The 72,089-nt window shown below is 34.1% G+C and overlaps 5 protein-coding genes across 5 annotated transcripts in view; 2 read left to right on the top strand and 3 right to left on the bottom strand.

The window, feature by feature from the left end:
* esco1 (establishment of sister chromatid cohesion N-acetyltransferase 1) overlaps positions 1–10,649 on the bottom strand; it is a 48,307-nt gene extending 37,658 nt beyond the window's left edge. Inside the window, 5 exon segments of the mRNA XM_056451243.1 lie at positions 2,361–2,446; positions 6,721–6,911; positions 6,914–8,342; positions 8,344–8,593; positions 10,564–10,649. Coding sequence (XP_056307218.1) covers positions 2,361–2,446; positions 6,721–6,911; positions 6,914–8,342; positions 8,344–8,592 — 1,955 coding nt within the window. The 5' untranslated portion in view covers position 8,593; positions 10,564–10,649.
* A 1,912-nt stretch (positions 10,650–12,561) lies between these two features.
* rbbp8 (retinoblastoma binding protein 8) lies at positions 12,562–32,204 on the top strand. The gene is made up of 18 exons (XM_056450307.1): positions 12,562–12,902; positions 14,978–15,020; positions 15,257–15,352; positions 15,438–15,550; positions 18,892–18,964; positions 19,187–19,341; positions 20,179–20,274; positions 20,448–20,518; positions 21,237–21,307; positions 23,897–24,194; positions 26,356–26,434; positions 26,913–26,983; positions 28,737–28,842; positions 28,926–29,090; positions 29,246–29,306; positions 31,355–31,442; positions 31,535–31,676; positions 31,857–32,204. Exons 1-18 carry the CDS (start codon positions 12,794–12,796, stop codon positions 31,958–31,960), a joined length of 1,941 nt encoding a protein of 646 aa, XP_056306282.1. The 5' UTR covers positions 12,562–12,793; the 3' UTR covers positions 31,961–32,204.
* Positions 32,205–35,073: 2,869 nt separating this feature from the next.
* On the bottom strand, positions 35,074–43,510 carry LOC130218192 (transmembrane protein 241). Its single transcript, XM_056450312.1, has 15 exons — positions 43,374–43,510; positions 43,177–43,223; positions 42,999–43,076; positions 42,827–42,908; positions 42,677–42,754; positions 41,748–41,773; positions 41,621–41,672; positions 39,280–39,328; positions 39,135–39,180; positions 38,220–38,255; positions 37,543–37,577; positions 37,375–37,444; positions 37,138–37,231; positions 36,403–36,473; positions 35,074–35,302 (listed from the first exon to the last, which is right to left on the bottom strand). Exons 1-15 carry the CDS (start codon positions 43,443–43,445, stop codon positions 35,245–35,247), a joined length of 894 nt encoding a protein of 297 aa, XP_056306287.1. The 5' UTR covers positions 43,446–43,510; the 3' UTR covers positions 35,074–35,244.
* Positions 43,511–44,674: 1,164 nt separating this feature from the next.
* Positions 44,675–58,650, top strand: riok3 (RIO kinase 3 (yeast)). Its single transcript, XM_056450310.1, has 13 exons — positions 44,675–44,955; positions 46,688–46,803; positions 48,410–48,558; positions 49,189–49,296; positions 49,386–49,495; positions 49,580–49,723; positions 51,091–51,218; positions 51,347–51,529; positions 52,658–52,817; positions 54,188–54,268; positions 55,436–55,525; positions 55,618–55,725; positions 58,003–58,650. Exons 1-13 carry the CDS (start codon positions 44,920–44,922, stop codon positions 58,111–58,113), a joined length of 1,524 nt encoding a protein of 507 aa, XP_056306285.1. The 5' UTR covers positions 44,675–44,919; the 3' UTR covers positions 58,114–58,650.
* A 9,417-nt stretch (positions 58,651–68,067) lies between these two features.
* The window catches only part of si:ch211-40k21.5 (uncharacterized protein LOC100332117 homolog), a 7,534-nt gene continuing 3,512 nt past the window's right edge, over positions 68,068–72,089 (bottom strand). Inside the window, exons 4-5 of the mRNA XM_056450314.1 lie at positions 71,385–71,531; positions 68,068–68,519 (exon numbers count right to left, since the gene is read on the bottom strand). Coding sequence (XP_056306289.1) covers positions 68,238–68,519; positions 71,385–71,531 — 429 coding nt within the window. The 3' untranslated portion in view covers positions 68,068–68,237. The remainder of the gene's footprint in view (positions 68,520–71,384; positions 71,532–72,089) is intronic.

Genomic DNA, 72,089 nt, shown 5'->3' with positions numbered 1-72,089 from the left:
AGCCCCTCTGTTTATTTTTCCCCCATTTTCTGTTTAACAAGAGAGAAGATTTTTTTCAACACATTTCTAATCATAATAGTTTTAATAACTCATTTCTAATAACTGATTTATTTTATATTTTCCATGATGAGAGTAAATAATATTTGACTAGATATTTATGGCAATCAAGACACTTCTATACAGCTTAAAGTGGTTAATTAGGTTAACTAGGCAGGTTAGGGTAATTAGGCAAGTTATTGTATAACGATGGTTTGTTCTGTAGACTATCGAGAAAAAAGTTTGCTTAAGGGGGCTAATAATTTTGTCCATAAAAATGGTGTTTAAAAAATTAAAAACTGCTTTTATTCTAGCTGAAATAAAACAAATAAGACTTTCTCCAGAAGAAAAAATATTATCAGACATACTGTGAAAATTTTCTTGCTCCGTTAAAAATCATTTGGGAAATATTTAAAAAAGAGGAAAAAAAGGTGGGCTAATAATTCTGACTACAACTGTATCTGTATATGTATGTGTATATATATATATAAACATACATAATAAATATACACACACACATATTATGTCAAGACAAACTTTTATTTTGGATGCGATTAATCACAATAATTTTGCCCAGCACTACTTTCAATAAAATTGTACTTCACTGTAACGACACTGATTTTAAAATGTACAATAAAAGAGAATACATACATATATATATATATATATATATATATATTATATATATATAATATATATAATATATATATATATATATATATATATACACACATATATATATATATATATATATATATATATATATACACACATATAATATATATAAAATGTCAAAATAACTTTTATTTTGTATGTAATTAATCACGATTAATGTTTGCCCAGCATTATACAACTGACTTACATTGCTGGACTGTGCTGCTGGACTTTCAGGTTTGGGACTGTTTTTTTTTCCTCTTTCTTCTGTTCTGGTTCACACTAGACTTCACATGAGATGACACAACACAACACCAATGTTTAACAGATCTGAAATGCCAGACTTCAGTTTTCTAGAATGATAGAAAGACTGTAAACAGACATGCTTCTATTGATATCATTAGTTTGCTAAGGTCACTGCACAACATTTTGGGCTGCTAGAAAAATAGAACCTTTCAAAAATGTATGAACATTTCCAAATTGTACATGAAAATATTGGCTATATGTTAAACTCATGACACAGGTTGTGTCATGTTGCTCAAGCAATTTGAGATTTTTAAGGGACTGAAATCAAATAGATTTCAAGTAATTAAATACTTAACAGAGACAAAATATATATAGTTGAAGTCAGAATTATTGGCCCCCCTTTTGATTTTTTTTCCCTTTTTTAAATATTTCCCGAATGAAGTTTAACAGAGCAAGGAAATTTTCACAGTATGTCTGATAATATTTTTTTCTTCTGGAGAAAGTCTTATCCCCTTTTATTTCAGGCTAGTATAAAGCAGTTTTATTTTTTTAAACCCATTTTAAGGTCAAAATTACTCGCCCCTTTAAGCTATAGATTTTTTCGATAGTCTACAGAACAAACCATATTATACAATAACTTGCCTAATTACTCTAACCTGACTAGTAACCTAGTTAAGACTTCTAAATGTCACTTTAAGCTGATGAAAGTATCTTGAAAAATATCTAGTTGAAATATTATTTACTGTCATCATGGCAAGATAAAATAAATCAGTTATTATAAATGAAGTTATTAAAACTATTATGCTTAGAAATGTGTGATAAAAATCTTCCCTTCGTTTAAACAGAAATTGGGGGAAAAATAATACAGGGGGCTAATAATGCACTCGACTTCAACTGTATATATTATTTTTATTCCTTTTATTTACTTTTTTCAATATCATACAGAAATATTTAACCTAAACCTTTTCATTACCTGTTGCTGTTTTCCGTTTGTGTTTGTTGGGCAGTTTCTTGCTGGGGAGAGGATTTCGACTCTTGCTATCTGTGAGCACATATATCACAAAGAAGTTAAACTAACAATAAAATTATACCAAATCAAATGTTAATAAATGATAAAACACATTCTGTATTAGTACACATATTGTAATTGTGTTTCTACTCAAAAATGAACAGTTACACTTGTTATTTTACTTTAACCTAATATTATAAGGTTGCGTTGTTTCAGTGTAACTATTCACTTAACTACTGAGTATTATTAATTATCAATTAAATGTGCTTACTACATGAGTTGTGGTTAGATTTAGGATTAGTTACATGAAACTATTCATAATTTCATTGTAATTACTATGGTAAGTGCATGGAACGTATATTACATCACCTTAAATTAAAGTGTTACCAAACAAACAAGTCAATCCAATCTGTACCTGCAGTAGTGGGAATACCTAAGCTTCCTCTCCACTGCTGGTTTGGGCTGCACTTTAGCTGATGAAGACCACTGTTCTGCTTTACCCTGTGATAATAACATGTTTTACACAATTAGTCACAAGTGGTTAATTAGCAACAACTTGGGGTATCCACAAACCTGTTCGGCTGCTTCAATGCAATGCAAATTGAATGCATTTAAGCATGTATTCATGTAACGATCATGATGATCTGCTGTAGGTAGGGCTGGGCCAATAACGATTTTATATCGAATCGCGATCAAATTTTGTCAATAATGGATAAGCTCTGAACTTTTTTACTCCATATTGATTCTAAGAGCCAATCACACAGCAGAAATGTGCAACAATGGGAATCTAAAAATGTGTTGATATTAGAGATGTAACCAATTTTTTCGGCCACCGGAAATTTATCATCCCACAATATATTATGCTATTTAATGGACCTTCTAATTTTTGTGGCTTCAGTTATTGTTGGGATACTCTTTTAAATCTGGAAGCATTATCAACATATCGAAATATATATATTGTTATCTTTTTAATATGAAAATAATAATTATTCAAGATTGCATTATTGCCATATCGCCCATTACAGTTTTTCTCAGTGGCTTTGGTGCATTTCTCACTACACTACTTACATTTGCATAACAGTTAATGCATTTCTCAAAACAATTAGTACAAACTGCAAAACCTAGTTGATAACATGCAATAAGTGTCACTTGCTCAAAATGGATCATTCAATGTCGATGAAGCGTCAGTGTCATCAAGATGAAAAGTCCTGACACCATTGTTTATGAACAAGATAGTCAGATGGCTGTCATGTTTTCATTATAACAGTAGTATTTTCCAATGCAAAATAGTCAGATTTTGGTGACACGTCCTGAAAATGCTCAAGACAGCACTATATACTATTAGCACAGCCATTTGAAAACTACAGTAAAGTTAGACATCACTGCATTTAGTGAGGTTATCTGAGTACAAGACACTGAATATGTATGTTTCACATTTTACTGCATTTGCTCTTTACAATTCTAATTTATTCACAGCATTGTGCAAAAGAATAAATCCACCCTTATTTACAACAAACAGAAACTTCCTTTGGATAGATCTGTGCACAACTGTAAACAATATTGCAGTACATATTGAAACTGAACCTACAACATACACAGGTCTGTAAATCTCTTCATGAAATTGTTCAATTTAGAAGACATTTTCAGGAAAATAAATTATTTAAAATTTTTATAAAATTGCTTGACAGATTTTGACTAGTTTGAACATTTTTGTATGTAATGATTCGAGAAATGATATAAGGATTCTTAGTTTTATATGGAATGACTATTCAGCATTCACAAGTTTAGTTCATTTTGACTGACATGACATAAGCAAGTGATAATGTTATAAACCAGCAGAGAGTCGTATGAAAGCAGTTGATGCATGTCCAAAAGCATTTACAATTTGTTGGAAGGAATGAGAAACTGCTACTATGATGTGCACAAATGACTAATTGTTTTGAGAAATGCATTAACTGCAAATGTAAATAGTGTTGTGAGAAATACACCAAAGCCACCGAGAAAAACGATAACAAACAGGAAAAATTTAAAGTCTATTCAAGTCCACTATTCAAAGTCTACTCAAAATGTAGCATTTTAACCAACTGTACACTGTAAAACCCAAAAGTTGAGGTAACTCAAACCATTTGAGGAAACCGATTGCAACAAACCATTTAAGTTTAAAAACTAATCCTATTGAGTACTGTGAACTTAATCCATTTGAGTAAATGAAGCAATTTGAGCACAGTAAACCCAATAAATGAAGAGAACTCAAACCAACTGAGTACTGTAAAATTCAGTAAGTTAAGGCAACTCAAATATTTGAGGAAACTGATTGCAACAAACCATTTAAGTTAATAAAAACTAATCTATATAAGTACTGCAAACTTACTCCATTTAAGTTGAAGTAATGATGTATTTAATTAACTCATTACCTTCAATCACAGTTCAAAACTCTTTTCACACGAGTAGAATTAACTTTAGTCAATTTGAGTTAACTACACTCATTTCATTGAAATGGTCAGTCAGAGACCTTACAAACATGCAATTTCGCAAATGAAAAACTTTCACTGTATTAATGTTTAAATTTACAATCACTCCATTTATCTGATGTGTGCTGAACTGTGGAGCTGACCAACTATAATCCAGACTCAACATTGCATACCTGTGATGTGACTAGTGTAGTATTAATGCTGAAACAATATATTGTGCAACCCTAAGTCAACTGGTAAAATTGTATTCATACATAAATAGCAGAAAAACCAAATATCACAAAGTTTTTCCAATTACTACGCAGCTCTACATTTGATAACTCTTCCTTGTTGAATGAAACTATACATTTAGGCTGCATTTACACTGCACTGTTCGAATGACTCAGTTCCGATTGTTTTCTCCCATGTGGCACAGATGGGATATGGCCCATGTAAGTGTAAGCAGGAACTAATCACATGGATTCCGATTTACTCAAATCAGATTCAGGCCTTGTTCATGTGTGGAAATTTATCTGATATGAAATCGGATCTGTGCCCTCGTGTCTGCAGTGTAAGCAGGTAGATCGGATTTTCACCTGTCAATGCAAGTCATGCGTCATTAAAAAACCGTAGCGAATGACGTCAAGTCTGACACTTTCTTTTCGAACCGACTTCAGCAGAGTCCCAAACCTTAAAGGGCACCTATGGTAAAAAATCTACTTTTCAAGTTTGTTTGGACAGCCATATGTGCATGTATGGTGTATAGACTGTCATATTGGGGTGATATAACACACCCAGTGCTTTTTTTTTCAATTTAACAACATAAAAAACGGTGGACCAATTGGAGCTGTTTTCAAATCAACCGCTACCTGACGTAGGAGAGCGGTCCCCCCCGCCCACCAATATTGATTGACAGGCGCGTCATCATATCCTCAGTTTGTTGATTCACGTCCGCCATTTTCAAGTCGAAGCGATATCACTAAAGGAACACGCTAGCTCTATTTTTAGATGCAAGGCTCATTGGGCTCAACACAAGAGCAATATTCTACACATTATCGCTCGAATCGGAATTATTGGTTGTATCTTTAGGTAGGTGCAAACACGTGTACTTCTCATTGAGTCTACCTTATACTTCAGTCGTTTGCATTTCTCGCGATCCCAGAAGCTCCCTGTGATCTTAACTAGCATGCGTTTAGAATTCTAACATAGGTTTCTATCAGGGTACACTCAAGTCGACGGCTGGGCGCTGCGGACCACTGCAGAAACCTATGTTTAGAATTCAAAAATGCGTGGCGCGACGATTCGGGACACATGTTTCTGCCCGCGCTACAGAGTGTCTGGTGTGCCATGTCGCGGCCTCGAGCTGCGCATCCGGTGCCTCAGTCAAAGTTAATTCAGTGTGCGTGGTTATTAGTTTCTGTGTACAAGCTCGGCACTTGAAACTAGCACACAGTTGGCTGTAAAACTGTACAAAGACACAAATGATTTTGTACTCTCTGCTTGGTCTGTGTCAGAGTCGTACATGTACGATCTTCTCTCTCCTCCGTCTGCCTGTCAGACTGTTGCAAACGCAGAGCGGGTGAGCTCATGGCCCCGCCCCCTTGTTACGTTGGCGGGGAAGCCGAAACTAATTTACATGTGAAGCAACACACCCCTAAATCAGCGAACTGTGACACTTTCTAACACATTATAATAAAAAATCTGAATTGTGTTTTAAACTGAACTTAAACTGGCACACTCAGAAGAACCATAATATTAATATTAAATCATAAAAAAGAGGTAAACTATGTGCCCTTTAAATCTCATACACAAGGACTAAAACAGCTTTTATATTGTCAATAACACAGGTATTTAAGCATGTAAAGGAGAGCGAGAGAGTGCAATGTCTGCCAAGTAACCAATATAAACTAATATAAAACTAGTGCATACATCACAGTGCATAAATCACAGCATGGACATGACATTAAGATGCCTAAAGGTTTAAAAAAGCCTATACATCAAAGAAGATGCCAAATGAGAACCTTTCTGTCATAAACTATAGTAAAACAGCTTGTCAAAAGCTGTAAACAGATTACATACAGGAATAGAGAAAAGAGCACTCTTTAATTATCAGCTGTTAGTCAGCGCACGCTCTTTTTTTCCTGGATCATTGCACCTTTGCTGTGTGCTGTGTAAATGCAGACGATCGGATATGAGTCACTTTTAAAAGATGATGTAAGCAGGTTTTAAAAAAAATCAGATACAGTCACAAAATCTGAATTGATTATCAAGATCTGCAGTGTAAATGCAGCCTTATTCATGTTTGTATCTACATACGTCTTTTACCTCATTTTTGGGTGCTGCTGGTTTAGTGGTCTCCTCTTCAAGACCATCGAGTTCAAAGTCATCCGGTGAATACTTGCGTCTGGGAGTATAGGGTTTATACTCCACCACTGGTTTGGGTTTCGGGGTGGTTATTCCATTAGGCATGGGTGGCGCCTGAGCCGGAAGCGCCCGTTTGGGTTCAACCAAACCCACTTTGGCACACTTTCTGTAATAGAAACCTGGGCAGGGGGGGTGGGAGGGCTGGGCAAGACTGATGAAGCGTCGGTCTCCTTTTGAGAGCCAGCCTGATTGACCTGATCAGACTTCAACTTCTTCACACGAGTCCAAGTCAACTTATCCCGCTGAAGCTCCACCTGCCTGAGCCTCTGAAAGCGGGAGAGTTTCTTCTTCTCCTGTGTTTTGAGAGGCACAGACATCTGGCTGAGGAAAAAACGTTTCTTAGGCGTACCATCCTCAGGCCTGGGATCAGCTGTCTCTTCATTGGGTGTTTCAGGAGGAGCCGTGTTTTCAGAGACCACCTCCTCAGGTTCACACATCTCCTTAGTTTCAGAAATCTCTTTATTTTCAGACACCTCCTTAGATTCACTTGCATCTTTGGGTTCACTCAGGTCTTTAGATTCATTCACTTCCTTAGATACACTCACATCTTTTGATTCACTAACTTCCGTACATTCACTCACGTCTTCAGATTCATGATCCTCCTGTTGTTGCTCAGACGTTTGCTTGTCTGCAGCTCCTGGAGCATCGGATGCGATGTCATCTGCGATTTCCTCACAGAGAGCCAGGAGGTTGAAGTGTCTCGGTGGGGGTTTCTTGGCGGCAGCCGCTCTTTCCTCAGCTAAAGCTGCCAGACGTGCTTTCGTTCGAGCCTGTGGGTTCATCGCTTGCTTTTTCGGAAGCTCTTGAGAAGAGTCTGTTGCACTTTCTTGGGGCAAAGGCGGCGAAGAATTGACCTCTTGACAGGTCACACATTCACTTGCTTGCTTTTTCGACACCTCTTCTTGATCGCCATCCAAATCCTCGTAGGTTTCAATCTCCACAACGCAGTTTTCAATCTCTACATCATCCAGAAACGCATCCGAGTCTTGAAGAAACACTTTGGCCACGTCTGTACTTTGCACACTGTCCTGGAGTGAACATGTGTTCACTACTTCCAACTCATCCATATCAGAAATGTCTTTGCCAGAGAATGAGTGTTTAGTGATGCTGGTTTCTTGGATGACTTTGAAAAGAGCCTCTAGTGGTGGAGGAGATTTGCTCATCACGTCTACTTTTGCATCTACGCTGACGGTAATTTTATCAATAGGTTCTGCCTGCAGCTCTTTTTGCTCTTCTGCTTTGCTTGCTTGTGTGTCGTCAAGCGCCTGCATTTCACTTTTATTAGCCACATGGATTTTGTCAGGTTTAGGAAGCGTGATCTCTTCAGCCTGCACGTCAAACAATCGCCCGTAATTGTGCTCTACTTGCACAGGGAATATGGCTGCTACTGTTTTGATGGTTTCAGAGATTGAGGGCTTTTCTCTCTTTACTCTTGAAACATACTTCTTGTTTCCTTTTTTCAGGACAGTCATTTTTTGGGAGGATTTCTCCTCAGAGACTTTAGGCTTCTCCCCATCTTTCCGCCCGTCTTCCTCTAGTGCCTTTTTTCGGTGGTGTTTTCAAGCGAGAGGATCGCCGAATAGGCTTTCCGTTTTCCTCCCTTGACTCTGTCTGATGTTTCTGTTTTGATGGCTGTGCTTCCAGCACTTTACCTTTTGGCGGTCTTCCTCTTTTGGGTTTTTGAGATTTATCAGACTCCATGAGATTTCGGTCCAGCTTTGTTTTTTTAACTTCAGGTTCAGAAGAAGACATCTTTCTTTTCTGCCCAGGCATCCTGATGAAAAGTTAAAGAGCAAGTTGAGTGCAACTACAAACATAAATACAGTTCCGTGTTTCCTCTAGGATTTTTTCCAGCTGTGGCAGCAGGCCTTTTTTACACAGATCTAGCTAACTACCTGTGGCGTTATTTCAATGACAAATGTCGTAAGCGCAGTATTACGAGTCGAGATCGCATTATGTAATAGAATACAGCATGCAAATCTTTTGCTTGACCGACGATTTTCTCTGCTCGTGCAAGCTTCTTGCGCGCCCTCAAATACGCGCTGCTCAAGCGCAGACAGTGTTGCCAGATTGGGCGGTTTTAAATTTTTGTGGGTAAAAAGTGACATAGGCAGGTAGTGAAAATTTGGGCAGATTTGCAACGGCGTGCCCACCAGCCCCGGTCTGCCCTCATAAACCAGTTTTGATCTCCCAAAGAGACGCCATAGCCCCTGTTCTTCACATACATATGCTTAGATCAGTGTAGAAACGCTTGTGATCTCGACAGCTTATGGGCTGGAAACAGTCAGCATCACCTGGCAACACTGAGCGCAGATCTTCTTGTGCGCTCTTAAATAAACGCTGCTGAAGTGTGATTTAGTGCGTTTATGTAACGAGTATGTCTCCAACATTTATTAGATTTGCTAGGAATATTTATGAATGTCTCCAATAGACCTACAGAGTGGTATTAATGCATCCTGAATAAAGTGAAACGGCTATACGTTGTTTGCTGGCCTCACGCATCACGCACCTGTCAGTCAGCCAGCAGCATGTAAACAAATGACGCAAAGCACTATTACGGTTACAGAAAAGATTGCGCTGTTATAATTCACTTACCCTTTAATACGTTATGGTGCGATTATCACCCGCTATTAAAAAAATAAAATGTTTTGAATGAGAAGCTGTAATGTAGCCGTGGTGGGATGAATTTTGGCATGGCGCCCCGCCATGGAAGAATGAATGTAGAGGAAACCATGCAGATATAAACAATATGCAACCACATATGCAAAAATGTGTTTGTTAAAATACTTTGTGTACAATCTACATATGCGATACAATTGGTAGCGATGTCACCCTCACAGCAAGGTTAGAGTCCTGGCTGGGTCAGTTGGTATTTCCATTTGGATTTTGCATGTTCTCCTTGTGTTGGTGTGGGTTTCCTCTGGGTGCTCCGGTTTCCCCCACAGTCCAAAGACATGCGGTACAGGTGAATTGAATAAGCTAAATTGTTCATAGTGTACGCATGTGAATGTGAGAGTGTATGGGTGTTTCCCAGTGCTAGGTTGTGGCTGGAAGGGCATCTGCTGCGTAATAACATGTGCTGGATAAGTTGGCGGTTCATTCCGCTGTGGCGACCCCTGATTAATAAAGGGACTAAGCTGAAAATGAATGAATGAAGATCTAGATAAGCTAAATAATGATACTTAAAAATAAAAAACAAGAACCAATCTATTAATTAACAACTCAATTAATCTAAATAAGATGAACACAACACTATTTACAAAGAATAATGAGCTATTGCTGACAGCTGACGATTTCCTACAATTTATTTATAACAAACACTCCTACAGCAACATTATAATCTGTAGTCACGATGCATTAAATCTGTGGAAAATAAATAATAAGACATTGCTTAAACAGTGACATGTCAACAGCTCACAGTCTGTTTCTTCAGTGACCTGAACACAAGTCATTTTCCTCATTTCCAGTGAAGAACATTACGCTATGGTAATCTGAACGATACGTAACAGGCATTAAACAAATAACGACAGTCCTAGAAGAAAATCCAGATTAAAGTGTCTCATCAGTTTGACGTCGAAAAGAAAGTTAGCAGGTCTGGCTAACTCCGTTAGCTGACTCCGTATAAAATTAACGACACTCGCCACCGACGATTATTAATTACAAATAAGTAAATGCGACTTAAATACTACTATTATGACATTTCAAAAAAGAAAAGGCAGTAATAGCGTGCAGTACAGAACTTACCTATCTATTCCTGTTTCTAAACAACAGCTGTTTTCCGCTGTGTGGAGCAAAGTTTAGCCTCACTTCCGGCGCTGCGTCTTCTTCGGTGAATCTGCTGCGTTTGCGAATTACGACCGACACCTACCGGACTACTGTAAGGAGAAACTGCTTACAAGTTCATTGTATAAATGTTTATAATTTTCTACTGGCTTTTATTTCACTGTATTTTATTATTTTATATTATTTGGTTTATGTCTAATCCGAGTTCTTACAATAAAGTAAAGCTAAAACCATAATGTGTATATCTACACACTGGCCACTTTATTAGGTACACCTTACTATTACCGGTTTGGACCCCCTTTTGCCTTAGAACTGCCTTAATCTTTGTGGCATAGATTCAGCAAGGTACTGAAAATATTCCTCAGAGATTTTGGTCCATATTGACATGATATCATCACGCAGTTGCTGCAGATTTGTCAGCTGCACATCCTTGATGTGAATCTCCCATTCCACCCCATCCCAACAGTGCTCTATTAGATTGAGCTCTGGTGACTGTGGAAGGCCATTTGAGTACAGTGAACTCATTGTCATGTTTAAGAAAACAGTGATGATTCACACTTTATGACATGGTGCATAATCCTGCTGGAAGTAAGCCATCAGAAGATGAGTACACTGTGGTCATAAAGAGATGGACATGGTCGGCAACAATACTCAGGCAGGATGTGGTGTTGATACGATGCTCAATTGGTACTAATGGGCCCAAAGTGTGCCAAGAAAATATCCCCCACACCATTACACCACCCCCAGCCTGAACTGTTGATACAAGACAGGATGGATCAGTGCTTGTTGATGCCAAATTCTGACCCTACCATCCGAATGTGGCAGCAGAAATGGAGACTCATCAGATCAGGCAACGTTTTTCCAATCTTCTATTGTCCAGTTTTGGTGAGCCTGTGTGAATTGTAGCCTCAGTTTCCTGTTCTTAGCTGACAGGAGTGGCACCTGGTGTGGTCTTCTGCTGCTGTAGCCCATCTGCCTCGTGTTGTGTGTTCAGAGATGCTCTTCTGCAGACCTCACAGGCCTATATATATACACATAAAATTGTAACAATGTAAACATTTTGTTTCAGTTAGTTCCCAATAAGTAAATAAGTTTTATTTGAAATTAAATTAAAACAAAACAAAACAAAAACACACAGAAATAATACCCAAATCATCCATACTTTTTAGTGATAATATAATAACAATATTTTTATAATTGTATCAGAGGGTAACACTGACTATTTATATAGTGTTTTCGGGATTTCATATTAATTTCAGCTAGAACTTTAGTTCTAATAGTTTGGTTGAGTGTTTTAAGCTGTTTTCCCCACACAAACTATAATCAGATACAGTGTTTATTACAGTTTAATAGTAATATTTACACTCAAAGTTACTGAAATATTACAGTTTTTCTCAGTGGCTTTGGTGCATTTCTCACTACACTATTTACATTTGCACATTAGTTAATGCATTTCTAAAAACAATTAGTACAAACTGCCAAACCTTAGTTGATAACCTGCAAAAGCGTGTCACTTGCTCAAAATGAATAGCGCATTCCTCAAAAGCAAGTATTCATGTCAATAACATGTGTCAGTGTCATCAGGATGAAAAGTCCTGACACCATTGTTTATGAACATGATAGTCAGATGGCTTGTCATGTTTTCATTATGACAGTTTACCCTGTTCATTTTTTCTAGTGCAAAAAAGACAGACAGACAGACAGACAGACGGACGGACGGACGGACGGACGGACGGACGGACGGATAGATAGATAGATAGATAGATAGATAGATAGATAGATAGATAGATAGATAGATAGATAGATAGATAGATAGATAGATAGATAGATAGATAGATAAAAACTAACTAGCATAGACAGCAGAAGTAGATTAGCAGTTTTTACAGTGTCCAGTAGATGTCAGTGTCACTCTTCTGACGAGCCTCAGCTGAACTACCCATAATCCTCTGCGAGGCGCGCAATCCCAATATTTACATGCACAGATGTTGAACGTAACTTCATTTCTGGACGGGCTTCAGTTTAAAATACGTATTATTGTAGTCTCATACGCGGATATACGTTTGCCGCATGAAGTGCTTGTGTAAACGTCCAGGAGAAAGTCTGTCAGGCGTGAGAGGAGAGTGAACGTCAACTTTTTTAATGTGGTTGCTGAAAATGTACTAAAACAAGGATTGAATGAAACAGAGGGAAGATGAGCATCACTTCAGCAGATCTGAGTCCTGCTTCATCCTCAGAGCACAGAGAGAAACTGCAGGAACTGCTGACCGCTGTCCGAGACCTGCACGACACCGCAATGCAAGGTATATGACCTGTGGTGTAGCCTAGCTAAATTACATAACAACTAGTTATTTGCTGTAATTAAATCTGCTGAAAAAGGCAAATTAAGGAATTACTTTTAGTTTTAGGTAATTTACAGTTACTTATAATGTATATGCCTTCAGTGTTGGGTAAAGTTACTTTTGAAAGTACGTTAATGCGTTACAATTTTGAGTTACTCCCCCCAAAAAAGTAACGTATTGCGTTAATTATTGTGCCCTACGTTACTTTTTTTTACTTACCTGGTTGAGACTTGATCTCTTTTTGAACTTGCATTTAAAAATATATGTATATAGGAGCTGTGTAATTAACAACTGTATAACCTACACTTTCACTTCCTGACCCCAGAGCTATACATGCTGTATATTAGGGGTGCACAACATATAATTTTAGCATAGATATCGTAGTGTGCACAAACGCAATGGTAACATCACAGGATCTGCAATGTTGAGTTGTTATTATAGTTTTCCAGGAACCACAGTTGCAAAGTGTAACCATAATAGAGTTAAAACTTATCACTTGCATTTGTTTTTAAGGCCTGTGATGGTGTGAGCTTTTCAGGAGAGTTTAAAGCATTCACAAGAAATTTTAGAGTTTGTAACTTTAATAAAAGTTAAAGTTATAGTATTATTAACATGATGAAGACTATTTAGTGCTGTTTTACATGTTATTATTCAATTTCTGTAGGTGAATACTGTTAAGACTCTGGAGAAAATTGCACAGAAATTGTACATTAAAAATCATGAGAATACTTCCATTTAGGGTTGTGCGATTAATCGAAAACAAATCACAATTTGAAACGCTGCAATTAGTAAATCGCAAGAGGCTGCTATATGAAATATATATGTATTATTTAATTTCCCCCACTCAGAGCAAATGTGTCTTACTAGCCAATTGAGTGAGCACGATTGTGTTCTGCCCAATCAGAATTGTGCACCTGAACTGTGCGGAACGCCCACAATATAAAAAAAATAAATAAATAAAACAAACAGGAAATACGAGTGGGATAATGGCGTCTGCTGCTTCAAAAACATTAATAGACAAATTAATATAAAAGAAAACAGTCATTTGTAATATGGGAATATTTTGGTTTCAGAATCACAGATACCGAACAAAAAAGGGTAATGTTTAAGAGCTGTCACAGAATTGTTGCCATGGCTTGCAGATTACTGAGCTGAAGATTGACTGCAAAATTAAATCGCAAATCAAATGGCAATAGTAGTATCTATCAAAAAAATCACAATTAGATATTTTCCCTAAATCGCACAGCCCTACTTCCATTGGAGAAAAGTAAGGCAAATTAATCTAGTGCGTGATTCAACGTTACTATATTCATTTAAATTCAGCCACTTATTTTATAAAAAGCTAATAATTAATCTAAAAGTAACTCACATTTTTTTAAAATAGTAACTAAAATATTATTACTTAATTTTTTTAAGTAATGCATTAATTTACTTGTTACTTAGAGAATTAATATTATTACGGAACTTGCTTTACTTGTAATGTGTTACCCACAACACTGCTTGCCTTTAAGGGATAAATCACACAAAAATGAAAATGTACTCACTATTTGCTCTCCCTCAACTGATTATAATGCAAAATTGACTATAGTCTTATGAATATGTTATGAGTAAGTCTAAAATTAATTGCAATAAATCAGAAAACTCAGAGGCCATATAACATATGTATTTTTTGGTGTAGGTATGTAATTTGCCTTACTTGTAAAGTGCTGGAAAAGTTTGCAACAGAAAAAGTGCTTAAATTTGACTTTAGAAAAGGTGTAAAATACATGTAAGAAATCAGTATTTAATGAAATAACCATGATTTGTTATAAGACCTTTATAGAATAAAAATACATTTTACTCAAACTCTAATCTAGTGACTCCAGAGAATTTTCAAGTGATATTTTTCCTCATAGCATTTTGGACCTATAATAAGGTTTTTCCTATTTTATTTTTATTATTATGGATTCTGTTTTTCTGATTTGAATACTCCTATAATAAAATAGATTGTCAAATAATTAATTAATTCACTGACAACACACGTTTCTCATTTTCAGAATTACAAGCAAAAATAGCTAAACTGAAGAAAGAGCGCTGTCTGTAAGTATAAGGGCTCATATACTGTAGATGCAAAATATTTTAAAATGTGTATAAATCAGTCTGAGAGTCATTAATGGATGAGTAATTGATTTGTGATGATCATTAAACACGCTGAAGCACTTTAAAAAGCTTTCCTTTGGTTTAAGTAATCTGTTAATAATAAATATCACATATGATCTCTGAATGTATTAATAATATTAGTAATAATAATGCTTATAATGTGACTCTTCTCTCAGAGATGCTCAGAGATTGAGTGAATTTCACAGCAAGAATCAACATTTACGAGAGCAACAGAAGATCCAGCAGGAGAAGATCAGACAGCTGGAGGACAGGTGCTCACAAACATATCTATTAATCGTGTTTTTATGCGTTTATCCTGCATTTGTAGCTCAGTTTTATTTTGTTGTTTATTTTTAGGTTGCGTTCTGGGCCATGCGATCGCTGCACTGTGACAGGGAAGCAGATTAAAAAGACAAACACTGAGCTTGAAGATAATAATCAGAGAAATCTGTCTGTCATCTCTGAGCTTAGTGAGTATTTTTGGTGACTATTTCTTTTTCAGTGGTGGTATTAAAGCTTTTTTTATTGCACTGCGCTGTTTATAATGTAAATAGACGATTTACTTGCGTATATAGACGACTGTACTTATTTACTGCGCCCAGCTTAAATAAATGCACTCTAACATGCAAAAATAGGCACGGGACGATAACCGTTTTCAAGGTATACCACAGTTACTTGTGTATATAGACGACTGTACTTATTTACTGCGCCCAGCTTAAATAAATGCACTCTAACATGCAAAAATAGGCACGGGACGATAACCGTTTTCAAGGTATACCACAGTTACTTGTGTATATAGACGACTGTACTTATTTACTGCGCCCAGCTTAAATAAATGCACTTTAACATGCAAAAATAGGCACGGGACGATAACCGTTTTCAAGGTATACCACAGTTACTTGTGTATATAGACGACTGTACTTATTTACTGCGCCCAGCTTAAATAAATGCACTCTAACATGCAAAAATAGGCACGGGACGATAACCGTTTTCAAGGTATACCACAGTTACTTGTGTATATAGACGACTGTACTTATTTACTGCGCCCAGCTTAAATAAATGCACTTTAACATGCAAAAATAGGCACGGGACGATAACCGTTTTCAAGGTATACCACAGTTACTTGTGTATATAGACGACTGTACTTATTTACTGCGCCCAGCTTAAATAAATGCACTCTAACATGCAAAAATAGGCACGGGACGATAACCGTTTTCAAGGTATACCACAGTTACTTGTGTATGTAGACGACTGTACTTATTTACTGCGCCCAGCTTAAATAAATGCACTCTAACATGCAAAAATAGGCACGGGACGATAACCGTTTTCAAGGTATACCACAGTTACTTGTGTATATAGACGACTGTACTTATTTACTGCGCCCAGCTTAAATAAATGCACTCTAACATGCAAAAATAGGCACGGGACGATAACCGTTTTTAAGGTATACCACAGTTTGAAAAAGTCAAAGGGGGTTGGGGTTGTTTTTTATCCAGACATTTAAAACGAACATATTTTAGAGCAGTAATCACAACACAGTGAAACCGTGATGTTTTATCCAAGGTTATCATAACGTCAGAATCATATACCGGCCCATGCCTACTGAAAAATATTCATCTTGCTGGTAACACTTTACTATAAGGTTCATCAGTTAACGCATTTACTAACATGAACTAATCATGAACAACACTTGCACAACATTTATTAATCATAATTGAACATTTACTAATGCATTATTAACATCCAAGTCCATGCTTGTTAACATTAGTTAATGCACTGATGAGTTAACATGAACTAACAACGAACAACTGTATTTTCAATAACTAACATGAACAAATACTGTAGGAAATGTACTGTTCATTGTTTGTTCATGTTAGTAAATGCATTAATTAACATTAACTAATGAACCTTATTGTAAAGTGTGACCATCTTGCTTTTAAAATAATACTTTTTGCGAGATCTGAAATGGTGAGAAATTGGAGCAAATGCTGTTTATTGTTAGATAAGTCGATACAAAGGGAAAACTGAAACCATTCGTAAATTACGATTATAGTTCAAAATGAACTAGACTCCAATGAATGTTACAAGAAAAATCAAGGAGGCCATATAAAATAAATGTTTTTTGTTATTGTTTGCCTAGTTGTAATTATTTTTGAGAGAATTGAAATTATTCAAAAAACATAATTAGCTATTATGGTGCAAAAGTGAATACACCCTTATGAATATGTTATTAGAGAATTTAAAATAAATTATAATGAACAAGAAAAGTTAAAGAAGCCATGCAAAAGTTTATATATATGAAATGTCTGAAATGTAAATTGTGCACCTGGAAATTGTAATTTAGGTGGAATTTTTGTAAGAATTGAGTGTTAAATTCATAAATAAATAAATAGTTTTTATTATATGTTGTTTGACACTCATCTGTATCTACTAGGGTTGCATGATACGTTGGTGTCCATATCAATAGCTGTGTCTCATTTCAGACGCTGCATCCTCCAAAGCAGGGGTGGGCAAACTCGGTCCTGGAGGGCCGGTGTCCTGCATAGTTTAGCTTCAACTCTAATCAAACACACCTGAACATGCTAATCAGTGTCTCCAAGATCACTAATTATCTATTAGCAGGTGTGTTTGATCAGAGCTGGAGCTAAACTGTGCAGGACACCGGCCCTCCAGGACCGAGTTTGCCCACCCCTGCTCCAAAGGATGCATTCGAAGTGCGCTGCATCATCGCGGCGCGACGAAGGCTGTCTCATTTCAAGGAAATTCGAAGGCTCCTTCAAATGCAGCCTCAAAATCCGTCCTTCGTTTCCCAGGTAATGAAGGACACAACCGGTTGGTCCTTCGTGGCCTCGAACGCCCCAAGATTCATTGCGTGCTGATAACGGCAGGACGTTTTAAAAGAAAACTGGATGAAAAGAAAAATTGAAACAGAAAAAAACTGTATTTAAAAGAAAATTTATGAATTAAGTTTTATTTTACTTGGATATCTAAACACATTTTAAAAACAAAAAGAGTATGACATGTCTTACTGAAAAGTGATTTTATAGACAGTTTACATTTTGATGTGGACACGTATGGATCTAAGGAAATATATTTCCAGGATCTGTAAACCTTGTTTTGCCTTCAGATCAGCTTAAAATAAGTTTTAAAATCACTTAAATAAAATCATTACAAATTTTATTACCGCAGCAGCTGTTATGGTTGCTAGGTGATGAGATCTGTCCTCTGTTGGCTAGATCGTCTCCTTTCAAAGTGCTTTGTTCCGCCTATGTGGACTTCGAAGGACTCACCTTTGAAGTCTGCATCCTTCGGTGGATGCAACCTCCAATTTACTATGACCTTTTATGTGAAGCTGCTTTGATACAATCTACATTGTAAAAACGCTATACAAATAAAGGTCAATTGGATTGAATTGAATTGAAATGAGACACAGCTAATATCAGCCAACCTAATTTTTAATGTTATCTTTATTGGTCCAATAACAAAATTAGGCTTTTATTTGTGCTATTTTTATGCTTTATTTTTGCTGTTTTTGCCTGGTTGTAAATTCTTCTAATCTGAAGTTAAAGTTTTAAAATAAAGTCAGTTGTTCACTGTAAGTGTTTGATTTTTCTTTTTACAATCATGCATAACAATTATAGATATAGATATTACTTGTTTGCTATTTTTAAAATAAAATATTGGCTATCTGCTTCCAAATCAAATGTACGTTATCAGTTATCAGGTCAAAAATTCCATACCGGTGCAGCTCTCACCTCTTCCAACCTAGCAGTATCAACCCAAAAATCATCTGTCATGTGTGTGTGTTTAGAGGCTGAGAGGAAAACTCTGACAGATGAAAACAGGAGACTGAGTCTTGAACTGGAGCAACTCAGGAGGTCTGGGTGAGTCTCAGAGTTGAAGAAAACATGATGAAATACTCTTAACTGAACACTGGTGACATCCATCATCATTTGACCGTCTGTTTTGAGTCTTTGTGTGTGTGTGTGTGTGTGTGTGTGTGTGTGTGTGTGTGTGTGTGTGTGTGTGTGTGTGTGTGTGTGTGTGTGTGTGTGTGTGTGTGTGTGTGTGTGTGTGTGTGTGTGTGTGTGTGTGTGTGTGTTTAGTTCTCCACAGAACGCGTCCTCTGAGCCAGAGGAGGGAATGATCCCAGACTCTCCTCTCCGGCCGCTGTCTTTACCCGTTGCCAGCAAGATGAAACGGCGGAAAGAGCAGAACCACGTCCGATACGCTGAGACACCGCTATCACTCTCACACCCCGGTTAGTCACTCCAATGTGTTTAAAATGCCCAAATGTTGTTAATATTATGTGTGATTAGAGCTGAGCGATATGACTAAAATCTCATGTCACAATAGAAGTCATCTCACATCCTCATGATAATTATTTATATCGCAATGTAGTGCCATTTCTGTAAATTCAGTCAATTAATAGTTTATATACACTGACCACATGTAAAGGGATATTACTTTTTAACATTTTAAAATATATACTCAGAAATATACTCATTCATATGTGATTATATTTCTCACTTTATTTCCCACTTCAGTGCAAAAGTTTGACTAAAAAGGTAGAAATTTAAAAAATATGTATAAAACATCTTGAAATAGATCCTAATGATTGATTCATAAATGTTTTTATTCCAAATTAGACAGAAACTTTCATGCATAATTAAAATATAATAACAAATAAAATATGATAATAATAATGTACAATAAAAAATAGATTTTAAATAGATTTTTAGGATTAAAATACAATAATAAAATAAGTATATATTGTTATTATGCTGTCAAATGATTAATCGGGATTATTGAATCCAAATTAAAAGATTGTATTTGCATGATATATGTTTATACTGTATATTTATTATGTATATGTGTGTGTACATATATAAAATACAAGCTTCATAAAATATTCAAATATTTCAAATATATACATGCATGTTATGTGAATACAAGCTTCTATTTGGGATCCAATTAATCATAATATATAGCACTAATATATTAATTTAATAATTAGATTTTAGTTGTTTTTAAAATTTATAAATAATAATATGTACATTACAATGTTGTAATAATTTTATTTTGATATAATTTACAGAACCCAGGCAAAGAGAGCCATCTGTGGCTTTCGGCTGTAATGGCAAGGGTGTGCTGGTTGCTGAGACGTGTGAAATGGATGGGACTTTTATTGCAGGTATTTTATGAAAGTAATATACAAGTGTGTATTTGTGCGTGTGGGTGCGCGTGCGTGTGCGTGTGCGTGTGCTTAATGGAATTCACCTTAAATCAAACTTGTATACGCAATAACATTTTTAAAATTTTTGTCCAATTCTTCTTTTTGAATTGACATTGCATCGTTTATTTTAGAGCCTAATAACAAGAGACATTTCAGGATTGTGGTTCCTGAGACCTGCCATCCAGACGTCTATCCAGAAGAGGTTTGGTCTTATCTTAAACCTACATATACCCAAAATTCCCTTCCTGGTTTCAATTTAGATTTGCAGGTTAATAATGACAAAAACAAATAGTAACCTCGTAAACCATCTATATACAGTTGAAGTCAGAATTATTAGCCCCCCTGAATTATTAGCCCCCCTGTTTATTACTTTCCCCAATTTCTGTTTAACAAAGAGAAGATTATTTCAACACATTTCTAATCATAATAGTTTTAATAGCTCATTTCTAATAACTGATTTAGTTTATTTTTGTCATAATAACAGTAAATAATATTTAACTTAATATTTTTCTAGACACTTCTATACAGCTTAAAGTGACATTTAAAGGCTTAACTAGGTTAATTAGGTTAACTAGGCAGGTTAGGGTAATTAGACAAGTCATTGTATGACAGTGGTTTCTTCTGTAGACTATTGAAAAAAAGGTCTAGCTTAAAGGGGCTAATAATATTGACCTTAAAATGGTTTTTAAAAATTAAAAAACTGCTTTTATTCTAGCCGAAATAAAACAAATAAGACTTTCTCCAGAAGAAAAAATATTATCAGACATACTGTGACAATTTCCTTGCCTTGTTAAACATCATTTGGGAAATATTTAAAAAAAGAAAAAAATTAAAGGGGGCTAATAATTGTCATAATAATCGACTGTATATCCATAACAGCAGAAGTGTGTGTTTACATGTCCAGTGTGTTTTTCCTCCAGCTCGATGACAACGATGATCATGATGAACATGAACAAAACCAACAACCTGAGATACGTGACGGCACAAACAGGTAATGAAGCACTTTTAAATCCAAATACTAACTTTTAAATAATTAACAGTGAGATCTGAAACATAATTAAAGGGACATTTCACCATAAAATGAACATATCCTCACAATTTGCTCACCCTCAAGTGATTTATGTTTTACCATCTGTTAAACACAAAACAAGATATGTGTGTTTTAATATCTTTAATGTCTGTGCATTTTACTTTACACTCGGATAATACACACTTAAAAAAGAACAAACAAACAAAACTTCTCACCATTTTACATCAATATTCAATATTTATGACCTCTCTTCTTTACTCATGAATCGACACATTTCCAACTCCACCACGGTTTAGGAACAATTTAATTCAATTCATCTTTATTTCTATAGCGCTTTCTATAATTACAATGTGGATTGTGTCAAAGCAGCTTAACATAGAAGTTCTAGTAAATTTAAACAGTGTCAGTCCAAAATTCAGAGTTGAAGTTCAGTTCCGTTCAGTGTGGTTTAATTTACACTGCCGAAAGTTCAAACACTGAAGAGCAAATCCATCGATGTACAGCTCCACAAATTCCAAACAAAGCAGGCCATTGGCAACAGTGGTGAGGAACAAAACTTCACCAATTGGTGAAAGTGAAGGAAGAAAACCTCGAGAGAAACCAGACTCAGTTGGGCACGACCATTTCTCCTCTGGCCAAACTTCTAGTGCAGAGCTGCAGTCTAGGCACTGGGGGCTGGAGAATGCTGGACGCCCATCGTGGAGAAGCTGCAGGTGTGAGTAGGTCACCAGTGGGTGTACAGGCTGGCCCACAGGATCAGTGCAGAGACTCGTCTGTCACTTGGACTTTCAGGAATCAGTCTCATGCTCTCCACTCCTCCATGACCACCACAGCATCTGCTCAGGATACGGCCTGGTCCAGGATTATGGAGACCTCTGTTCATTGTGTATTTACACAAGAGATATTAAGTTCAAGTTCATTTATTTATATTATATTATATTTAAAGTGCTGTACATAAGACAAGGTAAAAATAAAAAGACAGAAAATAAAAACATAGAAATAAGGCAGGAGGAACGTCTGAAAAATATGTAAAAATGTAGCAGTAGAAAGAACTATTAAAATAATCTTAAAAAGCCAAGCTAAAAAGGTACATTTTAAGAAGTTAATAATAGATAATGATAAGAGCCATTCTAATCTCAAGGGGCAAGGTGTTCCACAACTGAGGACCCGTCACAGAGAAAGCTCTGTCCCCTCTACGTTTCAGTCTGGACTGAGGAACTAAAAGAAGATTCTGATCACTTGACCGAAGAGATCTCACGGGTGTGTAAAAATGAAACTTTGAGAGATAGGATGGGGCTAGATTATGGAGGGATTTATATACCAGTGAAAGCACTTTAAAATCAATTCTGAATTGGACAGACAGCCAATGAAGGCCTCTTAGAAGAGGGGTAATGTGGTCATATTTTCTGCTATAACAAATAAATCTAGCAGCAGCATTTTGGAGCAACTAAAGGCGAGAAATTTGGTATTTTTGACATGCCACAGTAAGGTGCATTGCAGTAGTCTAACCATGATGTAATAAAATCGTGGACAGCCATCTCTAGAGTGGTGGGATTTAAGAAGTGTTTAACTTTAGACAGCAAACGTCGTTGATAAAAACTGGAGCCAATATCCGAACTGATCTGTTTGTCTAGTTTCAATGATTCATCAAGAATGACACCCAGATTGTCGACACGGGGGGGATCTGAAGTCAGATAAGCAGCCCAGATCTAGGCAAGAGGCCTGAGCGTTATCAGTAGGGCTGAAGACAATCCCCTCTGTTTGGTCCTCATTTAATGATAAAAATGGTGGGATAGCCAAATTTTGATCTCATCTAAGCACCTTAGTAAGGTACTAAGAGCGAGAGGGTCATTCCTCTTAATAGATAAGTAAATCTGGGTGTCATCAGCATAGACATGGAAAGACACCCCATGGCTTCTTAGAATGGCCCTTAGCGGAAGCATATATAATGAAAAAAGTGAGGGAGCTAAGACTGAGCCTTGAAGGAGGCCACAAGTGAGATCCGCAAATGAGGATGAGAAGTTACCTAATTTAACTGAAAATATTAAATATCAATGCAAAAAAGAAGTGCTTTAAATGAAAATAGCAGTTATATAAACAAACATGTAAAGCATAGGAGTGTTTCTAACTAAATGTCTGGTGCATTAAGACAGGAGGAGTGTGTCCTACATGTGGCTGTCTAGCCCACTCACCTGCATCAAGCATATTCATGCATCATGCTGTTATGTGATGCGTTATGTGAACAATTTGAAAGGTCCCCAAACTCCCTCAAAGATCTTGTATTTATCTCACAAAACAAGATGGTACTAAGAACACTGGAAAAAACTTCCATAGTAGGAACAAAAGATACTGTGGAAGTCTATTTTTTCGAGTATCAAGTTTTTCGAGTATTTATTTTGAGTATTTTTTCGAGTTCAACAGAAAGAAACTCAAACAGATTAGGAACAAATGGAGGATGAGCAAATAATAACAGAATTTCCATTTTTGGGTTAACTATCCTTTTAATGCTTAGTAATATTACTGATTGTATTTTCTCCACACCTCCTCCAGCCTCACTGCAGTCCAGAATGATGATTCTCCATTAATTTTGCGCTGCCATCCACTGGCCTCACAAGAGCATCTGTCATCCAAAGAGGATGTTTTACGCACACCTGCGAATAGCAGCATGTGTGTTTTAACGAAAGGGAAGAGAAAACATTCGAATGGTGCAAAAAAAGATCGGGGGATTTCTGATTGCAGTCTGGATCCTGATGAGACTGATATCAAAGGAATGATATTTGCTTCCACTCCAGCTGATGGTCGATTAAAGAGCAAGAATAAGGAAATGAGTCAGACTGAAGCCACGCAGGTGACCATCTGATTTACTCATACCGTATCTAGGCCCAGATGGAATCTGCATGCACAAAAGTCTGCAGATTTCCGCGGATTTTTTCAGCACATGTTGAGACTATTTATTTACTTATAAGTATGTGTGTATATATATATATATATATATATATATATATATATATATATATATATATATATATATATATATATATATATATATATATATATATATATATATATATATATATATATATATATATATATATACATATATATACATATACACATATATATATACAAATATACATATATACACACACACACAATTGAAGCCAGAATTATTAGCCCTTCTGAATTATTAGGCCCCCTGTATTTTTTCCCTCACATTTGTTAAACATGTTAAACATAACACATTTCTAAACATAATAGTTTTAAAAAGCATTTCTTAAATACTGATTACTTTTATCTTTGCCATGATGACAGCACATAATATTTTTTACAATATATTCTAGATATTTTTCAAGATACTAGGATTTGATTTATTTATTTTTTAACAGAAATATCATATATAAAAGATCTTTAACTAAAAATACATTTCAACATGGTCGAAATAGGGCTGGATAAAGCACAAGCTTATTATTTTCCCACCCTATTACCACATACATCATTCGTCAATTACTTAAACTTATTTTTTCTTTTACTTATCTCTTCTTTTTACATGAGACATATGAGCTTTACATGAGACATATTTTATCCTTTGGTATCATTTGGGAAATATTTGAAAAAGAAAAGAAATTCACTGGAGGGCTAATAATTCTGACTTCAACTGTATATTCAGTTTTATAATAATTTAAGTAGTATTGTTGAGTTATATATATATAATTTATTTACAATACTGTTTGTAAAGTGACATTTTCTGTCCTTTAGTAGATATATTAAATTTAAAAACATGCTTTGTTTACCAAGTTAAAAGGTCATTATTTTTTTATTTGTGTTACTGTGCTGAGTTACAGTTCTCAGCACATATGAGTACACCCTTCATAAATCACTTATTTTAATTAATATTGTCTACAGGATGTTTTACAAAGTTATATTTGTGCATATACAGTTGAAGTCAGAATTATCAGCTCCCCTTTGAATTTTTTTGCTTTTTTAAATATTTCCCAAATGTTGTTTAACAGAGCAAGGAAATTTTCACAGTATGTCTGATAATGTTTTTTCTTCTGGAGAAAGTCTTATTTGTTTTATTTCAGCTAGTATAAAAGCAGTTTTTTAAAAGCCATTTTAAGGTCAATATTATTAGCCCCCTTAAGCTATATATTTTTTCAAAGGTCTACAGAACAAACCATCATTATACAATAACTTGCCTAATTACTCTAACCTGCCTAGTTAACCTAATTAACCTAGTTAAAGCTACGGTCACACCGGGCTTTGTGTGTGCGAAATTCTGTCGTGCGGCGCTGCGAAAAGGGGCGGGATTAAACAAGCTTATTAGACATTTAAAAAAGCGAGCAATTGCTCCATGTTTTACATTTTTGCCCAGAGAAGTCCTGTTTTGATCCTCGATTGGTCTCACGCAGTCAAATGATGCGATTTTGCAGGTCAGAGTTCACCAAGCTTGAACTTTGCACCGCAGCAACCTGCGAAACTCGACGCATGACCCCGCGTTTCCGGTCTGACGCATTCGCGTGCGTATGAATGGAAGTCTATGGAAGGAAAAGTCAAGTGTGACCGCACCTTAAGTCTTTAAATGTCACTTTAAGCCAGGGGTGTCAAACTCCTGAAGGGCCGCAGCCCTACACAGTTTAGTTCCAACCCTGCTTCAACACACTTGCCTGTAGGTTTTAAACAAGCCTGAAGGACTTAATTAGTCAGATCAGGTGTGTTTAATTAGAGTTGGACCTAAACTGTGCAGAGCTGCGGTCCTGCAGGAACTGAGTTTGACACCCCTGCTTTAAGCTGTATAGAAGTGTCTTAAAAATATCTAGTCAAATATTATTTACTGTCATCATGGCAAAGATAACATAAATCAGTTATTAGAGATGAGTTATTAAAATTATTATGTTTAGAAATGTGTTGAAAATAATCTTTTCTCCGTTAAACAGAAATTGGGGAAACAAATAAACAGGGGCTAATGATTCTGACTTTAACTGTACATTTATCTCTATTATTCTTTATAGGATTCAAAGAGGAAATGTTTGGACGGACACACACCTCGAAAAAGTGCTGCTAAGAACCAAAACACACCTTTTCCATATGGTAATGCTAACTCATTATAAACCACTTCTAAAAAAGGGTGGAATATTTATTATCTATGAAAATATAATAACGGTATGTATGTGCAAACTGACATTACTGAGTGTCACTCCATTTGCGAACAAAACACAAAACCAAATATATTGATTTCATTTTATTTGACATAGATAGACATAGTTGTCATAGATAGTCATTTGCTTCATTTCTAAATGAATCAGCTGTTTTGAATGAATCATTTGAATAAACAGTTCAATCTATCACTCAGTAACACGAGGATTTATCTACTGGGGGTTTCGATGTCGTATTTATTCATCTAAAACACACCAAAATCAGCTACATTACACTCTGGACAATGAATTGTTTAATTAATATTAATAATTGTCAATACCGCACATCTCTATTTTCAATGATTGTGTATCTTGCATAGTTAAGGTCAACCATTGTATTATTTTGTGGTTATTTAATCTTTTTTGGAGCACAGATCAGAGCTGGAGTGTTGATCCAGGAGCTGATCTCGGTCAGTACGATACAGAGAGCTCTCCTCAACCAGAGGTACTGATGACTGATCCTCAAACAGCCACACTTTCACTACTGTTTAGAAATACTTTTGTTGAGATTTTAAATAAATAATAATATTTTTAGTAGGGCTGCACAGTATATTAATGTATCATTATATCATATTGTTAAACGTATCACAGACATGTTATAAATGACATTTATTTTATGCATTGGTGGTTTATCTAAATTTGACCACTCAGATGGAGCCTTACTATCTTTATCCCCACCTCCCCAGTAGTTGCTGTTCTACTATTGGCTGAAGCAACCCAAAGGTGAATCCAGAACTAAAAAGAAATACTTATGAATCAAGACTAGAGGGGAAAATGACAACAGCCAATCAGAGTTAGGATATCTGCTGAGCTTTCCACTCATTTTAAAGACTTTTTAGATGTTTGACACAGTATTTTTTTTAGTCTGAATTAAAAATAATTTGATCTGAAATGTATATTTTAGCTGTTTGTTTTAACATTGTTACATAAATACATGATTTAAAAATATAGTTAATAAAAACAGCACTCTTCTAGGGAAATGTTATATCATAAGAAATTCTGTTTTTGCAATACAAAATCGCATATCACATATTTTCCCAGTATCATGCAGCCCTAGCATTAATAATGATATTACTATTAAACTTTCTATTACATTTAAAATCAGAATTATTTTACAAAATATTAAAGATTTTTTTCTCTTTTTTTAATATTTCCCAAAGAATGTTTAACAGAGCAAGGAAATTTTCACAGTATGTCTGATAATATTTTTTCTTCCGGAGAAAGTCTTATTTGTTTTATTTCAGCTAGAATAAAATCAGTTTTTAATTTTTTAAACACCATTTTAAGGTCAAAATTATTAGCCCCTTTAAGCTATATATTTTTAAATTGTCTACAGAACACACCATGATTATACAGTAACTTGCCTAATTACTCTAACCTGCCTAGTTAACCTAATTAACCTAGTTAAGCCTTTAAATGTCACTTTAAGCTGTATAGAAGTGTCTTGAACAATATCTAGTCAAATATTATTCACTGTCATCATGGCAAAGATAAAATAAATCAGTTATTAGAAATGAGTTATTAAAACTATTATGTTTAGAAATGAGTTGAAAAAAATCTGCTCTCCGTTAAACAGAAAATGGGGGAAAAATAATCGCGGACTAATAATTTAGGCATTCTGGGATACGGATTATGGTTATGGACATGTTTGATAGGATGGGTAGATTTAAGGGTGGGTCAAAATGCAAGGAATGGGTCAACAATGTAATTATAAATAATTACAGAAAATGTATCAATTACAGGAAATTAGTAGATGTAAATACATGCAGATAACATTTTAAATATAAGTACATTATAAAAACATGCATGCGCATAATAAATGCATTGTAACTGATTAATTTAATTGGAAGTACATCGTAATTAAGGCCACTTAATATAATATGTTTGATCAAAGCTTTACATAGTTTGCACAAAAATATGGGAAGATATTTGATATAATTATAATTTTTTATTATAATATTATAAGTATTTCTAAAGGGTCATGTGACACTGGAATAACTATAAATGAAAACAGCTATTTTAAACTAGTAATATTTCACAATATTACTGATTTACTGTACTTTTAATGAAATAAATGCAGCTTCAGTGAGGGTAAGAGGTCTTTAACACTAGTGTGTAGTATACTGAAAGGTTATTCTGTATGTTAAAGAGGTAAAAAAAAAAAATACAGAAATAAAATTGAATTTTTTACCAAATAGCATCAGGCCAGAACAGATTTGGAGACGCTGGACACCGACTGCACCTTTGTGAGCCACAGTCTGCTGTTGAGAGGACAGAAGACAACGAGACAGTCTCAAACCACCGGTACAACATCAACAATCCACTCTTGATTGGTTACTTCAGATTAATGCCTCGTTCACTGTATCTACACATGACTTGATCAACAGGAATCGGGCAGAAGGCAAATGACAGCCTTGCTGACATCTTCGATAAGACGGGATATGGAGAATATGAGTCTTGTCCACAGGATGAAAGCACTGATCCCAAACAGGAGAGTGTATATGAGGAGGAGAGAGAAGAAGAGGATCATGAAGAAGAGCCAGAGGCTGCAGGTAAAGACATCATTTACTAACTTTATTTCTTTTTATTTACTTCTTCTTTTTGTTTTGTTAAATGACAACACTGTTTGCCTTTTTTGACTCACCGATGACCACAGCACCTGTTTTTTTTTTTTTACCTTTTTTTAACAAACTCTGTGATTATCCAGTGGTTTTTCGCCGGCCGGCAGACTGGAAACCAGTGGTGTCTGATAGTGATAAATCCAGCAGGTGAGTATAATACAGTCATTTATTGGTAGGATATTATTTATAAAGTTATCATTTATAACGTGTAACACTTATCATATTATTGATATTTATAACATTTGTAATATTATTAATATTTATTCGCGTTCTTAATGAGCTGCTTCAAAAATATGTACGTTTTACCTCTGTATAAAATCATTTGAGCTTGAAACTTACAATTATATTTATTTTATTATCATTTATATCTTTTATATCTTTCTATTTTCCAAGTTTTAGTTCTTTTCTCATTTTTGTCTTTTTGTTTTGTATTTTTTAACTATGTAGCTTTTTTAATTGACACTTTTTCATTTTAGTTTTACATAGTTTACACTTACAAATAAAATGAGAAAGGTTGCATTCACAATTTGTGAAAAAAAGCAGGTTTTTTAAATATATAACTTTTTAATATATTATTATTATTATTATTATTATTTTTATTCATTATTATTATTTTTTATTATTATTTTTTTTTTCATTATTATTATTATTTATTTATTATTATTATTATTATTATTATTATTATTATTATTATTATTATTATTAGTGCTGGGCAAAGATAAGTCACATCCAAAATAAAGGTTTGTTATGACAAAATATATGTGTGTTTATTATATATATTTATTACATATATGTAATACACATACAGTACATAGAAACAAAACAGGAAAACATAATTGTACACTAAAAAAGTATATAAATAAAAGATAAAATACCACATAAAAATAAACGCACATAAGATAACATAAAAAAAACAAACAAAAGAATAACTAAATAAATTGTACAAAGAAAAGAAAGAGAAAAAAAGGCAATTAAGATTTTGGTGTCTATTTTTTTATAAAAGGGCTCCAGACTGTCTGGAACTGTTCTGGCTTTTGTGTTGTTGTGAACTGAATCTTTTTCATTCTAAGAGCATGTAAGATCAAAATCCCATTAAAGTTGCAAAGGCTACACTATAGGCCTGTATTGAATTTAAGTCAACATGTTCTGGCAGGATTCCAAACAGTGCTAATAAGGGGTTTGGGTCTATTGATGATGAAAAAACAGCAGAAAAACACCTGAAGACTTTCCCCCAAAATTCAGACAAGACAATAATACAAACCAATTTTGTTACACATTCAAATTTATATATAATTTGTATCATATAGATGTACATTTTATACCTAAATATAAATAAATATTTTCTCAAATATATATGCATGTGTGTATTGTGTGTATGTGTGTGTGTGTGTATGTGTGTATGTATGTATGTATGTATACATACAGTTGAAGTCAGAATTATTAGCCCCCCTGAATTATTAGCCCCTCTGTTTATTTTTTCCCCCATTTTCTGTTTAACGGAGAGAAGATTTTTTTCAACACATTTCTAATCATAATAGTTTTAATAACTCATTTCTAATAACTGATTTATTTTATATTTTCCATGATGAGAGTAAATAATATTTGACTAGATATTTATGGCAATCAAGACACTTCTATACAGCTTAAAGTGGTTAATTAGGTTAACTAGGCAGGTTAGGGTAATTAGGCAAGTTATTGTATAACGATGGTTTGTTCTGTAGACTATCGAGAAAAAAGTTTGCTTAAGGGGGCTAATAATTTTGTCCATAAAAATGGTGTTTAAAAAATTAAAAACTGCTTTTATTCTAGCTGAAATAAAACAAATAAGACTTTCTCCAGAAGAAAAAATATTATCAGACATACTGTGAAAATTTTCTTGCTCCGTTAAACATCATTTGGGAAATATTTAAAAAAGAGGAAAAAAAGGTGGGCTAATAATTCTGACTACAACTGTATCTGTATATGTATGTGTATATATATATATATAAACATACATAATAAATATACACACACACATATTATGTCAAGACAAACTTTTATTTTGGATGCGATTAATCACAATTAATTTTGCCCAGCACTACTTTCAATAAAATTGTACTTCACTGTAACGACACTGATTTTAAAATGTACAATAAAAGAGAAAAAAAGGCATGTGGTGCTAAAACCTGAAAATAACCTGAATAACCCTATTCCAGGAATAAGTCTTTTGCTTGTGTGGAGGTTGTGCGTAAGAAAGACGAAAGGAGAAAACTGAAGGGCCACTACTGTAAAGAGTGTGAAGTTGTGAGTCCTTTTGTACACATCCCCATCTTTAAATAATCTCAGCATGGATCATTTTAGACATTTTCATTAAGACCACGCTGTTGTTGTTTCAGTATTACGCAGATCTCCCAGAGGAAGAGAGAGAGAAAAAACTGACCTCCTGTTCACGGCATCGCTACCGTTACATTCCTCCTTCCACACCGGAAAACTTCTGGGAAGTAGGATTTCCATCCACACAGACCTGCGTGGAAAGAGGTACTGTGATACGTCAGGTTGACAAAGACAGAAAAAAAAGGGCAATGTGATACAATATGGGGTGGCACAGTAACTCAGTGGTTAGCTCAGAGGTTATGTGTATATATAAATCTGAGAATTGCTGTATATGAACGCTTTAAAGCATTTAGGTAATGTTCATTGCTTTTCTTCTCTCCACAGGATACATTAAAGAGGACGAGCAGCCGGATGTGCGGATCCGCAGGAGACGACCGTACCTCGCCATGTTTTCACCCAAAGCCAAATCACAAAAAAAGAAGCACTGAGTCGAGCTGCTCACACACACACTTAAAAACCACACTGACACTTCATTGAGCAATATGAAGCACAGTCTGCGCATTTCCTGAGTCACATCTGCTTAAAAACAGTCTATGAGTTCGTGTTGGAGTGATTCATCATCCTCAGATTTTAAGGAATCACATTGGTTTAAGCACTTTTCCATTTTGTACATGTGATTTTGAAGAATAGAATGATTCTGTAATAAAAATTAAAAGTGATTTCATTCATTCATTTTCCTTCAGCTTAGTCCATTATTTATCAGGGGTCGTCACAGCGGAATGAACCACCAACTTATCCAGTATATCTTTTACACAGCGGATGCCTTTCCAGCGGCAACCCAGTACTAGTTATTTAGTTTATATGTAGCTATTAGTTATTTCTATTTTCTCCTTCAGTAAGGAACATTTTTTTTCTATTCGCTGTTGTTTAATTTTAGTTATTTTATACTAAAGTTAACGTTTAATTAATTTCAAATGGCAAAAGTGAGTTTCATCTTTTAATAAATCCCATTTTGGCTGTTTATGGACCTAAAAACACAGTCCATCACATTAGAAAAGTGACTGTGCACCGTTGTGCAAAAATATAATAAATGCACGCGTCTAATGTTTCAAATGATTGTTAGAATATGGGTGAGCTAGTCGGCGCAATAGCCTAGTGGTTAGCGCATCAACATATGTTGCAGTAGGGCGTCACAAGTTTGAATCCCAGTTCGAGGACATTTCCCTACCCTCTCTCTCTCTACAAATTCGCTTCCTGTCTAAATACTGTCTTATCTAATGAAGGCAAAATGGCCAAAAAAATGAATCTTTAATAAGAATATGGGTGAGATGATGTTTAATTGTTATTCACTGTAACTTATTTACATAAACATACTCATTGTGATCTGTATTTATTAAAAAAAAAGCAGACATAATAAGTGATTATGCCACATTTTAAATTATTTAAAAAAAATGCTAACAAGCAGTGGTGTAGTCCTTGCTATACGCACGTATACTCAGTATGCCTACTTTTTTCCTCAAGCTGTTTGGGTATTACGACTTCTGAGGATCAAACCCTCGGTATACTCACTTGTTTTGGTGATTAGACTTTCCTAATTTTTGTGTATTGAGTATTTGAGTTTTTCGAACATTACAACAAATCAGCTGAATGATGTCTCGCTGAAACATTCAAGTAAAATTATAAAACAGCATGTGCGTCGCTTCAGCTTCCCTAACACTTTTGCGATTACCTGTCCACTACTAAATGATCGCCTCACAGTCCCCTTTAAATTTGATATAAAAACGGCAGCACAATCCCGCTCCTGAACTCGTTTATTAGTTACTCAGCAAACCGTGTGCGTGCATGCGTGTGTATGTATATATATATATGTGTGTGTGTGTGTATAAATCAAAGATACATTGAATTCACACAGGCTCACCAAAATTGGGCAATAGAAGATTGGAAAAATGTTGCCTGGTATAATGAGTCTGCATGGTGGTGGTGCAATGGTGTGGGGGATGTTTTCTTGGCATACTTTGGGCCCATTAGTAGCAATTGAGCATTGTGTCAACACCACATCCTACCTGAGTATTGTTGCTGACCATGTACATTCCTTCATGATCACAGTGTACCCATCTTCTGATGGCTACTTCCAGCAGGAAAACGCGTCATGTCATAAAGCGTAAATCATTGTTTCCTGAACATGACAATGAGTTCACTGTACTCAAATGGCCTCCACAGTCACCAGATCTCAATCCAATAGAGCACCTTTGGTGGTGGAACGAAAAATTCTCATCATGGATGTGCAGCCGACAAATCTGCAGCAACTGTGTGATGCTATCATGTCAATATGAAGCAAAATCTCTGAGGAATATTTCCAGTACCTTGTTGAATCTATATGCCACGAAGGATTAAGGCAGTTCTGAAGGCAAAAGGGGGTGAGTGTAGTTGTCATTTTGAAAACACCACTAATAACACAATCAAACAAATTAATCAATAAAATATTTATTTATTCAAAAATACTTTAGAAAGTATACTTTAATATACTGTAAAAAGCAAATAGCATTATAATAAGAGTTTAATAATACATTGGTCAATTTCATAATAGAAAAACAGGATCATACAATGTGTTTTCTTTTAAATCCAGTAAATGCCATTTCTTTTAAACAATAATTACAAAATGTTTGGCTCAGTTAAAAACCAAGATAAAATATATATATATATATATATATATATATATATATATATATATATATATATATATATATATATATACACAGACTGTTAGGTCCATAAATATTTGGACATCGACACATTTCAAACATTTTTGGCTCTATACACCAACACAATGGTGGTGGCTTTAAGAGTATTTTGAGGGTATTTGCATCCAAATCAGGTGAATGAATTACAACAGTTTGCATATGTGCCTCCCACTTGTTGAGGGTCCAAAAGTAATTGGACCGAATAATAATCATGAATCAAACTTTTACTTTTTAATACTTGGTTGCAAATCTTTTCAGTCAATTACAGCCTTATCATTCCTGGTGGTGCTCTGCCAGGCCTCTGCTGCAACTGTCTTCAGTTCCTGCTTGTTCTTGGGGCATTTTCCCTTTAGGCTTATCTTCAGCATGTAAAAATATGCTCAATCGGATTCAAGTCAAGAGATTGACTTGGCCATTGCATAAAATTAAATCCACTTTGTTAGTGCATACAGCCAAAAATGCTAGAATGGTGTCGATGTCCCAATATTTATGGACCTAACTGTATATATATATATATATATATATATATATATATATATATATATATATATATAGTCATTAACCAAGCTGAAACAGTCATGAATAATGAATACAAAGATCTGTTACAGTAATAGTATCTTTATGGTGACTGCCATTATGGATCTGAACCGTTTCTCTCTAATGTAATGTGTGACTGTGTCCAGGATGTGATCCAGGACTTTTAAACGTAAACACTGCAGGACAATCATGTGCAAAGATTCAACACTAACAGCAGAACAAACCAAGAAAGTGTGTAATATGTGCAAAACAGACGAGAATGAACTGGCCACATTTAAATGTTGGACTAGAGAAAGTACAGTAAACTGCTATTCTTTTACATAACTGGTTATAACATGCAACTCAGACTGAATATAAGAGAAAGCATTAAACAAAACATGAGGGTTTTTGGATGTTGCAAGTCTCACAAGTAATAAAAAGATCTCATTTAGGCAATTGCTTTGGTCAGTTTAGGAGGATCTGCAAGGCACTGGTCACTTTCTTCACATTCAGACTCACTGAAGTCTGTCTGAATACACCAACAAGGCCTCTCCGGTGGAGCTCAGGATTATGCTAATGAGGAAAAAACAAACAAATTAGTGTTATTAGTTCACTTATAAATACTTCTTGATAATTTAATATTTTCCAAGTGCTTTTTATCAGAGATTTTTTAAACATAATAGTCTTAATAACTTTAATCTTTGTCATGATGACGGCACATAATGTTTTACCAGTTATTTTTCAAGATACTAGTATTCAGCTTAAAGTGACATTTAAAGGCTTAACTAGGGCAATTGTACAACAATGGTTTGTTTTTTAGCCAATCAAAAAATTATTTAAAAATAAAGGGGGCTAATAATATTGACTGTAGCAGATTAAACTTTATTTTTTAAAGAAAATAAGAAATAAGACTCTCTCCAGAGGAAAAAGTCAGTTCTGTAATCAGTAGTAAATCTCTAGCACGTGTCTTCAGATGTAGCAGCAGCATTTACTACACAAAGTGATGCAATATCGTGAAGATGATTTAATTGCGTGACGATAAATTCAGAATAATCATTATGTGATAATGACAGCTGTTTGCATTGCTTCTCAGTGAACTATGGTTCTGTGCTTTAAATGCTGCTACATCTGACAGCATTTAAAAATACCACATTTAATAACCTGATAGTACTCCATTATTACTTCATAAGCTCTGGAAGTTACAATAACTTGCCTAATTACCCTAACCGCCTAGTTAACCTAATTAACCTAGTTAAGCCTTTAAATGTCACTTTAAGCTGTATAGAAGTGTCTAGCAAAATATCTAGTCAAATATTATTTGCTGTCATCATGGCAAAGATAAAATAAATCAGTGATTAGAGATGAGTTATTAAAACTAATACATTTAGAAATGTGTTGAAAAAATCTGCTCTTCATTAAACAGAAATTGGAGAAAAAAATAAATAAACAGGGGGGCTAATAAATCTGACTTTAACCGTATATATGACACTACACCCACCAGTAGGTGGTGAAAAACCCCTTTCTAAATGAGTAATTCATTAAATCGTTCATTTAATTGATACATTCAAAACAGCTGATTCATTAAGAAATTAAGAAAGTGACTGAATATGAATGGATCACTGAATCAGACTCAAATGATTACTTAAAATACAGGTAATCAATAGACAACTCACCAGCACAGTGTTTCCAGACTGAGCAGAGTGCTGAATGTGGAGAGGAGAAGAGAAAGACCTGAGGCCAATATCTGAAGATACAGAAAACAAACCCGTTATTGACAGAATTCAGTCTGTGCTCATGCTTTAAACATCGCTGATAAAAAGAGATGATCAATAAAGAATAATTGTAGTTTAAAATGAGAGACTGCAGCCAAATGTACACGTCCATTTTGAGATACACTTTTAAGCCTTTATGAACTTGTGGCTGTACATTTCAAGTACAATCCTTATTTTTAAAGGAGCTTTCTCAAAATTAGATTTATTCATATCTATATTCTGAAATTTTTACAGAGCAGCTTGAGTATAAATAATTTCTGATTATATACAGTTTATTCTACAAAAAATAAAAAATAAAAGTCAAAAGTAAGTGTTTTATGGCTTTATGGCATATGTTTTCAGTGTTTTCTGTGATAAAAAGAGATTACCAAAATGTACAAAAAAAACTTTGACTCTGAACTTCCCAATTTTTTAATCCCATCTAGTGTTCCAATTTTTGTGCTAGAAATGTATGCAACTTATTGTATAGTTGGTTAAATAACACATAATTAGCATATTTAAACATATCATTTTAGAAAACTTCCAATATAAAGAAAAGTCTGCAATCTTAGTGTAATAAATCAAGAGGAAACTTGGCAATTACATTTGTTTTACCAAGATCACCTGCAAAGTTTTGTAATAGCATAAAATTTTGACCTTGGCCAGGAAGAACAAGCCCCCGCACTGCTCCTGAGACAGACTTCCCTTTAATTTTATGGTTGCCAACATTAGACAGAAGTTGAAAACAGCACTGTGAAATAAATATGAGATTAAAAACACAAATGAGAATGCATCACTCATTCTGGACCTTTAGCAGTTAATTTCCTCATTGTAAAAATGTAAACATTCATGCATTAGCAGAGTTACAACAATTCTCAATGAATATTTATTTACCTGCCCACACAGCCAGTATGAAAACTGTATGAGGTGAGGAGAGGGGAATCTAAGGCACCGGACAGATCGCCTGTCAGTAAGAATGTCAAGAAATGCACATGAATTACGGATTCTGAGATATATACATTTTTAGATAAGATATATAATTACAAAAATCTATTTTATTACCTGTTGAGTATGCAGAAAAGCCAAGTAATAGCACACTAAAGAAGAAGCGTAACATTAAAAGGCGTATATATGTATATGTATATACACATACATATATATATATATATATATATATATATATATATATATATATATACACACACATATACATATATATATACACACACACATATACATATATATATACACACACACATATACATATATATATATACACAAATATATAAACACACACATTATTTTATATTTTATTCTATTTAATAATTTTATTTTATTTTAAGAATCACAGTGTAGCCTCAAACTATTAATTTATACTTGATTTATACCCTTAATAAATATAAATATAAAGATAATATAAATCTTTAATAACTCATAATATCTACCTCAAACCACTAGATATTCCTCATTTTCCAGTGTGGTGTTTTTAATCATTTTTAAAAGGTGGTAACATTCAATATAAACTCTTATTCTTCAATATTTTAAGTACAGGTGAGCAAAAATAAGATTTTATTTATAGATAAATATATTGTATATGTTATGCTACTTCAGAATGGAACATTACTTCAACCATATTATTGAAGCCCTTTTAATACTTTATATGATGCAGACACCATCTTTTACCCAAATGCCCTCAAAATTCTGTGAAAATATACATATATTTATATTCGTTCATTTACCTGGTGACATTGTTGATGAGCTGCTCTTCAAAATCACTGTAATAAAACACATTGAAGAGGAGACTATAATGAGACTCAATGTTTGCACTACATTATCATACATCTACTTAAAGAATGAGTGTTAACCCTTTATAGGGCACTTATTGAAATATTCAGCGGAAAAACCCTGAAGTGTTACTGGGGGTTATTACAAGCCTTTTAAAAGATAAAATTTAATTAAATTAAATATACTGTAACTAATTGCCAATCAATGTGCAATGGTTCTTGAGATCCCCCCCAAAAAAAGACATATGTGCATTTGAGCAAAATACAAGAACTGAAGCATAATACAATAATATAGTAATATAATATAATTAATATATAATAAGAAGTATAATATACTAATATAATGCTATACATTTTAGGTCAAGTTTTATGTTATTTCAGGTCAAAAATATAAAAATGCCCCTACAAAATCCTGCAGAAACTGACTTCATTGATCAGTTTCCCCAAGATTTTGCAGAAAGAAAAGGTTAATGTTGAAAAGTATTTTAAATAATTGCTGTTCTTTAAAAAAACTATTTACTACTCTTCAAATGATCCAACGAATATGTATAGATTATAGATTGGACAAAATGAAGCAGCCAAACAGTTTTCAACCTTTATGACAATAATAGATTTCTGAAGGATCATCTGACACTACAGACCAGTAATAATGCTGACAATACTACTCTGCATCACAGGAAATAACCCTTTGAAAAATACAAACAGTTATTTTGATTCGCAATAATAATAATAATAATAATAATAATAATAATAATAATAATAATAATAATAATAATAATTAACTAAATTAATTTCTACAAACAAATAAATCCAACCTTCAGAGGCCTACGAGACTTAAAACTGTATAGATCAAATAAAACAGGACATCACCTCAGATGGCTTGACTTGGTGTTCTTCTGAAATACTTTATATGCACCTAAATTAGAGACAAGAAACATAAAATGCACAATTTATTCAGTATTTCTCAAAATGTCCTATAATTCTGTGTCCCACGACAAATAAAAGTCACACTCACCAACACAGAACAGATGGATGGAGCCCCAGGTGTAGCCACTGGGACCAAACTGAGATCAAATTCATTGAAAACATTAAAAGAGGACATATGAAATGGAGATTTGTACACTTACAGGAAACAGAAATAACTGACAGCAACATTAGGGGGTGCATAATTTAATATAGTTATTTATTTATTTATTTATTTATTTATTTATTTATTTGTTTGTTTGTTTTAGTGCCATATCAGCACCACTGGCTATATCCATGACAACACTTGTAGTAAATAATCAATATATAATTTACAATAATAACTGTTTCTTAATCGTTCATTGGACAAAGAAACATATAAATAACAACAACAACAACAACAACAACAACACTGATAAATAAAAAGTCATTTCAGTAGTTTCAATTTGAGTTATAGTAAATACTCTAAAATCCCTCCAGAGAAACCATTTTAAACACATTCATTCATTTTACTTTCGCTTAGTCACTTATTCATCAGAGGTCACCACAGCGGAATGAACCGCCAACTGCTCCAGCATATGTTTTACACAGCGGATACCCTTCCAGCTGCAACCCAGTACTAGGAAACACCCATACACACTCATACACTATGGCCAATTTAGTTCATCCAATTCACCTATAGCGCATGTGTTTGGACTGTGGGGGAAACCGGAGCAGAGAAAACCCAGAGAGAACATGCAAACTCCACACAGAAATGCCAGCTGGCCCAGCCGGGACTCAAACTAGTGACCTTCTTGCTGTGAGGCGACAGCGCTAACCACTGATCCATCTTAAACACTTCCCTTTAAAATATTTCCATAATAAAGACGTTCTCTAATATAATTTTAATACATTTTATTAAAATACGTTTTCCCGTCAAAATATTCTCACGCAAGTCACAAATAGGTTTGGGTGAGCTGACAGTACGGAGTACAAAAAAAAGTAAGAATTTAGATTTTGGATCATTCTAATGTGTTTATATTTTGTAATTCTTCCATGTTGAATGCTTGTGTTTTATTGCACATTTAATTTTCTCTGTTGTTGTGGTGCTTTAGGTTTTAGAAAAGCGCATTATAAATGTATTATTAAAGAAAAACACATCCAAACGCATTGGTTATGTGAAGAATCCAGCGCAATTTCACTGAAATTCGTAAACTTTGGATTTAGTGGCTACTTTGTGTTTTTTTTATGATCTCATGCATTCTATTATAATTTTCTCATCCACCAAATAAGGGGTAGGTATAGAGGTGTGGTACGGGGACACGTCTCTTTTTACAAATCATCCATATTCAAAATGTAATATAGCGTATTTATCATATACAAACATACACCCAAAGCGCTTCACAATCATGATGGGAGTCTCTCTTGTCAGACACAGGACAACGGCACCAGTGCGCTCACCACACACCAGCTATTATGGGAATAGAGAGAGAGTGATAGAGCCAATTCGGGTTGATGGGGATGATTGGGAGGCCATGATGGGTAAGGACTGATGGAGGGAATTTGGCCAGGACACCATGGTTACAACCCTACTCTTTACGAGAAGTACCATGGGATTTTTAATGACCACAGAGAGTCAAAACCTCGTTTTAACATCTCATCTGAAAGACGGTGCTCACTGACGATCCCCTTCACTATACTGGGGCATTAGGACCCACACAGATTGCAGGTTGAACGCCCCCTGCTGGGCTCACTAACACCCCTTCCAACAGCAGCCTAGTTTTCCCATGTGGTCGCCCATCAAGGTCCTGACCAGGCTCAGCCCTGCTTAGCTTCAGTGAGTAACCTGTCTCGGGCTGCAGGGTGATATGGCTGTGGCCATTCAAACTAATTAAATCCTATGAAAAAACCCCTGGAGTGTTACTGGGGGTTATTCCAAAACGTATATGACCTATATAAATAAATAAATAAATAAATAAATAAATAAATAAATAAAGTTACCCAATCCGCTTGTTAAGTTATGACGCATGAAAGACTGTTTCCGTGTCTAAGCCGCTATCCATTTGAACTGAGAAAATATTTGTTTATGACCACTTTTTAGTCATATCACACATTAAAGTGAATTGTATATAAAATCATAGTGTACACAACAGTCTCTGCATCACAGACATCAATATTTAAACAATTTCTAAAAAAATTATCACTTTCTGACCATCTGATATTAGGCATGGACATATATATTGAGATCATGATTTTCGAAAAGATTACATTGCTTTCTAAACGTTTATTATTGACATTCGTCGAGCCTCCACATACAGTTTGATAGAGCGTTTGGACCCGGAAGCTGCTTCGTGTGACGTCACACTTAACATGCGGTTTAAAGGTTAAATGTATGTATTTGAGAGGGAACGTACCCGAGGATTGTACAGAATAAGGCCTGTAGCAGATCCCAGCAGCAAACACACACTAGAAACAACATAATAACATCTGTAGTTTAGTCCTTCTTACTTTTACTTCAGTATTTGTTTGGAAGAAACATACCTTAATAATTTCATCCATGACGGTTTCTGAAAAATGTAAATGAGAACATTTTATGGTTGCACTGAAATCTGAGCAAGTATGAGAATGTTCACTGAAGTTTTATTGGATATTAACCTTCCTATATATATATATATATATATATATATATATATATATAAATGTGTAAATTTTAAAACTAAGCCAGGAAGAATCTGATTTGTTTTATTTCGTATTATTTAACTTTTTTTTTATTAATGTATTCTGGGTGCGAATTATACATTGATATTTAATATCCATTGATATATAGGGGGGTCAGCTATTTTCAGTAGTTTGTGTAAATAAATATGCATGCTTCAGTGAACCAAACTCATATTTTTAATCCAATTACATCTCATTGGTTATCAAACTTATTTAAGTTTTCTGTGTTTTGAGGGATAATGAGCTGATTCTGACCTATACGCTAACCTCTGAGGGGTCAAATTTAAAGACTTTTCAAGCACTTTCCAGGTGCATTTTTAATTAGATATGAGTTTAGGCTATATGTAGGTTAAAAACACCATTTTTTTTCAAGAAAAGTGCTTTCGAACACTTATGGTGTCTGCCTGTAGGCTAGATCAGCTGGTGTTCAGACTCTAGATTCAGCCTGATGACTGAGTATTTTTCTGCATAATGAGGCTGCTGGGCGTGATCATGCATTTACAATGGTATGAACCATTATAGGGGTGGTCAAATGTATATTTATGTTATATTTATTTCTTTATTTTTATTGTAAATGTTATTATTTAAGATACAAATCAATGTGGGCTATTTTCCACTGTTTAAAGAGTTGACCCCCCACACATGTTATTTTGGTGTGCTTCAGAGGGATCAAGAGTTAATTAACCGCCCCCAACCCCACATAATTCGCACCCTAAATGTATGTATATATGATTTTGACTGCATATACTTACTTTTCTGTGAGTTACTGTTATCATGAGAAACACAAAGACTTCTGAAGCATTTTGCAACACGAAGAAAAAGGGAATGGGCTGGAAAAGAAAAGAAAAATATATAAAAAATATCTAAACATTAGCAGAAACAAAGTCTTTTTTTATACCTACCAAAAGTGACAGTGCTTTGGACCCCGCATAAATGTTTCCGATAAATAAAAAGGCTCCAGGAAGCTGTGAAAAAGCTGCAGATCTAAATAACAAATGTAGCAAGAGTACAAACATTAATAAACATATATATCATATAATCATTTATTTGTAATATAAATGCATATTTGGTCACCTGGAGAAGCCATTGATTTCAACCCAGCCTAGATTCCACGTAACAAGAAGCAAAAGAGCTCCAGTGGAGGTCTGCCACCTGTACAGAGTTAATTAGGACATGAATATTCATGAAATATTATGTAAATGAGGAACTGTAAATACAAACGAGGGACGACGTTATGAATACATTTACATACCCTTGAAATATAGTCGGAAATGTAAACTTTAAGATAGACAGGACATACTGTAAAACAAATAACAGTTGTATTTGTTCGACTACGTAACTACGTTAATATTTATGACAAGAAATTCATACATTATTTTACATACAGTACAAAAAACTACAAGACAAACACACACGCGTGCTGAAAAGGGTGTATTTAAGTTATTTTACCTTATTAGTGAAGTAAGATGCTGTGAAAAAGGTGCAGAATATTAGCGCGAGAATCACTCGAGCGACATTCATTGGACTGAAAACATCAGAAACTTTATTTCCCTGCAGCTTTTTATTTTTTTATTTTTTTATTTTATTTCCCTGCAGCTGCTATGATGCTCTTCTCTCTCTCTGACATCTCAGCTGGACTTCCGCTGCTCTGCTGGTCACGCCCACATTGACACGTAGCACATTTTCAACCAATAAAAGTCTCGATGAAAGCGCTGCTGCGATAAACATGGATTTCACTCAAATCTTCTAAAACTTACAGTTATGTAAATTAATATTATGACACATTTTAAATGGATTTTATTAAATACATTTAATTGATAAACAATTTAATTCTAACTACTTAAAACTTAATAGTATCTCAAGTCACTAAATGTATTGCTTGGTTGGTTTTTAAGTACAGTAATGTGAAACAATGTTGTTATTTTTGCGTTTTTTAAGAGTAAGATAGGTTAAATTTTTTTTTTTTTTTGCAAAACAATATTCAATAAATTATCAGTAATTTTATAAATATAGTATTTAAATATAATTAGGCTATAAATATAGTACATAATTTACTTAGCTCCTCGTTTATTAAAGTTGATAAGCAAATAATTTTAATTAGACCTATTTAAATGGTTATATATTATAAATATAAATTTATATAATATTTACAAATTAAACAATTTATATGTTGAAAAAATTATTTAAATATAGATAATTTTATGTATTATAAAATATACAAAAATAAATAAATAAATAAATAAATAAACAAATTATATATATATATATATATATATATATATATATATATATATATATATATATATATATATATATATATATATATATATATATATATATATATATACGGTGGTGTAGTGGGTAGCGCTGTTACCTCACAGCAAGAAGGTCGCTGATACGAGCTTTGGCTGGGTCAATTGGCACGAATTTATGGATTTATTTACTAATTTATTTATATATTTGCGTATTTATTTATTTATATATTGTTTTTTGCAAATTTCGTCCTCAATAGTTTCTATTTTCAAAAATATTTAAACTATAATTATAAAATATACAAACAATAATACAAATATTTTTAAAAACACTTCTAGTTGGTTATTAATGATCGGAAAATGCTGTTTTGTTTTCAGAATATCATAAAGTAAGATTTTTCCTTTTCATTTTCTTTTTTTAAATCACTTTAAATACATGTTCATGTGGCTTTTATTTTGAAAACAGCCATTACGTCGTAACGGCTAGTTCCTCCCACCAGCCTTTGTAGGTTGTCTCCGTTGTCTCTCGGATCTATTTTTATCTGACACACAGTCGGTAACGAATTAACGTATCGTTTTAAGCCACGTTTTAGCGGTTTTGATCAAACATAGTCGTACATTTTGTTACATTAAAGTTTAAAACCGATATTAAAGAAACCATACACGCGTTTTACTCTAAAAATCGACTCGAAGAAAGCATAGCAACCGTCAGTTACAATCTTAAAAACCTTCTGTCAAACAACATGGACCAACTTGAAGTATCTACAAAAGAAACCAAGGTGAGATTCATAACATTTTAAACACTTAATTTTAAAGTTTTTATTATCTGATAGTCAAAATATATGTGGAGAATATGGGTTGGTTTAGTTCAGGGCCTGTCAACCATTATACAGGCGAGTGAGTAATGAGAGTGACGTTAACCCTGAATAACATGTGATGATGACTCAACTTTGGGTTACCAGGGTTTTTTCCGAACTTTACCCAGGCAGAATGTATTTGAATGTACAGTAAAATAGTTTAACGATGTGTAAATATTGTTGGGCGAGGTCAGCTTTGGCATGTGGACTTAAAACCCTACATTTTTAGGGAACTAACATTACAAGCTTGTTTTAATGTTGATTATACGTTATTATTATATATTATTATTTGGAGCTGACGTGTTTTTAATTAACTTTTGTTTACTTTTCTGTTTTTAACTATTTTTTGTAAAGTTTTCAATAATTTAAATTTAGTCATTTACAATTTCAATTGTAATGAAATATATATATATATATATATATATATATATATATATATTTATTTTTATTTTTTAATTTTGTATTAAAGAATTTTTCTGAGTTTTTTTTTTTTTTTTTTTTTTTTTTTTACGTTTCAACTAAATTTCAGCTGCTAAAAGCTAGTTTTAAGTTTAATTTTAGTTTTAATTAACAATTACAATCCTGTTTGAGAATTGACATTGGTTTCCCATCATCCTGTTGACGTTAATTAAATTAGTTTTACTAACTTGACTTAATGTAGGTTGATCAATTATAAAATAGATTATAAAATTCAGTGATCATTTACTCACCCTCATGCATTTCTTTTCTCCAGGACACAAAGCAATTGTATTTAAAATGTATAAAAAAATTATTTGGTCCACATTAAATTTAGTTTGATTTGTTTTTAATCAGTAGTTGGCTCTTAAAAACTCATTAATTGTTAGTTAGTTGTTTTTTTATGTTATAATTTTTAAATATTGTTCATTTAATTAAATATGTTGAGATTTAATAAGATCCCTTGTATATTTTAATGAAAACAGAATTGATTGAAATTAAGTTAATTAATGTTTACATAAATATAATGACAATTTACCAATGCTTTACACTTATGTCATTTCACTTTCACAAAAAAGTTGAAACTTTAAAGTAGACGTTTATTATAATTCATATAAATTGAAATTTGATATATAAAATATAGTATTTGCCCCCAAAATAGTTATTAGTTGTTAGATAGTTATTTTTATTTTTTAAGTTATAATTTATTAATATTATTTTTATTAAAAATATAATGTGATTTAATATGATTCCTTTTTAATACCCTGATTCATTTTTAAAATGTGATTTAATATGATGAGTACAAAATAAGTAGAAATTAAGTAAGTTATTTAATGTTTACATATATTTAAGACTAAATGACGATTTAACAATGCTTCACTTAGGACATTTCATTTTCACAATAGATATTTAAAACTTTAAAGTAGACCTTTAATATGATTTTTTTTTTAAATATAATTTTTTGTATATAATTTAAGTTTAATTAAATATTTATTTATTTACATTTAACTTTTACATTTAACGCAGACACTGTTTATTTACCAACATTTTAGAAAAATCTTCTTTTAACTTTTACACTTAAAATGTGGAATGGCAAGAGGTTGATAATGACTGAATTCGCATTTTTAAATTATGTACATTTGGACAGGACTGTGTTCATCATTCATGCATGTCTTTGATTATTTTCTTGTTTTCCCAGAGCCCCTGGGGCGCTCCTGCACTAGCCCCTGCGCCCTGCTCTCTGGCTGATGTAATGAGTGAGCAACTGGCCCGACAACTGGATGAGGAGGGCAGTGCTTTATCACAGTGCCCAGAGTGAGTCTCAATCCTCCATATCAAACTATTACAGGCTTGATGGCTGTTCTTACCATAGACGATAACTATAAATTTACATGTAATGATAGCAATATTTGTGTTCCCACCAAGAAATGATCATGTTTTGTTTATAAATGTGGCAGATGCAGAAATGTGCGTAGATCACTTCCCACTTAAAAATTGCAATCTATAAAAAATTGTGCTGGGCAAAAATGAATGAAAGTTTGTTTTGACATCATTTAAGTGTATTTATTAAGCTTATATAAATGCACACAGACATGCATATATTTGAGAAAATGTTTATTTATATTTAGGTAGAAAATATATATGTACAGTTGAAGTCATCATTTTTAAACCCCCTGATTTATTAGCCCCCCTGTTTATTTTTTCCCCATTTTCTGTTTAACGGAGAGCAGATTTTTTCCACACGTTTCTAAACATAATAGTTTTAATAACTCATTTCTAATAACGGATTTATTTTAAATTAAATTAAAAATTGCTTTTATTCTAGCTGAAATAAAACAAATAAGATTTTCTCAAGAAGAAAAAAATATTATCAGACATACTGTGAAAATGTCCTTCCTCTGGTAAACATAATTTGGGAAATATTTAAAAAAAGGAAAAAAAAATTAAAAGGGGGGGCTAATAATTCTGACTTCAACTGTATTTGATACAAATTCTTTATACATATAAATATCTATGTAACAAATTTTTTTTTTCTTTATTTGTTTACCCTCTTGTAACCAGCAGATGTACTCAGTGTGCTACATTTCTTACACACCTGATCAATAAATCCAGCATGTGACCAGTTAACACACTGTAAAAATATTTGTAAATTAACCATTTTCTGTATTTGTTTAATTCTTTTTTTAAAAAAAAAACCTAATTATGCTTCATTTAAGTTTCAAAAGTGGCATTTTTAAAAGTTTGAAGTGATATGTTGTCTTTGATTGTGCTCTAATTTATGGTACATAAACCTGGTAACAAACTGTTGTTTAAAAGATTTAATTCTCTCTATATTATTTCTTAAGCACTATCTTGTCTCAAAGGTGCCAAAACTACTAGATATCTGTACTTTAATTTTTAGACTTTAATTTTCTAGCCTGACTTGGATAACTTCCATGTATTTTTTATCATTATTTCCCGTGGTATAATTATAGTAGTTTCCAAGATATTTATTATCTTTAAATAATCTTAGAAAGGTGAGCTTAATATCAAGCAGTGTGCATCTCCATAAGGTCGTTTCTAGCTTTAAATTGCATGAGCCCTTTATATTCTAATGGATTCTGATTGACTCTTAGTGTTTTATTGCTTTTATTAGCTAGAGAAAAACTAATTCTGAGAGTCATTTTTATGATTATAGCAGTGGTCTGTACACTGTTTGTCTGTTTTACCTTCAAAACGATTTTTAGAAAAATAAATTTATGGTCATCTCTCTAGTTATTGTCTATTTGATTTCTTTAAGATGATATAGCTATTTAGTTTCTGATTACTAAGGCGGCAGTGGTGTCATCATCACAAAATGACGAAATATTGACTTCTGAGAAGCAAGTTTTCATGATTATTGGTGGAAACATATTTTGATGTTCGTATTGTTTGATATTAGTTTCAGTCCTGAGCTGGACCTGGCCGGCACCGCTGAAGCAGACACAGACAGCGACCTGATTCTGGCCCAGATGCTTCAGATGCAGTTTGATCGTGAGTTTGACACGCAGCTGCGCATAGAGGAGAAGAAGTTTAATGGCGACAGTAAAGGTAAAACCACAACATTTAGTTTAAACGAATGCATGTTTGAATCTATTGGACTTTTTTAATATATATTTTTAATTTTAAAGGACCCTCTTGACTTGTTAATCTGTTACTAAAGTGTTACATTTTATATGTTTCATGATTTTAAACATTGTTTTTAATTGCTAAAGTGTCATTTAACTGTTAATATTAAATCCAGGGATCGTGAACGGTCCAAAACTATTTTATTTTATTTTATTTTATTTTATTTTATTTCAGACTCTGCAAAACTGTAGAAGAATTGTAAAGATCCCAATTAATTTTCTCTCATATTTATAAAAATGTAAATTATTTATAAAACTTTTATGGATACATTTTATTACACATGCAATTTTAACTAATTAATTGTTTGTATTTTTACAATTTATCAATCTGTCGACAAATAAAATCCCAAAATAGTTTTTTGAGTATATATCAGATTATGACGGGGCCCAAGAAATGGATGTTTTGTTCAACTTATAATTAATTATTATTAAACTGCATGGACTTTACGATTCAAATTGATTAGACATACCTTTTAGTCACTTGCATGTACTGTATTTTAGCAATTTAAAATGGATTGCAGAAAAGTTTTAACACTTCACACTTGATTTTCAGTCTCCATATCCTTTGAGAACTACCGCATGGTCCATCCATATGAGGACAGTGACAGCTCTGAGGATGAGGTGGACTGGCAGGACACTCGCCATGACCCATACAGAGCTGGTGAGTCTGTCTCCGCCACGTATCAAATCCTATTTTATATGCATCCTCAGCACTTAATCATTTTTGACTTGATCTATCTACTTACTCAGTCAAACCAACAACAACTCCTAAAAAGGGCTTTGTTGGAAAGGGTAAGAACATCACCACCAAACATGACGAGGAGATCTGCGGACGGAAGAACACGGCACGCATGGACAATGTAAATCTTGTTTATGCTTACTACAAAGTTAATGTTTCATGAATTGTCTTGCAATCGTCTTGTTCTCTGTATGTATGTGATCAGTTTGCTCCAGAGGTGCACGTGGGCGATGGGATCGGCATGGACCTGAAGCTGTCCAACCAGGTGTACAACGCTCTGAAACGCCACTGTCAGACAGAGCAGCGGCGCAGCGCTCGACTCCATGAGAAAAAGGAGCACTCCACTGCTGTGAGGAGCTTTTCTGCTTTAAGACACCCGTCTGTCTTAAGAAAAGTGCTGTCAAATGAGTAATCGCATCCAAGACAAAAGTTTGCATTTACATAAAATATACACGTGTCTTCTGTGCTTATTTAGGTATATATGTATAAATATACACACATACTGTACATAAAGCAAATATTTTATTCAATATAGTCATGCATATATTTGTATACACAAAAATGTACACGCACTAGTGTATATATTGTAAATATGAACTTTTATTTTGGATGCGAGTAATGGTTTGACATCGCTACATTAATTAATGTTTTTATACAAACATACTCTAAAAGAAATACAGTGTTATAAGGCCAACCCTATTTTATTTTATTATGTTTCACATAAAGAGTCCAGCCCAATATTATATTTAATTAGAATTATTTTATTTTATTTTTAAATAGAAAAAATGTAAAGACCCATAGCCGTTATTTTATTTAATATTATTTATATTTATTTATTCTTTTTATGACATTTATTTAGGGGGTTTACACTTAAAATAAAGACCAAATGTAAAGCAAAGAGCTTTTTTATTCAAGGTTTTTATTCATTTTAGGATTTCACACCAAGCAAATCATAAAAGAAATTATAGGAGCCTAAATCATTCTTTTTATCATCTTATTTTGTTTGAAGTTTTTCAGATTTAGAGCCTTTATTTTAGGGTGTTCACATTTTATTTTAGTATTTTAGAAGACATTAAATATAAAAAGCCTGTTCTAGCCTTTATTTAATTTTAAAAATATTTCATATTTATTTAAGTTTAGGGCTTTCATTCTGATCAACTTCTATACCAGGGGTGCCAAAACCTTTTTTAATAAAGGGGCAAAAACTAAACTTGACTGATGGCTTTGCACCGAAGGTAAATAAACCAAAGGGTATTACATCAATTTTCCATGAGTAATTTCCTAATTTATTTCCTAATATTTAAAAGTAACTAGAAAACGTTGATTTAAGTTATATTAACTAATGCGGTAAAAAACTTGTAATGAATTTATTAGAGTAAAATCATCAACAATCCCATTAGTAACACCATGGAGTGCACCTCCATTGTCCTCTATCTGTCGTGTGACAGCATTTATATTTTTACAAATTTTATTCATTTACAAACAAAAGAAATAAAAAATAAAAATAAAAAAAGGTTGCATTGAATTTGAAATGACAATCTCCATCATTTTTGCCCATCATTCTCCCTCTCTTTTCAAATGGAATGGTGGGCCAAATCAAAGGTTGGCATGGGCCAACTTTGGGCCGCGGGCCTTACTTTGTGCATCTCTGCTCTAGAAGAAATGTAATGCGTGCACATGTTTTATGACTACATTTAATGTCCTTTTTTTGCTCAGGAACAAGCTGTGGACCCCAAGACCAGACTGCTTATGTACAAAATGGTGAATGCTGGGATACTAGAGAACATCAATGGCTGCATCAGCACAGGAAAAGAGTCGGTGGTGTTTCATGCTAATGGCGGAAGGTGTGTGTGTGTGTGTGTGTGTGTGTGTGTGTGTGTGTGTGTGTGTGTGTGTGTGAGTGACTTGCCAACATTTTTAGCACAAGCATGTATTTGTTAATCTGCATTACTCTTGTTTTTGTCGTCTCTAGCTTTGAAGAAAAGATTGTCCCAGAAGAGTGTGTGCTCAAGGTTTTCAAGACCACTCTGAATGAGTTTAAGAACAGAGATAAATATATTAAGGATGATTACCGTTTCAAAGATCGTTTCAGCAAGTTGAATCCTCGCAAAATCATCCGCCTGTGGGCTGAGAAGGAGATGCACAACCTCACCAGGTGAAATGCATATTCATTTAAAGGGATACTTCACACAAAAATAATAATTAATGTTATTTACTCACCATCAGGCCGTGACTTATTTTTTTAATCTTTAGAAGAGCATTAAAGATTTGAGGCATAAAATGTAAATCAATAGATTCCAGCATTTTGAAAGTCAAGAAAACATACAGACAAAGCTAAATAAATACCTGTAACCAAAAATATATATTATTATTATTATTAGAAAATATTATTATATAATTCAATATTACTTTTCAAACTGTATCATGAACAAACCATCTAAACATGTGCCTATTATTCAGCAATATAACTAAAATAAAAAAGTAATATATAGTAACAAAGTGTGCTTTTTCTTTATTTTAGTTAAATTATTGAATAATATGCAAAGTTTTAGATGGTTTATTTATGATACAGTTTGTAAAGTCATATTTTTCTGTCTTTTAGTGGATGTATTATGATAACTACTGTAGCTTTGTTTAACAAACAAGTAGTTTTAATTGGATTTGTATTGTGTAAACCTTATATAAAAGTTTTCAGCTCCTATACTCGTAATTTTTATTATTATTATTATATTTAGCATAAATCATTAGATGTTTTACTAAATTCTGCGCAGAAATGGCATAAAAAGGCCACCGATTTCATCTGGCATGACTCAAGACTCTGGATTAATGGTATAAATTTTCTAAATAATATTCTGTTTCTTGCCGATATGATCACTTTTCTTCAGTGTATCGTCAGGAGCTGTAGGGATTAATTTAAATTTATCTGCACAGCATGTTTTTGGGTTTTTTTTTGACTCTCAAGGTGCTGGTAGCCTTTGACAGACCTTATATAAAAGTTTTGTGTTGAAGATGTGTCATTTTCTACAGAATAAAAAAGTCTCCTACATGTTGGCCTGAGGATGAGCGAATTAACATTAGATTTTCATTTTTCTGTGAACCATTCTTTTAAGCATAAAAAATTTATATTTCACACATTTAACAAGCAAAAATTGCTAAAATTGAATCTCTTAGACAATTTAAGATTATGACACAACACTATAGTGGTGTTTAATCTACTTTATTTTCATATTTTTATGTTTTTATTTCATTCTTTTTCTTTGTATGCTCACAAATGTGCATGTAGGATAAAGAAAGCAGGGATCCCATGCCCGGAGGTGGTGATTCTGAAGAAGCATATCCTTGTGATGTCTTTCATCGGGAAGGACCACGTTCCTGCACCGAAACTAAAGGATGCCATTCTGAACTCTGAGGATATGAAGAATGCATACTACCAAGTGCTAAATGTAAGTGAGATATTTTACAACTTGATATCAGAAGTGTAAACCGACATCATGGCAAACTGCTAGAGTAGGCAATACTCTTGTAATAGTAATATTCATGTTAAGGATGTTCTATATAGTATGTAGTAGGGCAATTTGGACATACCGCATAAGCCAATTGTCACTATTGCATGACCTGCTCACATCAGTTTTGTTGCTTCACTCCCATTCATTAATTTTCTTGTGTGGCTTTGGTGGGTAAGTAAAATGTCCATTGGATGCACACTTCAGAATCTCACCAAAAGCAGTAGGTCACTACTTTTTGATTGTTATGAAGTTGGAAATACTATTTGGCTCACAATTTTATATATTATACTTCTATTTTTTTTTTTTTTCTGTTTATCCTAAATTTGTAACAATTGCAGAGAGATCACCTCTCGCGTCATTCAAATCACATGTATGAAAGGATTTAAGCTTTCCTGTAAAATATAATGATGATGGAAGAAGTTGTGGTGGGTTATTCGGGATGTGGTGGGTTTCTTAGGTTATTAAAGGTGTTTTCTGTCAACTTGATTAGCCTGCATAATTGCATTCAGTGTAAGCTGCACGATTAATCATTAAAAGATCGCGATCTCAGCATGAAGTTTTATGAGTGAATAACTCATTTATGAATGATCTTTTATTGAAAAAATATGTTTGGGTTGTACAAATTATAATGTTAGATTTCTACATTTAGTGTCACAACAACAGGTCTTAACATCAGCAACATGATTACAATTTATTTGTATTCAGCTGATTATTATTTTTATTTTTTGTTTTATTTTTAATTAATGTACAGTTTCCAAGTTCTGTATGTTAAAACCAAAAGGTTTTTTGCAGTACTGTTTTGTAATAAATGGAGAGCAAATCTTAGTCTCTTCCCCTTTTTAGCTGATCTTAAAAATGGTCGGATCCGTGTCTAAAAAACATAATGTGATCCGAACAGTGAGATTTGGGATCTGTTACACCAATGATAAAAAAAAAAAAAAAAAAAAAAAAAAAAAAAAAAAAAATATATATATATATATATATATATATATATATATATATATATATATATATATTGTAGAAAAATATGGCATTTCAAATGCACTGGGAGTTTTGTTTGTTTTTATAGTAACTGAGGAATAAGCACGTTTCATTGTTATTTTATATTCTTACATTTTAAAGAGACGCATGATAAATGTTGGTTTACACCCCAAAATGGATATGTGATTATAGGTATTTTGAGCTGCAAATTGGAAACCTAAAAAATTGTTTTATATCTTTTTTTATTATTATTATTTTTAAGGTAAAATACAACTTCTAAAAAATTCAGTTCTTGCTGCTCACCTCACCTCGTTTTTATTTTTCAGATGATGCAGCGTCTGTATCAGGACTGTAACCTGGTTCATGCTGATCTGAGTGAATACAACATGCTCTGGCATGATAGACAGGTTTGTAAGTTCCAAAAATACAGTAACGGTAAACTATCAATACAGTTTAAAATATATTGCTGTAGAAAGCAGCTATTTGAAAGCACAATTTATTGCTTGGATGCATAATTTTGAGCATCATTACTTCAGTGTTCAGTGTCATTAGCCCCATTCACACAGTGATACCGGTAAATTTAAAGAAGCGCTGTTCACACAGCCAAGGATGTTCCAGAATTTTTCCGGAAAAGACCGTTCACACATCCATTCCAAAATACCGGTAAATTCTGACATCATTAACCAGAAATGACCTCTAAACGACTGCGCTTGTATTTGTAGACATTTGACTACATTACAAACTCTGGATAACTGGATGAATAAGTATTGAGAACAACTTCGATGAAAACATATGGAGAAACACTTTCGCATGTCGAGATGTACATAATATGTGTGTGTGCTGATGCTCACCGGCTGCTTTACGTGCACACGCGTCAGAGCTTGAAGGTAAACAAACAACGGCTTATAAGCATTTTATCAATAACGTTTTTACACAGTTGGCATTAAGAAGGAACATAGAAACATTATCTGACTATCATCTAGCAGCTAAATATGTCTGGAAAAATATTCAAAGGCTTTTATTTTCGTAAACCGCGCGGACTTGATGCCTCTGGGTGTTCTGATTGGCTAAAGTAGACATCTCACGTCAGCGCATTCTAGACTTGAATGCGCTCTTTCCGTCAATCTTCCTTTTGCGTTCACAGAGCAAATTACCGGAAATGTTACAACTTCTCTTTCCGGAAAATTGCCCGAACGAATTTACCGGTATTTTCAAAAAGGGCCTGTTCACACATACAGACCTTTCTGTGTGAGGGTCTTTCTGTGTGAAAGGGGCTATAGATCCTTTTAAAAAATAAATGTTATGTGATTTATTTATTGGACAAGAAACATTTATTATCAATAATACTGAAACTACATATTTTCATGGACACTGTATACTCTATTTTTCTTTCCCAGTATTTAACTTATAGAAAGTTAAAGAGTTGGTTTGACATGATTTTTGTTTCATTATAGTTTTGATTTAATAGATCCATGCTGAATAAATTGAGTTTTTTTTTATAATATAAAACTTGTCCAATCTAATTACTGTATAGAGTCTATGATCTATAAAAGGAATTTTCCCCACTCATTCAGGTGTGGTTCATTGATGTGAGTCAGTCTATAGAGCCCACTCACCCACACGGTCTGGAGTTCCTCTTCCGGGACTGCAGGAATGTGGCCACAGTAAGTGTCTGAATTATCTTGCAGTGTATTAAAAAGATGCTGACAGCTCTTAAGCATTATAATAATGAAATACTCCTCTGTCTGTTCTCCAGTTTTTCCAGAAAGCTGGTGTAGCTGAAGCTTTCAATGTGTTTGAGCTCTTCAACACCGTATCCGGACTGCAGATTAACAGCGATAATGAGGCTGATTTCTTAGCCCAGGTTCGGACTTCATTGTTTGTTATTTGCAATAAGATTTTAGCCCTTTCTGTCATCCCTGCTTTTTGAATAAAGACATAAAAAAGACATGTACAGCTGAAATAAATGCATATTAAATGCTTTGGTGCATAGATTTAAGCTTGCTCACATTTTAATGAAGACAGATGTCAGATTGTAGCTGAAGTGATAAAAGTTTAAAAGGTTAAATAACACAAAAGATATGTGCATTTGTTTATGAAAATTATAAAGCAATAATTGTGTTTTATTATATTATATGATGCATTTAAAAAAAAAAAAACTAAAATTGACTCAAAATATTGGTATCACTTTATTTTGATGGTCTCTTTAACGCATTTTGTTGAATTTAAGTTACATTGCATCAACATGCTAACTAATTCTCATTAGATTAACAGTATACTGTTAGATTGGGGTTAGGTTTATGGTTAGTGTATGTTGATGTGTACTTGCAAAGTTTCTTTTAGTCAGTTACATGTCTATTGAAGGAGCAATGTCCGCAGATATTAAGCAGACAGTCTACTAATACTCAAATAAGAATTATTTGGCATGTAGTTGCAATGCAACTTTTAGTCAACAAAATGTGCTATAGTGGCCATCAAAATAAAGTCTTACCAAAATATTTAGGAAAAAAAAAATTCTATTTTGATGTTTATTTCAAAATGAGCTTTCAGTAACATCTTGTTTGGCTGCCATACCAACATGACCATCAAATGACATCCAGTACGCATTGGTGACCATACAAGAGCGCCCCCTATGTTTTGATAATTATGAACAGGATTTTTTCATACAATTAGCAATATTTGTGAAGTAGACAAATCAAAATGTATTGCTGTAGCAAAGTAATACCTAATAATAACTCAGAGTATCTTTGTTGACAAGAAAAACAACAAACAGCAGTTCAGAAAGTGTCTAATCAGCAATGTGAAAATGTTTGGGCAAGCACTGTAATTCACCACTATAATGTCGCCAAACGACTTGCTTACTTTAGCTTATTACTTTGAATGTGTACACACAGATGTGCTATAATAGCAGTTTAAACTGCCCAGAAATGCATATAGATGACTTAATAATAATAATACTGTTATTTTATATAGCGCCTTTCCAGTGCCCAAGGATGATTTTCAATAATAGTAGGAGATCAAGAACAACAAAACACAAACCGTAGAGAAAATAGCAGGCTAATGAACAACAAAGACAAGGGAACATAGCAAAAAAGACGAGACACAACAGCTACAGAATTTAATGATTAAAGCATTCAGATATTAAGTGAGTTTTAAGAAGAGACATATAATGCATATACATACTTTTAAAATGCATATAGATAGTTAAGTACAATCATGATTAAGCATTGATTAAACCTAACAGATGTTTTTTCTGAGGCGCAAGTTATAAAGGCTCTGCCCACTTCTGGAACCCTGATTTGCATTTAAAGAGACACTTATAAAAACAGTGTGGTTTTGCTTCCAGACATAAAGGTACAACATAGTACAATAGTTAAAGTAAGGCATTTTAAAAGCCACAGACATTTTCTGGAGACACCTGGGTAGGTTTGCTCCAGCTGTTTGTAAGTTCTTTGTTAAACTGGAAGGTAAAGTCCACACTAGGGGCTTAGTAACTACTAGCTAAGTTGTAACTAAATTTGTTCTTGCTGCGGTTGCACCACATCTCAAGGCAAACTGTAGTTAGTAGGTTGTAAGCTTTCCGTAAAGTAATGCGTAGTCGCATTAATAGACGTAATATCCAATAAAATGCAATTAAATTCTTTAAAATGCTTTAAAATTCTGCAAGTAATGCATCTATATATAACCGTCTCATGAAAATGAAATGACATGGCATTGAAATGGCATTACAGTCAGTCACTAATAACAGAAGACGCACACACCTCCACTGCGATTTGGGAGGAAATTAAGGCTGTGAGTAGAGGGAGATCATTCTTCATTATTATTGTGAGCCCTTCAATTAAAACTAATCTCGCTGTCGTCTCTTTTCTACTGTTGTACATGGGGGGATACTGTCGTACAGTTCAGTGGTGCAACAAAAAAGTATTTAGTAGTGTGTAAGTTGTAACTTGGTGTCGCTTTGAGTCACAACTAGGCTGTGTTGTACTTGCGCACTGCTGGTGCAACCGGCCTCTGAAGACTTTGATTGCATCTTAAAAAAAACCCAAAAAAAACAATATAAAGTGACTCCTTTAAATATTCTAAACTTGAAAGGATCCAATCAGTGATTAAAACTATGCAATTTTATCTTGTGTCTTTACAGATCGAAGCCCTGGAGAAAAGAAACGAAGACCACGTGCAGAAATCTGGCAAGAAAATCTTCAGCGACACTTACGAAGGCAGTCCACCTCAATTAAACACTGACGATGATTAACACAAACACAATAGCCAAAAAATGAGCAAAGTACCGGAGAGAAAAATTCCTCCAGTCACAAAATAACGGTGTGTAATGGCTCACGAAACGCCCGTGTGAAATACTCGCGCCATATCCTCCTCCTCCTCCTGCTGCTGTTCGGTGTCGAATGATATTTCATGGTCATTCCAGACATCAAGCACAACCTGTCATTTTTAAAAAACAGACAGATGTGGGAGGTAAAAAACTGAAATACACAAAAAAACTAATATAGAGGCACATGTGATGTTTTAGAATTATGTGGTGTTAATAATGTGTCTCCTTTCACAAAAAGAGCAAGCCGAGAATGAAAATCTCTGGATTTGTGTGTTGATTTGAGCGTCAGTGATGAGCTGAACCCATGACTGCTCAAACTGTGCATCATGAGTGTTACAGCCTGGGGTTTTTATATACATATGTGGAATCGTTTTACTATCAAGATGGCTATTGTGGTAGATTTGGTCCATAAGATCCTAAATTGTCAAATCAGCTAAAGGTGAAAATAAACTATTAAATAGCTGTTTTGGTCTTGTTGTTTATTTATTTAATTTTTTTTAGGCGAATTAGGAATATTTTGAATAAACTAAACGTATTTTGGATTGCACAGTGCAAGAAAGTTGCTGGTTCGAGTCCCGGGTGGGCCAGTTGGCATTTCTGTGTGGAGTTTGCATGTTCTCCCCGTGTTGGCATGGGTTTCCTCCGGGTGCTCTGGTTTCCCCCACAGTCCAAAGACTTGCTCTATTGGTGAATTGGTTGAACTAAATTGGCCGTAATGTATGAGTGTGAGTGTATGTGTGTTTCCCAGTGCTGGGTTGCAGCTGGAAGGGCATTCACTGCGTAAAACATATGCTGGAATAGTTGGCGGTTCATTCCGCTGTGGTGACCCATGATAAACAGAGGACTAAGCCGAAGGGAAATCAATGAACGAAACTATTTTTTCAAGTATTAGTTTTAGTTTGTAAAATATTTGCATTCTCAGGCTTTATTCGTAGAAATAAATGAGTTAAATTGTTTTTGTGAACATTTATTTTTGTTAATGGGATGGTATAAGATTAATATAAGGGGAATACAGCATAATGAAGTATCTTGAAACACTTTTATTACTTTGTGGGAAGACTAAGCATTGCAGTGAGAGAAAAACAAAAAGAATCAATGCAATAAAAATGAATTAATCATAAGATGCATACAAACAGAATGATTGTACATTAGAAGAAAACATTTTTTGTGTGTGTCATTTGTTTATTTGTAAAATTAATTTAAAAAAATTAACTGCTCCTTAATTGCACTGTTGATAGTTTCATATTTGCTTAATAAAAATATGTGACCCTTAAAAACAAGAATATGGAACTACATGATCTGATATGACAGCAGAATTAATGTTTTATTGTGTCATAATAAGTTAATTGCTTGACATATTTTGAAACATCTGTAGTTGACTAAAACCATAAAAAAACCTTCAGATTCTTGAAATAAGACTTCCATTTTTCTCTGCTTGGTTTCTCTTTCTACTGGAAGACATTCACCTTTGAAAAACATACTTGGTTAATCACATTGTTAAAATAATAATAACAATAATAATAATAATAATAATAATAATAATGGCTTTTATTGAAGAGGATCAGAAGAAGACCTACATTTCAACATTCAGGTTTGAGCTGAAGCGTCCAGATGAGCCGAGGAGAAAAGAGAAGAGAACTGAATCTGGTAAATAAAATATTCTCATTTAATATGATGCAGTTAATAACCCTCATGTCCAATATTTATTGTTTTTCCAATATTTCTTGTGATATTTAACGGATTAAGAAATTTTTCACAGTATTTCCTATAATATTTTTTCTTCTGGAGAAAGTCTTACTTGTTTTATTTCGGCTAGAATAAAAGAAGTTTTTAATTTTATATATCCATTTTAAGGTCAATGTTATTAGCCCCTTTAAGCTATATATATTTTTAGATTGTCTACAAAACAATCCACTGTTGTACAAAGACCTAGTTCAGCCTTTAAATGTCACTTTAAGCTGAATACTAATATAAAATATTATTTACTGTCATCGTGGCAAAGATAAGGGTGGCATGGTGGTGCAGTGGGTAGCACCGTCACCTCACTGTGTCGCTGGTTCGAGCCTTGCCTGGGTCAGATGGCATTTCTGTGTGGAGTTTGCTTGTTCTCTCCCTTGTTGGCGTAGGTGTCCTCTGGGTGCTCTGGTTTCCCCCACTGTCCAAAGACATGCGGCACAGGTGAATTGGGTAAGCTAAATTATCCGTAGTGTATGTGTGTGAATGAGAGTGTATGGGTGTTTCCCAGTGATGGGTTGTAGCTGGAAGGGCATCCGCTGCATAAAACACATGCTGGATAAGTTGGCGGTTCATTCCGCTGTGGTGACCCCTGATTAATAAAGGGACTAATCCAAAAAAGTAAATGAATGAATGGCAACGAGAAAAGAAATCTCTCCAGAAGAAAAAAACATATCCAGTGTTAAAAGTCACATCTAAATCACTGTCAAATATTTGGGGAAAATAAAAAGAAATTCAGAGGTGGCCTAAAAAAACTAGTTTATCAACATAAGTTCATGTTTAGACAGTTTATTAATAAAAATGACTGAAAACATCTCAGATCAGAGGTTAAATATAAAACAATTGATTCAAGAAAATCAAAAAATAAAGCATTACAGTCATTTATCATTGGAAATGCTCACATATTATAGTATAATTTAATAATATTAGTATTCACATTTTGAAACTGAAAGTAGAGTCAAGCAACCATCTAAATATCAATTTAATGTAGGGTTTAGAAATAATCCAAACTACATTAAGAAAGTCTCTTCATACCTGTAGCCAATCACACAAGCCCCATCTGTGCTTCTCAGCCAATTGTATGCCATTTTTAATTACCCAATCAGAGTAAGTCACATGACTAATGAGTTTGGGTTTTGTTTGCAGTATCTATATGTACAAGTCTGTTGAAGTTGATGAATTTAATGTGTGTTTTACTAGACGTCACAGCAAACACACCAGCAGACAGCAGTTCAGGTGAGCACATCAAGTTTTCTTTTCAATGTGTTGTGAAATGTTCATGAAATTACTCACTTATATTTGCCAGCATTTTTAATCATTACTTCAATAATCACGGCCTTCATTCTATGTGGTATTTTAATATCTTTAATTATTGCAGCTATTTTCATTATTTCTGCTTGTCAGAATCACCTTTAAATGCTCTTATTGTCACACAAGACTTTAGTTTTATTTACTATTGATCTTATTTTGACATTTCTTTTGCTCCTTCAGATTTGTATGTTCAGTTGTTCTCTATATTGAATGTAAAAACCTCTTGTTAATGCTATATACTTATTCCAATAAGCTTAAATTTATAAAACAAAAAAGATTGTGTTATTCAACAGGCTAATTAAATTTAAGGCCCTAATAAAGAAAGCCAAACATGATTGTTGAAGTCACAAGCATGAGTTTAAACAACTACATGGAGAAAACAGGGCTGTGTATACCATGAGCAAGCTAAATCAGACACAGGTGAGAGTAATTAATGAAGCTAACGAGATGCTCAGGAACCGGGGAGCACAGAAACAAGATGAAAACCAAACTAAATGCTAAACCTGGAGCTTTTAGCAGTCACTGAAACCATATAAATGAAGACCCACTCCTTAACTAAATCAAATGTTTGTTTTTTTGCAGCAATGTCATGCAAGAAAGCTTCCACTGGTTTTCAGGAGAGTTATTTATTAGTGTTGAGTGTAAATTATATATTCTTGTTGCATGGAAAGGTTCAGTGGATTAAATGTTCAGCATGGAACTGTTTCATTTAGTTGGCATGATAATGTTTCTCCCTTTTTATTTCTATTTTTTCAGTTAACAGTAAGCCTTTCTTCCTCTCCTCAGACTATCCTGATCCTCCATCATCCTCGTGTCTGCTTGTGTATTGGGCGTCCTGGTCTCTGTCTCTGGTTCTGTTCTGGTGCGGTTTGACCGAGGATCTGCGGTCACAGGCTACAGTGTGGAGTATCAGCGGCTGGAGTCTGGACTGAGGTCTACAGCCAGTGTCCCAACATCTTGTACTACGTGCGATCTGGTCTCGACCCACAGAGAAGAGCCTGTAACGCTGCGGCGGTCAGTGAACCCAGTCAACAGACCCACTGCATCACCATGAACACTCCAGGTAAACCATTACGACTCTTGTACATGACACTTTATGTAAGATCTAAAATTTTGTATACGACATGTTATCATATTTATACAAACAAGCAAGAATGTGTACATGGATGGATGGACGGATAAAACAACAGACAGACGGGTGGATAGTGGTGGATAAATGGCTATTGAACGATGGATGGATAGATAGTGATAGATGGGTGGATAGTGATGAATGAATATAGATGGATGGATGGATGGATGGATAGATAGAAACAGTTTATGGATGGATGGTAATGGATAGCTAGAGAACGATGGATGGATAGTGATGGATGGATGGATGAATGAATATAGAATGATGGATAGATATTAATGAATCTGGATTAATGGATAGAACGATGGCTGGATAAATGGATAGTAATCAATGAATGAATATAGAATGATGGAACGATAGATTGATGGATAGTGATGAATGAATGGATATAGAATGATGGATGGATAGTGATGGATGAATGAGTATAGAATAATGTATAGATAGTAATGAATGAATATAGATGGCTAGATAGATAGATAGATAGATAGATATAGAACGATGGATGGATAGTGATGGATGAATGAATATAGAATGACGTATAGATAGTAATGAATATAGATAGATAGATAGATAGATAGATAGATAGATAGATAGATATAGAACGATGGATGGATAGTGATAGATGAATGAATATAGAATGATAGATGGATGGATAGATAGTAATGAATGGATATAGAACGATGGATTGATGGATAAATAGTGATGAATGGATAGATGGGTGGATAGATGGTAATGGATAGCTATAGAACGATGGATGGATAGTGATGGATGGATGAATGAATATAGAATGATGGATAGATATTAATGAATCTGGATGAATGGATAGAACGATGGCTGGATAAATGGATAGTAATCAATGAATGAATATAGAATGATGGGTAGATAGTAATTAATGGATGGATATAGAACGATAGATTGATGGATAGTGATGAATGAATGGATGTAGAATGATGGATTGATGGATGGATGAGTGGATAGTGATGGATGGATGAATGAATATAGAATGATGGACAGATGTAAAGATAGTAATGAATGAATATAGATAGATAGATAGATAGATAGATAGATAGATAGATAGATAGATAGATAGAGAACGATGGATGGATAGTGATGGATGAATAAATATAGAATGCTAGATGGATTGGTAGATAGAAATGAATGGATTTAGAACGATGGATAATGGATGGATAGATAGATAGATTGATAGATATAGAATGATGGATGGATGGATGGATGGATTGATGGATAGTGATGGATAGTGATAAATTAATGGAGATGGATGGATGGATGGATAGATGGTAATAGATAGGTATAGAACGATGGCTGGATAGATGGATAGTGATGGATGAATAAATATAGAGTGATGGATGGATTGATATAGAACGATAGATTGATGGACGGATAGTGATGGACAGCGATGAATGAATGGATCTAGAATGATGGATGGATTGATAGTAATAGATAGATAGAATTTAAAACCAACTAAAATGATTTAAATATACATCACAAATGACTGATTCCCTTTAAGTGATTTGTAGTAGTTTTCATATTTAACTAGTTAGCTGAGCTTAGATGAAAATGGTATGATTACATTGATTCAATTTCCAGTTAATAATGCTCTCAGTAACCGGAGATGAGCTTGATATTTCAGTTTAATACAACTAAGCCTTCATTTACATTTGAATTAATTTGTAACGACACTGTTTAATCATAAATATTGCACAGTTATAAATGTGTTTTTATAAAGCAATGTAGCTCAAGCAAAGGACTAAACCAAGAATGTTGTTTTACAGGTGGAGCACAGCAGGAAATGACCTCATATGTAAAGGTTGTGCCGGACACCACACATAAAGCCAGAGATCATTATCACATCCATGAAAAGCTGGGAATGTGAGCCTCTTCAGAAAACCAAATCATCAACTTTGATTTATTCATTATTACTGTTTCTAATATCTCTCATCCTCTTCATTTCCCTCCACAGGGGGAAGTTTGGAGAGGTGTTCAGGATGACCCATAAGCAGTCGGGTCGTGTGTGTGCTGGTAAATTTTACCGAGCTCGAGTCTCCAAAGACAAAATGGCAGCACGACGAGAAATCCAGCTGATGAACGAACTCCAACATGAGAAGCTGGTGCAGTGTCTCGCCGCGTACGACAGCCCGACGGAGATGGTCATGATCCTGGAGTAGTGAGTGCATTCAGAGCAGCTACAATACATACAGTTAGAATTATTAGCCCTCCTGAATTATAAGCCTCCTTGTATATTTTCCCCCAATTTCTGTTTAATGGAAATTTCAGGCATTTCTAAACATAATAAATTTTAATAACTAATTTCCAATAACTGATGTTTTTATGTTTGCCATGATGACAGTACATGATGTGTTCCTAGATATTTTTCAAGTAGTATTCAGCGACATATTCGAGACATTTTCTGACTCAATCTTGTCTACAGACATTGAATTCTTTAAACTGGAGCATCCCATTATTATAGACATTTTTATCAAAGTGAATGAACTATAGACAACGTTTTATAATAGTCTTCTGCTGGATCCCAAGACATACTGAACTACTTGGAAATGAACAAGCCGACAAACCTGCCAAAACAGCCCTAGCAGGAAAGCTGAAGCAGTGTAAAATCCCACCTTCGGATCTAAAGCCACTAATAAAAGGCTATATTCTCAACAGAATGGGATCAGTGCCCAGTTAATAACTTTTTGAAATTCAGCCAGAAATAGGAAGAAAATCTAATTTATTTAAGTCAAGACATGATGAGATTGTTTCTAGAAGATGGCGCATTGGACACACTAGACTTACCAAAATGTCTATATTGCAAAAGTAACCAAACTGTTAAACATATTCTTGTGGAGTGCCCCGTTTTTAATGTTATCAGACAACAATTTTTATCTGGAGACACTTTAAATGAAATATTTATAAATGTGAAATTGTACTTTTTATTTTATTTATTTTTTATCTAAAGAACCTTAAACTGTTTTAGATTTTTATCTTGTATATTATTATTATTATTATTATTATGTATTTTACCTTGTTTGTTATTTATTGCTGTTGATGACTTTTAATTGTTAGAATATCTTTATAATTATAGAAAATTGGTATTTTTATAAAACGTCCCAAACTAAAAAAAACAGCTTAAACCAGTCTAGGCTGTTTAGCTGGTCGACCAGCCTGGTTTTAGAGGGGTTTTGACCATTTCCAGGCTGGTTTCCAGCTATTTCCAGCCTGGTCTTAGCTGGCCAGGCTGGGAGCCCAGCCAAAACCAGCTATGTCCAGCTTAAACCAGGCTGGTCAAACTGGTTTTAGCTGGTCAAGACCAGGCTGGAAATGGCTGGAAATAGCTGGAAAGGACCAAAACCCCTCTAAAACCAGGCTGGTCAACCTGCTAAAACCAGCCAACCAGCATGGTGGTCAACTTGATCTATTTTTTTTGCCATGACATAGCCATAGAAGCTGAAATGGCAAAAAATTAAAACTCTCTTTCTCTCTATTCAGTGAATTTAAAAAGGTTTAACTTGGTTAATTAGGCAAATAATGCCGAGTTCAGACATTCATTCACCTGCAGTTTGTTAACTTGGAGTCAAACGCTTATTTCAAATAATCAAAAAGCACAACTTCTAGCTCTATGTCCTCTGTTTTGTTGCAGCATTGCAGGCGGGGAGCTGTTTGAGCGGATTGTAGATGAGAGTTTTGATCACACAGAACCCAGCAGCGTGAGCTACATGCAGCAGATCCTGGAGGGAATCCAGTACATGCATGGAAAACACATCGTCCACCTCGACCTGAAGCCAGAAAACATCGTCTGTGTGAATGCCGCCGGGACGCTCATCAAGATCATCGACTTTGGGCTGGCCTGCAAACTGGGTGAGTGATGCAAATTCATCATATCAGCATTTCATCCGGAGCAAAGTGAGTCGGTGACTAAAATTATAGTGTCCACTCTTTCACAATACCCTTCAACAGCAGAAATCTGTGCAGAGTTTAGCCCATTATTGAGTCTGTTTATTTACTCATGTAAATGTGTGTAAATATATATTTGTTCAGCTTTTAAGTAATTTTAACTAATATGCAAATGTTTATATAATTTGCTTGCAAAACAAAGTAAAATTTTCTGTTTTTTAGTATATATATATTATATGAGACTAGCTTTTTTAATCTAATCTTTATTTTATTTTATTTATTTTTATTTCATGTTTTAAGTTTAGTTCCTATACTCCCAAAATCATTCCACATAAATCTGCAAATATATTATATTTTTAAACAATCATTCTGCACAAAAATAGCAAAACTGTCCACCGATTCTGTTTGGCCCTGTGTATGATCAACAATAACATTACATTTTAAATACTTCAACTGCATTTAAATACTTGAGTCCAAAGTATCGGACACTGTGAAGTACTATACAATCCAGTTAGAATGAGCCTACAGTATAATTCAAGTTAAATGTATCAATGGATAAAAGCAATGTAAATGTATGAGAGCTCAGTTTTTAATTGGCAATGTAAGCACCTTTATTTGGACTAGTTTATAAGCAAATTTGCAGTTTAGTTTCAATCCTAATTAAAACACCTGATAACACTAATTGAGTTCTTCAGGCTTCGTTTAAAAGCTACATGTAAGTGTGTTGAAGCAGGGTTGGAACTAAACTCTGCAGGGCTGCAGCCCTCCAGGAACTGAGTTTGACACCCCTGCCCTAAAATATAAAGTATACATTGATGAAAGCTTATTTATTCAGCTTTCATTTGCTGTATGAATCTTAATTTTAGAAAAAAAAATAAACTCATGACTGTCGTGATTTTTACCATTTGTGATCCTGTACCACATAAACAAAGAACCCTGTTTCCCTAAATCTCACTAGCTATGTTTCTGTCCAAAAATGCAAATGAACTGAAATATCGCATAAAAGATGTGTGAATAAAGCAGCGTTTCCATTCATTGAGTCAAAAGAATAAAATAGTCACTTCCTGATAAACTGGCGGCAAATATCAAAAGTAAAATTGGAATTTGCTGCAGTAGATGAAGCTGCTTGAATCTTGTGCTTATTTAATAAATGACTTGCACCTCAGAAGACTATGCTAACACGCAATGAACACGTGGTGGCATTTGAAGGCATCAGATGCAGAGCACAGACGCTCTTGACAATTCTGGAGGTAATTAATAATATAACACTAATATTGGTGTTTTAAAATGACCAAAACAACATTTCAGATGTTTTACAGTGTGCTTACCCTGCTGGTTTGGCCATTCACACATATTTATCATCACATGATCTTATAAGAAATCACATGACTTTTTTTTTTTTTTTTTTTTTGTTATGCGCATACTGGAATTTGTTCAGTAAAAGTGGTGTTATTGTAGTTTATGCACCGCTTTACTCATTGAATAAAGTGTTTCCCACTCAGGATATATGCACATTTAAATTTTGAAAATGCACATTAAAAAAAACATATGCATGAACGTGCATAACTGAGTGGGATTAACTTTAGCTACGTTTCCATACACCTTTTTTTTTTTATGCTCATATCCGAAATGTGCATTAAAATAGGTGGATGGAAATGTAGCTAGTGAGATATCATGGGAGTGCTTTGCTGTATGAAATAAGTAAATTGCATTTGCTATTCAAACTATTTAAGCGAGTGCAATGAGAGTAGAACATCTGGAGCAGAACATTTTTGTGTCTGTCCAAATTAATCATATTTCCAACGAACTGAAAGATTTTTAATTTTAGAGCATCCCAAACCTCCCTTACACCAATAAAGAGATACGAATCGTTTATTGCAAAGTAAAACTGATAATCTCTTATTCACAGCGTTCTAAACCTATATACATAGTGTGCAGTTGCTTGATTCCTCATCTGGATTGAATGTTACGTGGTGTTATAGTTGTGGAAGAGCCACATGAGGTGTCCTTTTGAACATTCCCACTGAATCCAGCTGAGGCTCCCTGATGTTAACGTCTTAAACTCCAGTACCGGCTCTCCACACTGATGGCAGGTCCTGAATAGTGTCGTCAAGCTGGATTTGTTGATCCATTTCACTTCCTTATCTTTTTCTCTGGTCGCTGAAGGGGGTTCTGGTGCGCGGACAGACAAGGACCTCATTGCCTCTAAACGCTCTTCCAGTCGCTGTGCAGTCTCCGCTAATTCATCCTGCAACACACAAAACCATTAGTGACCTAAATGGGTAGATATTTGAAGATATTTAAGCTTATATCAATGAGATGTTGAATGCTTTGTTCTGATTGGCTGGTAAACATTGTAGTGCAGCTATTTTCAGATGAACATACAACTAAAGTAGTTTCAGGCTGGATTTTTCCACATTAGTCACAGCCTACTATAGACACAAATCTAAAGGCTTTGAATTAGATGTGCAAAAGTTGTTAAACAGTTTAACCCCTTACCTGTCATCCCACTTCTTATTCGCACTGGAAAATGTGATTCATTATTAGATGTACTAATGTTAAAGGGTTAAAATCAAACTTGATGTATTAATACAACCCCTATAATGTAAAGTTCTGAAGTGTGCCTCACACAGGTGAGTGGGCTTGACAAACCACCTGTAGAAACATCTTTTCCATATGCACCGGACACTTAAACTCCATCTTAGGACTCGAAAAGACTAAGACTCCATCTAAGACTCCATCTTAGGACTAAGAAAAACAATGGCTGTTTCTCAATGTGCGTTCTTCAGCGTCCTCGTGTAATGTCATCATTAACCGTCAAAGTTCAGTTCCAAAACCGCAAGAACTGAGGATGCGTGAAAGTTCCCGGACGTGTTCTTGATCTCGAGGATGCATCGATGCAGACTTGAGCACAAAACTCGCTCAAAGTCCCAGAAGTCATTGCGACTGAATAAAAGAGGTGGGAAGCGCAGCATTCTATACCTGTTTATTATTAAAGTTCAGAGATATAACTTGTTTATCTCAGGACTTTCTCTAAATGAGACCGTGAATGTAAACATAAACATTATCAAAATCATAATCGTAACATGTTTATGCCTTTTATTATTTGCTGAAATTCATATTAAAATTGTTTTATTTTTATATGAATTATATATAAATGCTGTAATGTTTAAATCATTTTCCGTTAAAAAATGCGTGACGGTCATGTGACCATTAGGAAGAATGCTGCATCTCATTTCTCACGGGAAGCATTTTCTGTTCTCGCAGTCTCAAAAGCTTGCTATTCCGAGGTAACCTGCCAAGACCGCTTTCCACAAGAGCGCAAGTCCGTTCTCTGCTTTTTTAGAATTGAGAAACGGCCGATGTTTACATGTGAATGTCTAACAAATCACGTTGCACTACTTTTCTTCAACCCTAAAATACCTCTTATGCACAATATTTTTCCGTCTCATGTAAAAGTACTTGTGTAGTCTCTTAAGTTGTGTATAGTTTAAGTATTTATAGTATATGCATAGTATAGTTAATTACCGCTCCAGTAAATCATGTATAAGTTGAAATTGCTCATATGTCCAGTGTTTTGTTCAAATTTATGATTCAAAAAATAAATTATGTAGCACTGTGGGCCTGCAAGACACGACATTTTTGTTCGAATGCATATCCACACATATAGCAGAATGACAGTCCAACTTGAACATTAGTTTTAGATATTGTAGCTATATTAGAAGCAGAATAATTGACTCCAGTCCATTTGAATTATTAGAATATGAAGCACACTTGAGGTATCTGACGTGGCTGTATCACAACCTCTAGTATGCATCACTTCCTAATAATTTAAGACCTCATGGTTAATTTAATCCTTGCATCAAAAGCAGCTGTAAACAGATGCACAGTGACAAATGTTGGAATATCAAGCCAAAGTCTGGAGAGGGTTTTCTTCAATGCCAATAATATTAGTAATTTTATTAGATACAAATGAATAATTCGATGACAGAGCTCTGGGTTACGTTACCCCAATGCAATGCAAGAATTACAATCAAGAGGTTCGCAACTAACATACATTTCCCTGACTCCAGTATATATACACAACTGATATTAACAGGTGGAGTTTTGGTGTAACGTCACTTATCAGTCATTCTGCAGTCCTTTGGCTCTTGTACCCCAGACATACTTCCTCTTTCTGCAACCCTTCTCCTTATACCAGAACTGAACAATTAAGTGCATCTTTAATATATTTCACAACTTCTATAAGCATCATGCTCCTTGTGAACCGTCTAGACTTCTTATTAGACAGCAGTCTGGAACAAGGGCCCTCGCACCTATATTTATTCTTATTCTGCTATTTCCCTCTTGTCAGCAGTTCCTTCTAAAATGTATGCAGCAGAGTAAAAAAGTGCCTGGTCAATATATGGTATCATACAAAAGAAAAAGATTGATTAATCTGTTGTTAGTATAAACATTTTTCTAATAAAAAATAGACACAAAATAAAAATAAATTCCCTTTTTTCCACACTAAATTTGTTTATTTTTAATTAAGTATTTATAGTAAATGCATAGTTGGTATAGTTAAATTACCACTCCGTTATGTTAGTTTGTATAGGTTTAAACTGCTCTCACGTCCATTGTTCTTCATATTTATGATCATTTTTGATCCTGCGATAAATCCACATATGTAGTGGAATGGCAAAGCCCAACTTGAACATGAAGAGTGTCTTTTGGTATGGTAGCTATATTTGAAGCATAAAATTGGAGTCCAAGTCCATTTGAATTATTAGAAAATAAAGCACACCTGAGGTATCCGACCTGGCTGTATGATAACCTCTAGTGTGCATTAATTTCTAATAATTCAAAAACTCAATTTAATCCTTGCATCAAAAGCATCAGCAAACAAATGCACAGTATGAATAAATTAAATTAGTTTGTCATTTTTAACTTGTTCATCTGAAAATGTGACAAGCATGTGCTTAATTATTTACAACAATAATTTAAGAAGAAAAGCAACCATCATGTGTACAGCAAACATGCAAACCCCTGGAAATACTTTAGAAAAAGCATGTGGTGTTAAGATATTTATTAAACTCCTTTTCAGTGGACCAACATGTAACTTTTCACCAACCTTTATTTCACCCCATTGCATTTCATTTTCATCGTCTGTAGATGATGAACAATGAGGAATAAAACCGTATGACTCTGCAGTAGAAGCAATCATGATATCCAGACCAGATTCATCCTCTGTTTGTTGTTCAGGCTCTTCTTGCTTGATCTATGCGGCAGAAAAAAGTAACAATCTTAAGTTTTTGAATTGGTGCATATAATGTAGCACCTTTTATTCAGGTGTAAACTAAAATATCGGATTACATTTAATTCACTAGAATATACAAAAATAGGCATTATCACCTGTTAATTGAATATTCATATTTTTAATGGATTCACAATTCTTTTGCTGTTGATTTTGATGTTTTTACAAGTCAGGTCGTAAAATTAACATTAGTCAAGTGACAAATGTAAGATTTAGCATTGGCATAGAACAGAGCTGCCCAAAGTAGGGCCCATGGGTCAAAGGTGAAAAGAGAGGGAGAATGATGGAGTTGGTTGTGGCAAATGGCTTTGAGAGAGATCGTCATTTCTTATTTAACATAACCTTGTGTTTCTTTGTTTAATTGAGGAGCTACAAAAAAGCCAACTAAAATCAAGCCTTTCATTTAAATGTTGTAAATAAATCAGATTTTTAAAATGTAAATACTGTCACAGATGTAAATACTGTCACAGATGCACAAGACCTCGGCGAGCAAATTAAGGCAAAGGCAGGAGCAGCTCGACT

Source organism: Danio aesculapii, chromosome 24 (assembly GCF_903798145.1).
Source record: "Danio aesculapii chromosome 24, fDanAes4.1, whole genome shotgun sequence".
Taxonomy (NCBI): Eukaryota; Metazoa; Chordata; class Actinopteri; order Cypriniformes; family Danionidae; genus Danio; species Danio aesculapii.
Note: the sequence above shows the minus strand (reverse complement) of the source record. Positions and strands in the feature narration are given on the sequence as shown.

Bases quoted from the DNA above. Each gene is read 5' to 3' on its own strand.
- riok3 (XM_056450310.1), top strand. From the start codon at position 44,920: ATGGACCAACTTGAAGTATCTACAAAAGAAACCAAG. The intron at 48,559-49,188 runs GTAAAACCACAA...CTTGATTTTCAG, and splicing joins GTTTAATGGCGACAGTAAAG to TCTCCATATCCTTTGAGAAC. The intron at 51,530-52,657 runs GTGAAATGCATA...ATGTGCATGTAG, and splicing joins GAGATGCACAACCTCACCAG to GATAAAGAAAGCAGGGATCC.
- rbbp8 (XM_056450307.1), top strand. From the start codon at position 12,794: ATGAGCATCACTTCAGCAGATCTGAGTCCTGCTTCATCCTCAGAGCAC. The intron at 21,308-23,896 runs GTAATGAAGCAC...CACCTCCTCCAG, and splicing joins ATACGTGACGGCACAAACAG to CCTCACTGCAGTCCAGAATG. The intron at 26,984-28,736 runs GTACTGATGACT...TTTACCAAATAG, and splicing joins AGAGCTCTCCTCAACCAGAG to CATCAGGCCAGAACAGATTT.
- LOC130218192 (XM_056450312.1), bottom strand. From the start codon at position 43,445: ATGAATGTCGCTCGAGTGATTCTCGCGCTAATATTCTGCACCTTTTTC. The intron at 43,077-43,176 runs GTATGTAAATGT...AACTCTGTACAG, and splicing joins TTTCCGACTATATTTCAAGG to GTGGCAGACCTCCACTGGAG. The intron at 37,445-37,542 runs GTAATAAAATAG...TCTTACTGACAG, and splicing joins CTTTTCTGCATACTCAACAG to GCGATCTGTCCGGTGCCTTA.